Genomic DNA, 71,727 nt, shown 5'->3' with positions numbered 1-71,727 from the left:
GTTGGTAGTCGCTTTTCGTGCTCAATCTAAATCTTTAATAGTCATGTACTAATCAATCAAATCTCGAAATCGAACCTTCAATATCACCCTATCGAGCTAAAAATTTCTCGAGAAATTCATCTCCACGTCCTAATTTAAGTTTTTTATATCCGCAACTTGCTATTATAAAACCGATATCGAACTTGAATCAAACTCTACCTCTAGCTCAGGTTAAATCTTAGGAACCTCTTTCACCTCTAGAGCCCACGGAAATCAACACCTGGTGCTGCTTTCGGAAAATCGATGTGATGCTAACTTTGAAAATTTATTTCATGTGGCCGATCCGGGAACTAGTCGACCAAACAATAAGCAAATTGCTTTTCGACGCGCCGACTGTGCTTTTCAGAAAAAGAAAACAAAAAAGTATCACCAATTTTGATCGACAATATCATCAAATCATGTAATACCCACTACAGGAAAATGATCTCTCGTGAGATTGTGAAGGCTAAAAAACAAAAGATGGTTCGGTACGGGCATCGCCATGAATGGGAACCTTTTTCAGAAGAAGAATAATCACGTAAGCCAGGGCCAATATTTAATACGATGATGGCCAATCGAAGTGGTTAGGTCTTGGGCCAAGTCGTGTCGCGGTCGAAGCGTCACATCCACCATCCTCTGAATCGGCCTATACGCCGCTGTGCCCGATTGACAGAGTATGGTCCAATCTCGCGATGCGTAGTAGGGTCGACTTGTTTTTGTTCGTTCCCTATCATTCGAATGCGCTGCTTGGTGTACACGTACGTGGGACGGAAATTATACGAGCTTTGACTCTAGGATTAATGCGACAAAAAACTCCGAACAGGTACACCTCTAATGAATTTACCCTAAATTAATTTTTTGACTACTAAAAATCCTAAACTGGTACATCTATGATAAATTTATCTTCCGCTTGGTTAATATCACGAAAAAATCTAAACCGATATACATGTGACAGGCCGAGAGTAAAAATCCCAAATGATACACCCGTCAACTATCACGTGTAATCAAACTCGGTGATTTGACCATAAAATTTAACGAAAAGTAGTATAGGGAAAATTCGTTATAGGTGGGCCGATTTAGAGTTTTTCATTATATTAACCCTTGATATTATTAATAATTTTAATTTATTTGCCAGGTTGGAATAATAGTAATTGGGTGGTTTATTAGAAGGGGATAGAATTGAATGGCTGGAAATTTGTTAGGTGAGCATCATTATTTCCTCGTTGACCCCGAGGGAAAGAGCGCCTTGGCGAAATTCCCTAATAGAATAATAGACATTGGATGGAAATGATGTGTGAAAAAGGAGATTCTGCTTAATTGTGGGGGCATTAATGATTAATCCATTTTCGTCCGCGCTCCATTTTGTAATTTTCTGGCTTTTGGACTGAAATATTTCGTGCCTTATATTACATTACTTGTGCCAGGATTTGATAGGGAATGCAAATGTCGGGGAAAATTATCCAAGAAGTTTTAAATCTATTACACTTCAATCAATTCAGTTATAGATTTTTAAATTTTTCCAATTTTGTTGATTCGACGCTAAGCCTTTTGACACTTTCCGAATGAGTCGATCCGACTAATTTTAAACGAAAATCGCCGACATCAATATCGATGGTGCCATATAGGATGGTCGGCACCGACATGGATAATTTTTTATAATTATTTGAAAAATTAAATTTTTTTATCATTTTTTTCTTATTCTTTTCTTTCCTTTTTTTTTTCTTTTTTTTCTATCAAGTTCGAGAAGAGTCACCGGCCAATCCTAGCAGGTCATAGGTGAGGGCCACGAAGCCCTAACCGATCATGGGCGAGGGTCAACTAGCCCTTGCTTGCGAGTGGCGAGGATTGGCTAGCAACCCTCACTAGGCTAGGTAGAAAAAGAAAAGGAAAGAAAGAAAGGGAAAAAAAGAAGAAGAAAAATATGAAAATTGAATATACTTTTAGAATTTTTTTAAAAATAATATAAATTATCCACATCGGCGCGACCGTGCCAAGTAGAACGTCCGACATTCACGTCAGCGATTTTCGGCTAAAATTAGCCAAATGCACTCAATTGGCAAAGTGTCAAAATGTTGACGATCTAATTGGTAAAATTGAAAGGTTTTGACTGAATTAGCTAAAGTACAATAATGTTTAGGACTTTCGGGACAATTTTCCCCAGAAATGTGTTGTCAAGTATGAAAGGGAACTTTTGATCCGATGTCCACCATCAAATATACTTAAATACCCTTAACATACATATGGTTCTTTAATAACAAAATCCAAATTTGTCTTTATACACATTTTTTTTTTCTCTCGGACTTTTACTCTGTCTCTTTGCAGAGTACGGGAATCGAACCACGCATCTATGATACTAGCATCCCCACCCTCTCCATACTTTACCAGCAGGCCATGTTCACTCCCTAAAAATACTCAGAAGTATTTATTTTTAATTTTCTCCATCCTTGGGCACACGCATGCGTAGCGCATGTTTTTTTTTTTTTTTGTGGTCAAAACGTAGCACATTTTTTTTTTGGGTCAAAAAACGTAGCACATGTTAGACAGCTAGTTTTTTCACACACTGGAATTGTTTTTCGATGAAGTAAATGATACCGTAAGCAAGTTATCCCATAATAATTCATCGAAAGGACAAATCACAAGTACTTCGTGGGAAAATGGGGAAACTATGATGAATCTGGGTCGATTAATTTCAAAATTTTCCAACCATTTATTTTGCAAAAAAATAAATAATTTTTTTAAAAAAAAATGATTGATTGGGTTACTTAATTTAATTCATCAATGCCAAATATTTTCATTACCAACATAATAACATGTCTAGACATTTTCATGAATGATGAAAATATTATTGGTTCGTTCAATTATATAAGCAATATAAGCGACCATTTTTAAAAAAAAAAAAATTTCCAAATCCTTTGTTTTCTGTGAAACAAACTCAGCCTAAAACTATAAACCAATTTCTTTCGCCTTGTCTTAGATAGGTCTCTGTCGACGAATATATTAGTATTTAAAATTGGAAGGTGAGTCACCAGTCCGACCTTAGCTCAGTTGGTAGAGCGGAGGACTGTAGTAGTTGCAGATGATCCTTAGGTCGCTGGTTCGAATCCGGCAGGTCGGACGTTTTTTTCGCCTTATTGTTTTTACCACAATAAATCCCAAAGTGGTACATCCTTCGTTAGTATCCAATGCAATTATTTTTTGTTCATTTTCTGTTCATAAGCGTTGCATACAATCAATTTTTGGAAATCATTTTCAAATTATTTAATTTTTCGACAAAACAAACAGAGCTGTAATAATTTCAAGTCCTTTTCCCATATAAGATACCAATTGTTTAACAGGAATGTTTGATCCACCTTCACGACCACGCTAACGCAACAAAACTAACGAAGATGATCTTGAGGATTAGTCCCTTAACTTTCATCATTCGTGTGATTTGGTGTCCCAACTTTTATTTTGTTCAATCAAATCCTCTAACTTTCTACTCTTTGAATCTACGGCCCGCTCGAGAATAAACTCCATCTCCAAAAATCTTCGAACTTCAAAGATGGCACGTCTCATTGCTCGCTTGGAGAAGTATTGCCCATAGTCAAAATCCAAATAATTAAGTCCTACAACACTCTTTCGATACTGCATTTTGTTAATTGAGTCCTTTAAATTCAATTACCAAATAATTTCCTAAAATATCTAGGCAAATTTTCTGATTTTTTCTTTGGAGGCATAATCAGGAAAAAATTCCTCGTTATTTAGGCCCGACATGTTTGCATGTTGCGTGTATTTGTGTTCTGATAACGTGATTAGTGACGTGCAAGTGCGCATGCGTGCCTAATTTCTTACGAGTATACTCATGCAATTGACTAAATGACGCTTTAGTTAATTATGCAAGCTTAGTTTTCAAATTCATATAGTCATGTTATTATTTGGCATACTAAGATTGGGGTATTTTCGTCCTTTCGGACTTGTTATAGGGTTTTCAGAGCTCCAAACAATTAGACAATTAATTATAGTTTAGAAAATATCTTTTGTTAAACTGCTCCCTCAAATATTCCAGCAAAATGATGTAAAAGCCACCAAAAATCTTACGCTACGCATATTGTGACACATATACCCTAAACTTTTTTTCGAAACACCAACAATTTCAAATTTGTATCCGTTTGACGCATTTACCCTCCGTCAATAAGTACTTTAGAAAGTCTATATATATAGATATCGATAAGCAAACGATGCTGACACGGTGCTCACATGACTTGAGTGAAAGAAAACGGGCTGTTTTGGCTTAAAAATCATAAGATGAAACATTGACGGAGGGTAAATATATCATATAGATACAACCAGGATCTCAATGGGCGGAGCCTCATATAGGCCCGACCAGGCCCAAAACCAAACAGCGCCTAGCTCGGCCCGGGCCGGGCTGACCAGATATCCTAATCATATACGTCCAAGATATTCGGTTTGGGTCAGTTCTTTTTTATGTTTTAGTTTGGCATCAGATCAATTACAACATAAACCAAGGCCACTAAAAAACTAAGTTGACAGGAAAACAAAATATTCACTCTATTGCTGCCATCGAGTTTTTTAGTATCTTACGTTGAACTTAGTAGTACAACATTCTCAATTGACTGTCATACAAAACAACTCCATTTGACCAGATGGAAAACCAATTTGCGAAGAACGATAGAGTTGAAAACAGCAATCCAGAACTGGCTGGAGAAGACATGACCATGATCCTTTAGTATGCTAAAAAGAACTTCTAAAGAACTCTTCCTGATTGCTAGTCTGGAATCCGATGTCAGTTTTGACAACCCTGAATGAAAATACCAAGGTTAATGACTTACATATGCAAGCCTCACATCAAACATAGCATGTGCAATGTAGCGAGAGAAAATCAAAGGAGCTCTTTCAGCAAATACATGCACCACATCTTTAGCGTACTTGTTTCACCTCAATGAATAGCTATTCCTTTTTCTATGAAAGAACAAAATGGAGAGACAGATTCAAGGTCTATCCACAGGAGTCTACAGAGGAATTACAACTGAGAAGGTGAAAAATGGCAAGACAGATTCAAGGTGAGTCCATGCATATCATCATAGGCAAAGCCCCAGTTCCAGATTTTTTTTATGAAATTGTTTGACACTAATCCTGCATCCTGGAGCAACAACACTATTCCTCACTTGTTTGTTTTTCTTTCACTTCAAACAACTGAAGGACACTATTCCGACCAAAAAAATAAAAGGACACTATACCAGGTTGGCAATTTATCTATCACTATATTCATGTCAACCAAAAGGACCATTCTCTTAATGATGTCATGAAAAACTTGACCAAAAGCTTCAAAGACTTCATCACAGACCATGAACAGAAGGATGAGATTCCAAGGTGCAACCCAGTAGTCCCCAACCTCCAGTTTCGTCAATCATCAAGAGACATCGATGTCAAGTTTGGCTCGATTGTCGTAGTTGGCAACTCTGCGTTAAATTTAGAAAATGAGAACTAAGGTATCCATTGAAATATAGAAAGGTATAAATATTATACAACTATATTTTTTTTACATGATTCAAACTTTTCGAGTTCTTCTAAGGCCTTCTGAATCATACAAGAAAGTGACGCGTTTCGTAACCAATCTTGAGCACATATAAGAGCCTCAACCATGCTTGGGGTCAAGGAGCTACGAAACATATCAAGCACACGACCTCTTGTGCTAAATGCGGCCTCTAATGCTACAATTAAGACGGGCATGACCAAGATATCTCGAGCAACAAAAGAGAGGATAGGATATATCGAAGAATTTCCTTTCCACCAACTTAAGATATCAAAGGTAGCATATAACGTTCACATCTGTCGTCCAAATACAGGTCCAATTAAGATTTTCTTCCAAATATTCTTGCTCGGTTTGGCTAAGATACTTTGCAGTCATAAAATCAACATCAATCACAAGAGACTTTGACGTGCTTACCATCCTTGTGCTCTTTTGCCTCAAGATACTTTGGGAGCATACACCGGTGCGGTATTGCTCGAACAATGATGTCAGAGATGTTAATACTTTATCTCGTAAAGTTTCCGCATCCTTACTTTCATACATATCATTAATCATCCACTTCACATATCCCCACTTATGTTGCGGGTCAAGTATGCAAGCAATAAACGAGGTAAGATTGATCTTCATATTGCCAAAATACTTATTGAACTTGATCTTCATTCTCTTAGCCATTTCCTGCAAACTCGAGTCCTCATTCTAACATAACAAGAACCTGAAACTTTTAAAGTCGTACCATAGAACAACTTCAGGAAAGAAAGAAAGTTACGAGCATACTCCCAATCATCACTAGTGGGCAACCCTTTCACCTTGGAAAGCTCGTGAGCAAATTTGTGATCTCGAAATGCCAATAAGCTAAAAACTATTTGAAACTTTAGAGCTGCTTCCAACGTCGAGTTCCAACAAGTCTATACATTCAAACATACAAGATTATTGGACTCAATATTCTCAAACTCAATACAATCCTTAAACTATCTCAATCTCCCAGGAGAAGACCTCACATAACGCACAACCGAACGTATTCTAACGATGGAATCATTAACGTCTTTCAATCCATCTCTCACAATCAAGCTCAATATATTAGCACAATATCTCAAATGAAGTAACTCACCTCTCAACACCAGAGAGTTCCAAGAGTTAAGTTTGTTTCTTAAATGTTGAATCCCTAAGTCATTTGAGCTTGCATTGTCCACGATGACAGAAAATCCATTTTGAATCCACCACTCAATCAAGCATTTCTCAACCGATTTCCCTATAATCTTGGCAAAATGACCCAAGATTTGACAGAAATTTAATATTTTCTTTTGCAACCTCTGATCGGCATCAATGAAATGAGCAGTGAGACACATATAACTCAAATTCTAACATGATGTCCATGTCCGTTGTAAGACAGACTCTTGGAGATGTCTCGGAGAAATATTTCCTCAATTTACTTTTTTCTTCCAAGTACAACTTGTAACAATCATGCCTCAATGTGTTCGCGTCGGGATTACAAACTTCGGCTAGAGTCTATGCACAAATATCCGAAATCCCTCATTTTCCACGAACTTGAAAGGGCACTCACCAATAATAAACATGGTTGTTAGGTCCCTTCAACTAACATCTTGGTCAAATTTCCGAGGTCTAGATGAACTACCAACCCCACCAAATTGACCCAAGGGACTTCTTTGCCTTTTATCGACATTTGCATATGGGTATTCCTTATATCTAGACAAATAACGATGCATAGAATTGGTACACCGATTACTAGCACAACCTATCTCAGCCCCACAAAACAAACATTCGATCTTTTCTTTACCAGGAATTTGTTTGAAGTGCTCCCACACTAAAGATCTCCTCTTCTCTGTGGTACTTGAAGCACTCGTTTTAGCCATCTAACAAATTGAACATTCAACGGTAATTACTAAAAGCTCTTAAGTCAAAAACAAATTTCAAAAGAAATTTAGTTAAAGGTGAAAACTGCCAAAAAGATTCTTATACAGCTCGAGCTTAATCAACACATAATATCATATACAAGTTAACTATAGTTGCTATACTCATCGCTCTAGCTTTCTCAAGTAACTTTTGTACGCTACATTTCACCTCTTTAATTGAATAGCTCTTGAAATTTTAAAACAAATTTAAAGATTCAACCAATGAGAAGAAAAGTAGAACTAAAATGGAAATTGATAAGGTACTCGTGACTTGGCCATGAAAAGAGAAAGATCAAGCTCTTACCTCGTCGATTGTTTAAACTCCAGAAAAGAGAGAGAGAGAGAGAGAGAGATTCCGGACAAGGGTCCTTGTTCTTTCTTTCAATTTGATCCTGCTTCAGTCACAAGGTAGTGACTAGAGAGATACTGAAACTCCATTACCAACTGTAAACTCATTTAGAAGAAAAGGGTATCATTTGGTGGATAATAATGCAGTAGATCATGAAGATGCACCTCTTACCAGAGAACTACCCACTCATGACTGAATCATATTCATTGCAGCAATGTTTTGATCAAACTAATCTTTCACAATGCTATATATCTTAGAGAACAGATCATGCCTAGCAATGTGAACAGCAAACCCATATGCACATGTTTGTGATTAATGGCAATTAGATGGCAAGAAAGAGTTACAAATCCTACCTCTAGCAATGACATTGATGATGGAAACCCTTGTGGACCACTCGAGCACTTCGTCGCTTCCTTTGTTCACATCAAGCTAGAATTTTCAGTTCTGCCAAAAAGCTTCTCCCTTATCCTCTTGCAGGGATCTGATGAACAAAGTGACTAGGCCATCAGCCTCCAGCTCTTCAAATATTCCTCTGCCTTGAGTGTCATCAGCTACCTACTTTCATAGAACATCCATATTGTAAAAAACCAACATGCTTGTTCTATAAATCCAACTTCCATAGAAGCCAAAAGATGGGGTTACTAAGAAAAGTCAGAAACCAGCAAAAAGAAACACTGCACCTTTGAAATGAGACTTGGCTTTAAACCCAAATGAGCAGCAGAAGTCAGAGCATTTCCCGCATTTCCACCTCCTTGAACCTGAAAGCCCAACAAACCAGATCACAACATCGATACCAATATCTTCGAGAGTAGTACACATAAAACGCTCTGCATCAGTATGTCATGCCATTAACAAGACCACTCATTCATTATGGAAAAAAAGTAATGGGTTACACTTGAATCCGACGAAAATATCTGAGAGCAATAACAATAGGCAATTAAAGTGAGCAATCAACCAGAAAGGTCAGTCAATTGAAAGTAGTTTGGTGCAAAGATGACCAACACTTGTACCCAGAAGCACATAGAAGCAATACAAAAAAAATATATATATATCCACTGTCCACTTAATAACAGACCAAGCCTAAGCACATTCAAACGACCGCACAGAAAAGGAATCCCACGATGTCTCCTTCACGTCCATATTGATTTACAGTCCATATGACTGACTAAGAATTTCAAATCAACTCAATTAACTGATAGCAAGAGATAACATTCGCAATCGAGGCAAGGCCTCATCGACTCCATTCCCGATCGGCAAGCTCGTCATCTCTCTTCCCGCACCGAAAACACCAAGAACAAGATGATTAACGATAAACCGAGAAAGGGAAGAATCAGAGCCATACCTTAAGACCGGAACGAGCTCCGACGGAGCGACGCGCGGGAGGACAATGCGGTCGGGCTGAGGTCACCGACGACGGATGCGCGATCGCATTTGATGGAGGACAGCTGAGTCACCACTGTTTTTGCGCGAGCGAGGGTTTCTAGTTTCGGGTCTAACTTTTTTTAATTTTTTTGGGCCTAGCCTTATGCCGAACACTACCGAGACCCGGCCCAAACATGCACCTAATTTTGGGCCGGGCCGGCTTGGGCTTTTTTGATATCCCTAGACACAAGTTTGGGAATTTTTTTTTTTAGCCACAAGAAAAAGTTTAGGATGATTGCGTCGCAGTGAGCATAATTTGGAGTTTTCGATATCATAAAAATAAATTTCAAAGTATATATGCACTATGTTCATAGATTGAGAATTTTTTTTTTATGGCTAAAATCACGGTCTTCTTCTACTAGGGAGACAATCTTATGATTTGGACAATCGGAGGCAATATATCCAAGTCCTTGGCATTTGAAACATTTGACAAAATTTGAGAGATTGGAACTCGATGCTCCACTATTCTTCGACACGGACTTTGAAGCCATAGCTTTTCCTTTAGGAAGAGAAGAATTCTCCCCATGGCTTTCTTTGTTCCGATATCGCGAATTAGCACAAGCCTCTTTAAGTTGCCGTTCAACCTTGAGAGCAAGTTGACAAACATCATTATAAGTCCAATAAGGTTGAAGTTGGACAACATTATCAATTTCTGATCAAAGTCCGCCAAGGTACCGAGCAACAATTTGCTCTTCGGACTCGGAAACGTCACAAAGCATTATAAGGTGATCAAATTCCGCGATATATTCCTTCACGGACAGCACCTTTTGCTTTAAATTGTAGAATCAGAGGAAAGTATTTTGCCGATAGATCATCGATAGAAACTTCTTCTTCAATTCTTTTCGCATCTTCTCCCACGTGACGATAGGACTTTTTCCGTCACCAAATCTTTGCTTCTTCAAATGCTCCCACCAAATAGACGCGTGCTTTTTAAGCTTAATGGCGACGAGCTTCACCATTCGATCATTCGGTATGTTTTTATAGTCAAAAACTCTTTCGACCGTGTGTAGCCAATCCCCGAATTCTTCGGATTGAAGTTTCCCTTCGAATTTAGGAATATCAACCTTCACATATGAATCTTGTTGAAATCCGTGAGGTCTTCGATGCTGACGTTGAGGAAATTCCTCCTCACTCGAAGCATTACTTCGAGCACCAGCGAAGGGGTTGACTTCTTCTTCGTCGGAGGGAGTACCATCCGAATCGTGACACGCATCATCACATCCTAGAGGTTCGTAGAGTTGCAAACACTCCTGGAGTTGCTGCACTTGTCTCCTTAAATCATCCACCTCCACCTTCACGTCTCGTAGATCTCTTTGTCGAGTCAGAGGAGACTCAACGTTTGGTACATGTCGATGATGACTAGCATTGAACCAAAGCTCTGATACCAACTAACGTCGGGAGAAAGCGTAGAGAAGTAAGAGGTAACACAAGTGTCGCGACCTTCTAAAAAAATAAACAAGTTAATTTTCGGGCTAATGGATTATCGGGTTAATTAATTAAATAACCTAACTCGGACTCTCCCAAGTCCATACCAAATCGCAACTTAAGGTTCAAATAATTAACATGCAACGTGTTTTGAATTTGGAGTCGCCACTAATCATTTTCGGTAGGTTGATTAGAAACCTAAATAAAATAGCGGGAGAAAACTATCTTATTTCCGCGAACCGGAGATTTTGAATTCGGGGATTTGGTTACGCTAGATTACTCTAACGCCCTTTCGGTACCATTTTCATGAAAAATATTTGGTTTGGCAATTTTGATGGATTTTATTTGAAATTCAAAGATGCAATTTTTTTGATTTTTTTCTTCTTTTTTATGAGAATGTAAAACAATGAACTTTGTGCGATATACACCATGGATGATTTAGAAAGAAAGAAAACGCAGCCGATCACAAGTATTTATAAAAATAAATTAACATGTAATAATGCTAAAATTTGGAACACGAGGCATGTCTAAAATAAACAAACAAATGTTCACTCCAAACGATTACATTTTTGTAGATCGAGATGGAAATGATTACCTTCTATTACACAAAATTTTACTCACATACACGTTACGGTTCCCTTCAAGATCTCGGAGCTGGAAGAACGCATCTGTCGTCAAAAATGGCAAGCAATGGCGTTGTTGGGTGGCGAGGGGTGAAATATGTGTCGGGACTCGTCGAAGATGATGCTCGACTAAAACTCTTTTCTTCACTCTCGAATTTTCTCTTCTGATTTTTCTCAAGAACTCTCTTTTTCCTCTCTAAAAATTCCTCTAAAAAACTCTCTCAAAAACTCTCTCAATTCTCTTCCACTCTCCCCCCTAAAACTCTTCTCAAGAGCTCTCTACCTTCTCTATCACCAAAATTCTCCTCCTCAATTCCCAAGAACTCTCCCTCTTTTATAGCTAAATTTCTCCACCCTTCATTCTTCATCTTCATTTCTTCACCTTCCATTTTCATCTTCCCTTCTTCATCTTCATTTCTTCACCTTCCATTTTCATCTTCCCTTCATCACCTTCCCTTCATCATCTTCCCTTCTTCATCTTCTTTTGGTATTTGCAATACAGTCCTTGAAGTTCCAAGTATTTGCAATGCGATCCACGAAATTTTAAGTATTTGCAATACGATCCCTGAAGTTTCAAATCTTCTCGGTGTATTTTTCCATCCCGTGCCTAGTATAGACGTATGCTAAATTAAGTGTTCTGCTTGCCCAATTATATGCCAATGCAATGTACGCTAAAAATAAATATGTGAGATAATTTTTATTTAGAACTAAAATTAGTTCTAATTTTTACGCAAAAAATAGATTAGTCAAAATTTAGGCGTCAACAACAAGTGAGTAACTAAGGGATAATATACTCGTCACCTGTAAGAATCCACCTAAGAGATAAGAGTAGAAACAAGAAATCCTTCTTGTTAACAAGCCAAAAGCTCAATTAATTCATCAATCAAAACAAGTTTGTCATTCTCATTCATCGTAACATCTTAATATAGGCGAGCATGGAACAATCCTCCAAGCTCGAGTAATGGGACTCATCGATGAAATACAAAAGTCTTAGGAAAGGCAAATGACTCATGGAAAATAGAAAACATAATAAATTCCTAGGATCTAGAACTTTGACTCTCGAGGGAAGACAAACCCCAATTAATAAAGGCTCTGGAAATCTAAATATCATTCAACTATTCTTGAAAATATAAGAAGTTATTAATGGCCTTCGACGAATGTGAACAATATGAAGTTGCCGATGAGTGAACTTTGACATCGGCAAAATATTATACGTGGAGGCGTAAATTAAACCCCCAGCATAAATAATTAAATGGAGTTGCTAAGTGCAAATTACCCACTCTGGCTTTGCAGACAGCAACGCATCCCTTTCTCGAAGAATTCGACTTGCAAGAAAATTGTTAATGAAATGAACAGATCGTTTGAATTATATGCATGATCCAATTTTGTGCGAAAAAACCCACTTACAGAAAGCACACACATTTTTATTAAAGGTCCTCTGTACAATATCGGTTGAGAAAGCTCTTTATACACACTTACGCAAGCACACTGACATTTCTACACTCTTGTTATAAGAAAATATCTTACAAGACAATATAATCTACATATTTCAGTGGTATTTATTCCTTCTTCAACGTCGCTGCCCCTGCTCAATTCCCTCGCAAATCAATTTATCCGCAGCTCTGTCAACGTGGCAATGCGGCGAACGCCATCTGGTATAGAGGTCAACCCAGGACATTTCTCAATCTCCAGTTCTCTCAGAGAAGAACAATTTTGCAGCCACTCGGGCAATTCACTCAAGTTGGGACAATCCTCAATACTTATCCTCTGCAGCGTACTGGCAGAACCTTCGAGCCACCCTGGGAAAGAAACTAGTTCCGGTAATTCCTTGAATCTGATGGATTGAAGCCTCGACATGGAGCTCGCCTCGTTACTTTCGCCTTCTGGCAGCCTCAAGTTCTCGCAGTCGAGAATGAGGAGATCCTCCAATGCCGTCAGATTCTTGATGCCTTGTGGTAAGGAGGCCAGCTTCGGACAACCTCCAATGAACAACTTACGGAGCGACGTGAGCGATTGGATATCATCGAACAAGGCCTCCAAATTCTCGCACCCTCCAATGAAGAGCCACCGCAGAGAGGTCAAGCATCCTATTCCATTCTCTGGGAGACGCTGCTGTTTCGTGGTTATCCACAAAACGCGGAGGCTGATCATGTTCTTCATGTCTGCAGGCAATTCCTCGAGTTCCCAGCACCCGATAAGGTCTAAGCACTGCAGATTGCGAAGCTCGCAGATCGACTCGGGGAGTGTCTTGATATTGTGGTTGTGGCGTAAACTAAGACACCTCAAATGCTTTAGACCGCCAATGGAACTAGGCAGCTGGTCGAACCTAGACTCCTGTAGCCATAGCACTCGCAGGTGCTTGAATCGCGAAATGCACCTCTCCAGAAAGAACTCCCCAGAGGAACCCCTCTCAGACAAGAAGATGGTACGAACGCCGCTGAGTTTGCTCAAGGTGCCGCTTACTTCATCTTCTGGTAGAAGAGATGGGTCCGGAAATGATACATGCCGTGTCGTCGGGGAAATATCCTGCGCGCGCACTTTCATGTTGGACGATTCGGTTTGTGCCACAGAAATGGCAAGCTCGTGAATGAGGTCGTGCATTCGGAACATCACCGCCGGATAGTCTTCCTCGACAACATCGAAGAAGGATCTCGACCTCAGCTCCTCCAAGTACTGCCGTCCGATCTCTTCCAGCTCCTGGTTATTTCCGCTGGATTGGATAAACCCGTTGGAGATCCACAGCTGGATCAGATCGAAGTTGACGAACTCGCAGCTCTTCGGGAATATCGAGCAATAAGCGAAACATCGTTTCAAGTAAGACGGCATTAGATCGTAGCTTATTCTCAGTGAAGGTAAAATATCAGTTTGTAATTGCCAAATCTCACTATCTCTTACGTGTTCCCAGTCGCTCCGGTTCTTCTTTTTCTCTGAATACAATAAGCATCCCAATGTCTTCACCGCCAGAGGATTTCCCCCGCACTTGCTCACGATTTCCTTGGCGATCCCCATTAGGTCCGGGTGATTCTTCTCTTGCCCTTCATCGAACGCGCAATTCACGAACAATTTCAAAGATGCCTCCTCCGAAAGGTTGGCCAAATGAAGCGGGGGGACGGTGCCCATGATTTCGGCGATCGATTTAATCTGCGAAGTCACGATGACTTTACTCCCTTCGGAAACGATGCCTCCTAACAAATCTCTCAGTCCCACCCAATCCTCCCTCCTCATTTCCCAAACATCGTCCATTACGAACAAACACCTTTTGTCCTTCAGGAGGTCTCTTAGGTGTTTTTGCAGCTTTTCAAGGCTCCAGCTATCACATTGTGCTTCTTCACTAAGAGACTTGATGATGTCTCTTACTATCTTCTCAACTTCGAATTTTACTGGCATGGATAACCAAACTTTTTTGTCTTCGAAATGTTTGTTTACCCTATCGTCATTGTATACCAATCTACTGAGAGTCGTCTTTCCGGTACCCCCCATTCCGAGAATCGGAATGACTGCTATCTTTCCAGCTCCACCATCATCTGATCCTCTCAACAACAGGTCTATTATCATTTTCTTTTCTCTGTTTCTCCCAATCACATTCGAAGCTGGTGCAAAAGAATGAGTTTCCCTCCGCGGAACTACAGTTTTTTCTTGAACGTTACTCGACAAGTTGAACTTAGTTTTCTCTCCATTGATCGCATCAAGTCTCTTTCCCAGCTCTTTCATTTTACGTGCCATCTCAAACTGGAAAATGAAGTTGGACAGCCACGAGGACAAGTAGCGTACCTTCCTTCTGAGGGTCAAGCGCTCGGTCAACCTCGCCCGCCTCCACAAGGCCCTGGTTTCGATTTCGTCTAGCACGTCCTCGACATCATAGCAGAAGTCTTTGAGCTCCGACAGCCAACGCCTCACAGCTGGTTCTTTTATTTGCTTCTGCTCAGCGTCGGCGAGCACCTGCTGGATCATCTTTAGCGTGTTCTTGAGCTTCTCTCGGTCAGCCTTGACGCCACATACCAGTTGAATTTCTTCAACAACCGATGAAGCCAGTTTCTCCACGAGAGGCCCGAGGATGCTCGAGACGAAGTCGGTCATGGTTGTGATTGGTGTTATTGGTTTTCGAGGAGGTTTGGCGGAGCAGCTATGCAGGAAAGAAACTAGTTTTCCAGGGAAGGATAGCAAAGAAGCACGATTTTTTGCCAGATTATATGGGCAAAAACAGAGCAATGCATATGGTGCAATGGAGTGCGTCCACCGTTATTCCAAACTTTTGCATGGTTCACTCAATTCTTGTTGGAAATCTGCAAGCAATTCGATGCCGTTCCAATTAGATTTGGAATACCTTCGTCCGATGTAAGATAAAGCAAAAGTGGCTTGAGTTCTGCATCCTTTCTCTTTAATAATTATTCCATTCTTTCCTTTGCTACTCTGTTTCTTGTTAGACAAATATGCACACAGAGAAGAGAAAGCTCCTTTTCGTTGCTTGACCCCTGCATCATATGCCCACTCTTTCGTCCTACTACAAGACTCAGGATGATTGGTTTATAAGCATGTGTTGTTTTCCCTCCACAATTTTGAAAATTGGAAAATGACTTTCTAAGATGTTGTTAAACGATGAAACAAGTTCTAAATGATTCTTGGTGTTGGTATTTGTCTAGCGATTGTTCGATATCAAATGGCAGTCGTGTCGCATCCCGGCAAAAAGGAAGTGAAAAAAACAAACATCGGTTCGAATTGCTTCATGATGTCCCCGATTTGAACTAATTCTCCGGTTCCAAATGTTGATGCCAAATAGAGTAAATCCGAAGCAAGGTAGCAACTAAATTTTTGCGTGAAATGGACAACGCATTAGCCGATTTCGTTATAGACAACACTCCACCATACTCAATCCTAATAACGTTTGTCATTTATTAAAATAAAGGTAATCGACACATAGCTGCTGCTACATGGAAGACAATTCAATATCCCCTCCCATCGTACAATGGCCCCGTTACTTATATTGGGTATTTTCTTCTTCTTTGTTGGTTTTTTTTTTCCAATGTATACTTTAATTTATAATGGCTGAAATTTCTCATTTAATTTAATATCTAATGTAATTTCACTCCTATTATTTGCTTTCATTAACTTATTGTATGCTCCGACTGAAAAAAAAAATTTATTGTATGCATTATTTCTCATATGTCCGATGTCCGATGATTGTATCTTCCACTTTACTCTAGTTGACTATAAAACCATAATTATCTTGCGTATTGAGCTGGAAACTTTCAAGATATATGGCAATTCCTATAATATTTGAAAGAGAAACTTTCCGTCATAATAAAACTTTTAAGTTCATCAATTGAGTTCTCAATATTTTCACTTTTTCTCGATTGAGTCCTATTGGTCAAAAATCGCTAACATGGACTCTAGCCGTCCTACGTGGCACGGCGGGCATTAACATGGATAATTTTATTAATATTTTAGTTTTTTTTTAATTTTTAATTTTTTAATTTTTTTCCTTTGACTTTTCTTCTTCAACGATCGGCGAGGGCCACGATACACTCACCGGTGGCTGCCAAGAGCCGCGAAAGAGGTTGGCCTCACCCAAACAATCGTGGCCTTGCCATTGGCTATAGGCGGGCAGCCTTACCCCTCACCCACAACAATTATGGCCTCGCCTAGACTTAGGAGTGACGCCTTGTCGGCCGCTGAAGAATAAAACCAAAAGAAAGAACGAAAAAAATGAAAAAACTAACAAAATTAATAAATTATAAGTTGATCCACGTCGTGGCCGGCCATCCCTTGTAGAACGGCCAAGGTCCACATCAGTCATTTTCAATCGATAAAAATCAATTGGAAAAAAGTGAAATGGTATAAAATTCAATTGGCAAACTTAAAAGGTTTATAACTGAATTGGCAAAAGTACAAAAGGTTTAAGACTTTTTTTGACAATTTCCCCATATCTTAAAATAGTATATCTCCATATTACATTAGAAACTCATCAATTAAAGTTAAATGTTTGAGGTGTGTTTTTTTAATGTAATTGTTTTAGGCTGAAAATTGTAATTGTTCAAGGAATACCTACAAAAAGTGATGCAGTTATTGGATGCAAATACTCGTATCAAAGTAATGACACCAAAAAATAATAATAATAATAATAAATAAAAGCTTGAAGTGCTCCCATTTTTCAAATAATGGGCTGAAATGGACCTCATTTCAAATAAAGACTTAAGTACTCTCATTGTTTCAAAGAAAGTCATAACTAAGGGTATTTTCTTCGTTTACATTTTTTTGATTTTTTTGCCTTTCTTTATTTTTTTTTCTTTTTTGCCCTTTCTTTTTCATTGATGGCCGGTATTAGGTGATGGTCGGCCACCGACAAGGGCTGGGCGGCCTCGCCTGCAACCATCGAGGCAAGCCCTTGCCGACCACAGTGAGGCATTCCTTGCCCTACCTAGGTGAAGCCGGCCATCGCCCGTGGCAGGCGAGGCCGCCCAACCCTTGTCGGTGGCCAAGCACGCCGGTGGCCGTTCCCTTTCTTAAAGGAAAAAGAAAAGAAAAAGAGAAAAAAAAAAAGGAAAGGAAAAAAAGATCAGAATCAGAAACTATAAATAATGACCATTTTTGAAATAATGAAGATATTTCATATCCTTATTTGAAAAAATGAGGACATTTCATACGTTTATTTGGAATTTTTCCCATTAAAACAACTTGTGGTTTTATAGCGAATTGAAAATAACTTGCAAATTGAGGGGAAAAAACACCAAGCATATGAGGAGTAATTAATAAAATAAGTTAACAAAAGCAATAAATTGGAGTGAAATTGAGTGTGAAATGTCTTGTAACATAAGACAACTCCATTGAGCTGTGAAGAGATATGTAATTCTTTATATGTGCGAATGTCACTTAACAAGAAAATCCTTGACTTCTCTATGCATTGCTCCTTAGCAGTAAGAGATCATTTAGGCTTCAAAATGAGCGGTCAACGAAAAATATTTTTCAGTCAACAAAAAAATTATTTAAACTGGAAAAAATGATTTCCGTTTCCCAAAAGAGAAAATTTCTCATCTCTTGCGTTGCTGCTTCTTTATCTCTTTTCCTGTTCAGAGCTTCATTTCCCACTCTCTCTCCTCACGCCTCCATCTCCTCCATCGCCGACAGTCTATCTCTCGAGACAATCCCCTCTGCCGCCGGACCTACCCCCGCTCTGGCTGATCCTTACTCTCCCCTGCTCGGCACCTCCCTCTCTCACGCGGACATTAGTGACGGCAAGGTCGAGCTCGCGTCAGCCTTGAACAAGGCCGAGCTTCACCGGATCTAGCAAGGCTCGAAGCTTGCAGATCTGAGGAGGCCAGTTCGGCGAGGCTCGGTGTCGATCGACCTCACTAGTCTTGCCTGGACCCTTATCGGAATCGAACTCGTCAGCCTTGCCTGAGCCTTTATCGGAATCAAACTTCATGCTATGATTTCGTGTGTTTGCCAAAAAAAAGACCTCCTTTCGACTATTCTCCCTAGATCAGCTAAGAACATCACCAAGGAAAAATTGAAGGATTTTTGTTCTATTTACCAGCACCTGCTGACGTTGAACGTTTTGGCACTTCTATACAAGTAACCTTCCCGTAAAAAAATAAACTTAAAAGGAGGAGAAGAAGTTGGATAGCCTCGCTCGCTTGTCGACGTAGAGTACTTGTTCGCACCAGGCTGACCGTGGACCGGGTGAATAGTCACTGTTGACGACAGTGGACCCTGGCTCCATCTACCGGATGGACACCGTTTGAGCGGGGCGTTTCCCTGTGTTAACAGACGGACAGTGCTTCTCTATAACCGATTCCGAAACTCCTGCTCTTTAGACCCTTTGTCCCAAGATCAGCATCCCCCATTTGCATCATCGCCACGAACTCGTTGTAGTCAATGCGACCGTCCTGTGACAAAAGGATTGTAACATGATCAGACACGTTCAACTGTAAACAACATTTTGATTTAAGCACATGTTCACCGCATTAACCGTTTTCCATCCGAAGAAATTTCCAATTTTCTGAAAAGCAGAGTAGTCAAACAACTGCTTATTAGGACATCGCCGCTTTTGGCCAGTCCTGTCATCATGTAAAGGCAGTCAGCAACACAAACTTCCTAAAATGGTCATCAGACTTATCACACAGTAAGAGATTTCGTATCTTCTTATAAAAGCCCGTTTTCTCCACGCCAAACGCATTAATTCATGAATAATGGGTGATTTAATTAATTTCTTAACCTGCTCTCTGTCTTGTAGTTTTTAGTTTAAATTTCACGTCTGTGCACCGATAGTGGAGACTTTCATGCAGAGTTGCTGTTAGGTGAGACCAAGTAATTTTTTTTTTCGAAAAAAAAAAAAAGACCAGGCTTACATTGTCCTGATCAACTTCTTGGATCATTTCCTCCAAGCGGACATCCTTTATGCCGAACTCCTCACAGGCTTGTTGAAGCTCATCTTGAGTGATATAGCCACTTCCGTCTCTATCGAAGTATGAGAATGCGGCAAATAGATGGTCTTCCTTCTCCACTTTGTTCAGATGCAAAGTAGCAGCAACAAATTCCCCATAGTCAGTGGTGCCGCTATTGTCTATATCGGCCTGTAGTAAAAGTTTGTATCTTGTCAGAGAGAAATCAAACAATCCCATGCAAAAAGACGTGATTTAGCTTTGACAATGTGTCTAAACGCCAGTACACCTGCGTAACATAATACTTACAGCTTTCATGAGATCTAGCATCTCCGACTCATTAAGGTTTGCGCCGAATTTTTTTAGTCCAGTTTTAAGTTCTTCAAAAGTAATATAAACCACCGTTGTCCGTGTCAATCATCTTGAACATTTCTTTCAACCCGGCAATTTCTTCTTCAGAAAGGCTCTCTGCTATGATCTGCACGTACGAGTTTATAGTTAGAAAAGAAGAAAAAAGATGATCTACAAAGTTAAAGTAACGATGAGATTTTTCTATCTGTTACAATGAAGAGTGAAGATCTACCAAAAACTGATATGGACTACATGAGTTTACAATGAGCATAAGGTCGACACTAATATGCTTCACCAGAATGCTAAAGCTGCATAAACTTACTCTAAGGGCCATCTTCTTGAATTTGTTCATGGCAGAGAATTGTTTCAAGCGAGTCAAGACTGCAGAATCAAGAGGCTTGTCTGGAGCTACCCCATCAACTTGAATCCAAGGATGACCTGCATAAATTCGCAAGTGGATTTAGACTTCCGATACTATTCCAGAATTTCACATACTTCCAAGCAAAGAGAATATTTGACTCACACTAGCTCCTCTTACAACTTCTCAGTACTGGCAGTGAGCCTCCATAAATTTTGGATTAGTTTTCATATTGACTTATTTCGGGAGAAAACACACCCCCTTCAGGTTTTCTGAAAATTATTCAGACATTGCTAGCCATCCTATGAGCTAGTAAACTTCTAATGGCTTTGCGTAAAAATTGGCGGCCTTGCAGCGTATTTCACCCCTGACGCTCTTCCAGACTGTTTGTAAAGGCCTCTCTTGACCATGTTGGACACCTTTAACTGGTATATAATAATATTTTTAATAAAAGCGTTTGATAAATGTCCGCATCCATCATCTTGACTGTTTTGATAAAAGCGTTTCTTATCGTTAACCCGAATTTGCCCAACATGCCATTCATCCAATGGTACAAATCTAACATGAAATCTTGTTTTCTTTCTTAAATGTTCTCATAACCCCAACAAATACAATTTTTTTTTTCCACATCACAACAATACGTACGTTGACCTCAAAATCTCGTGTAAATGCCACAATTCCATCGTAGATATCTAGTACGAAAGTTATTTTCCGTCGCGCCGAGAAGGGATTAGTCGAGACCTTTCGTGTGCTAGACTGGTGCCGCCGATCTCCTTCCCAAACTTACCGAGCAATTGGCGGAGCACCCTAGGATGCATTTTTTACGAGCGACATTTGCAAAGGTGGCATCGTGCATCTAGCCTTAGATGAACGAGACAAGCGCGCACTTGTCATTTGGGGATTTGAATCGCCTAACATAGAGATTTTCGTGACATGCGTGACATTACTCAAATCGAGCCTTCCAAATGAAAATGGACAGCCTGATTTGAACCATATCATGTGTTGAAAGGAAGGGAAAAAATATGGGGGGGATTTTTTTGGGGTCCGAAAAATTTTGAATCTCAAACTTGGCTCAAATCAAGCCGTCCATTTTCATTTGGACGGCCTAATTTGAGTAATGTCACTCATGTCACGAAAATACTAATGTCAGGCAATTCGGATCCATCATTTGAGTAAAAGCGGAGGCAAAATTAATGGGACGGGAAGGGTAGAATGGTCAACTGGGGACGACAATGTAACCGAAGGGGTAAAATCGGAAAAGGAACCAATGATTGAGAGAGAGAGAGAGAGAGAGAGAGAGAGGAGAAGAGGGGGGGGTGTCACGCCCCGATCCCCGAGCCCGCAACAACCCTACCAAAACGCCTCGGGTCATAAAAGAACGACGTTCCGGGCACGTCATCAACCCATTATTTTTATCTTTTATTAAGCGCATACGGAACGTGTAACTCCCAAATAATTATAAAATACACGGGGATAGAAAAGCAGGAAATCACACCAGACAATTCTTTTTATTTATTTACTGTTAACCCTAGGAAGAACGTGTATATACAAGCCCTACCTTAGGGCCACTTCCTACAATCCTAAAAAAAAATACCAGGTCGGGGTTATGGGTTAACTCTACTCCGTGCTACTCAAAAAAGATCTGCGAACACTTCCGGTTTCCATAGCTAAGGACCTGAAAAATTGTTAACAACAACGGGGTGAGATATAAAATCTCGGTGAGTCAACGCCTAAGTCCGAGTAGGACATTGACTAGCTCAAGACGTCCTAAGCGGGTAATACAATAACGACGGTAAACCAATAGCGTGCAATCCTCGCAACGCTTTACCTATCACGAAATCAAATCCAAAATCAACAGTCCACCATCAAGCACATGCAGGCTTACCTCGCCTTGGGCCACACATTAAACAGTTCATATTTAATGTGCAATCCACTGCATACAACCAAGGCACATAACCAGAACACTCATCATAAATTGCATGCGGAATGCACCACATGTGTTCCAGTTATTAATGACCGTTCCCGGTCTTAGCAAAACCATGCTCTTCCGGTAGAACCAGGCACCGTTCCATTCCTTCGGCAACGGCAACCGACAAACCATGTGGTTCCAAGTACCATCGGCATGGATTAACAATCGGGCATTCCCGTAGGGAGCGTCGGTCCGTCACAAGTCGCGACCGGCATCTAATAAGTCGTGTGGTTCCAAGTACCCTCGGCACGAACTTACCAGGCTCAAACCCTCGTACTTGGGGGTCGGCTTTGTCCTCACGTACCCGAAATGACAAGATCCATTAGGTGACCACACACGCACGACGGACAACCAGCCAATTTATATCTTTGCATTTAACCCAATGCACACTCACAAACAATCGTGCTCAAAACTTGGCTCGAGGCCATTTTCATGCTTAAAATATCAGTCCACACGTGATCACATATATACATATATTGTCTACCGGACTTTGCATCTATATATATAGGGCAATCGGTCATTAAATTCATAACAATCGGGACATTCGACGGTCACGAGACAATCACCCAACGATAATAATTCAATAATTAATTAACAATTAAATAATTATCGCGGTACTAATTAATTGATTTAATTACGACTTAATTAGCAATTAATAAAACTCAAACATAAATAATTAAATCTATCTTAATTAATTAATCCGACTTTAATTAATTAATCTATCGCAATCAATTAATCCATGCTTCGATTAATTAACACCTTAACAATAAACCGATCCAATTTCGGACAAATAGAGCAATTATAATTTAAATAAATACATCTAGCACCCGCTAATTATTTTAATCGCAGTCCACAACAATTATTCTAAATCTCGAATACGGTTAACACCCTAATCAGAATTTAGGGTTCCACTCACAACTCCGATGTTCGATGTAGAGTCGGGCGCGAGGCGACGAAAATGGCGACGCGGGTCGGGATTGGGCTCGGGTTACTGTTCGGGTCAGGTCGGGTTGGCGGTTCGGGTCAAATCTCGGGTTTCGGGTCGGGTTACTGATTTTCGGGTCGGGCCAAGGTTGGCGGTTCGGGTCGGGTCTAATCGGGCATGGGTCGGGTTTCGGCCACGGGTCTCCGGGTTCACGGATCTGTGGGTCTCGGGCGCCAGGGCTGGACCGAGGTGGCTGTCGGTGGTCGGATCAAGGGCGTGGTGTGGTTGAACGGGCGTCGGGGTTGGGCACGGCGCGACCGGAATGGAGGTGGGTCGCGGTCGTGGGTCTCTAGTGAGGCGCGAGCTGCGGAGTGAAGGTCTTGGGTGGTTCAGATCTGGGTTCGGGTAGGGCGGCGGCGTCGGGAACGAACGCGGCGGACGGGACGAGCTCGGACGACCACGAGTCTCCGGTGTCGGGGTCGCGAGCTCGCAGATCCGGGTCGGGGTCGTGGGTGAGCTTGAGCAACCGGCGGCGGGTAACGAGCTGCGGCGGGGTGGCAAACAGAGGCGGTGTGCGGATGGCGATGGTGGTGATGGTGGCATCGGGCAAGGTGAGCTGGGGGGTTTGGTGCAGGAAACAAAAGGAAGAAGAAGAAGATGTACAGTGGGGGGGGAAGTTGTCGCGCAGAAGAGAGAGGAAGAGAGGAAGAGAAAAGAGAAAAGAAAAGGGAGGGTGCAGTCGGCACGTGGGGGAGGGAAAAGAGAGAGAGAGAGAGCATTGATGGAAGAGAGAGAAAAGATGGGATGGGATGAGGTGATGGAGATGGAGATCTTCACGTGGGTGGCAGAAGAAGCAATTGGGGAGGGGGAAAATTTCGGTCAAAGAGAGAAAAGAGAAGAGAGAGCACGTGAGTTGGTGGGGGTTTCAGTCAAACAAAGAAAGAAATGGGGCCCATGGTCTCTTCAAAATTTATTTTTTTGTCTTACCTAAATAAAATCTAAGGGCAAATTGGTAATTGGCAAAAATGGATACCGATAGTCATTTGGCTCAATCGATCGAGGGCAAAATTAGAATTTTGGCATTTAGGGTTCGGTTAAGTCTGAATTTGCGCGCGAAGGGTCTTGACACTACGAGTCAATGTTTGACTATTCAAACTTGACTTTCTCCGACGGATGTCCCGGAATAACCAATCATCGTTTCTTAAATCCTCAAAATCCAAATTTTATTTTCCACGTTGGAATTCATAATTTTTCTTACGGACACCCAATTTCCAGGACGTCACAACTCTCCCCTCCTTAGGAAATTTCGTCCTCGAAATTGAAACACTGTCACATTTCTTCAAAAAGAAAAGGGTACAAATTCTTCATAATTTCCTCATTTTCCCACGTCGCACCCTCAATTCCATGATGTTGCCAAATCACTTTGACCATTGGGATCGTCTTCCTCCGAAGAACTTGCTCTTTCCTATCCACAATTTTCACCGGACGCTCCATGTACGATACTCGCTCGTCCACTTCAATTTCCTCAAAACTCAACACATGAGCTGGATCGGGCTCGTATTTTCTTAGCATCGACACGTGAAAAACGTCATGCACTTGGGCAAGTCTCGGTGGCAACGCCAAACGATATGCCAAATTTCCAATCCGCTCCAAAATTTCAAAGGGTCCCACATATCTTGGACTAAGCTTTCCTTTCTTGCCAAATCGAGATGTTCCACGCATCGGCGACACTTTCAAAAATACATGATCTCCCACTCGAAACTCCAAAGGTCGGCGCCTCTTGTCTGCATAACTTTTCTCGCGGCTCTGTGCGGTCTTGAGTCTTTCTCTAATGACCTTAACGGCTTCCAATGACTGCTGTACCAACTCGGGGCCAGTGATACTTCTTTCACCAACTTTGTTCCAACACATCGGCGTCCTACAAGCTCTACCAAATAACGCCTCAAAAGGTGTCATTTTGATACTCTACTGAAAGCTGTTATTGTAGGCAAACTCAACCAAATGAAGTTGTTCCTTCCAGTTGCCTTTAAAATCCAAAACGCAAGCTCTCGGCATGTCCTCAAGTGTCCGAATTGTCCTTTCGGACCGGCCATCTGTCTGCGGATGATAAGCCGTCTTGAACTGCAGTTTTGTCCCCAATGCACTCTGCAGACTTTTCCAAAATGTGGCAGTGAACTTGGGATCACAATCCGAAGTGATTGTCACTAGCACCCCATGTAGTCGTACTATATGTCTCACATACAAGTCAGCATACCTGTCCAAAGTGAAGTCTTTTCGCATGGCAATAAAATAAGCAGATTTCGTCAATCTATCTACCACAACCCAAATGGAATCATTGCCTCTCTGACTTCTTGGTAGTCCCATAACAAAATCCATTGTGATATGCTCCCATTTCCACTCTGGAATTTCTAGTGGCTACAATAATCTACCAGGTTTAAAGTGCTGCGCCTTAACTTGCTGGCATGTCGGGCATTTCGCCACGTGCTTTGCTATATCAGCCTTCATACCATTCCACCAAAAAGGTTGTCTCAAATTCTGATACATTTTCGTACTACCAGGATGAATACTGTAGCTGCTTCGATGTGCTCCCGATAAAATTTCCTCCCTTAGACCTTGTCACGACCCGAACCCCGCGAGCTCGTTAACAACCCACCCGGCCACACTTATGTACAGTTCTCCAGGATCCAAAGGCCAACAAATTCATGCGGAAGCAAAAACGAATCCCCGTACATAAACAATTAACATCACGATGACTTGGGACGGTAAAAACAAACTTATATACATATCCACATGTTCTACACAATTTTCCAAACCTAGGGCTTCGGGGGCCACCGTACAAGCCCGTGACCACCTATAGCAAAAAGGTATGTGGTCGAAGCCCGCTACACAACCAAAATGCAACACTCTACAAAACTAAGAGGCCAACTATCCTACGCCTTGTCCTCGCTATCTCAAGCGGCTACTCAGCATCCGTAGGCTCCACAACTTCTCCCGGCGTCTCGATCTCCGGGTCGGATCATTGCGGCGGAGGGTCTCAAAAACAACAAACCCACGATGGGGTGAGATAAAATCTCGGTAGGAAGATCTCTAACCCTATATCAGGTCCCTAGTGCCTCCAGACACAACCTAGGCGAGCAACAATTTCCCACAACTCTTTCTTTCTTACCCAAAAATTCCACAATTAATTCTAGAAATTCCATTCTTTCTCCGAAAATTCTCACACCTTCTCAAATATTCTACGTTACTCCCGTCTCGGCGTTTCATGCCTCGGTCTGACAATAAAATATTCTACGTGCTCCAGGGCCCGTTTTTAACACATCAGGTCATAATATAAATATCCACATTACTCCGAAAATTTCTACGTTACTCCGAAAATATTCCACGTTACTCCAGAATATTCCACGTTACTCCAAAATATTCCACGGTACTCCAGAATATTTCACGTTACTCCAAAATATTCCACGTTGCTCCAGAATATTCCACGTTGCTCTAAAATATTCCACGGTACTCCAGAATATTCCACGTTACTCCACCGCCATCAAATAAGTTCATAACATTGAGCCTCGGACCTTTATGGAACATGGCTCTATATATATATCGGGGTCTCGGACACAAAGGAATACGACCCATAAATCTCGGTCTCGGATACATAGGAACACGACCGGATTAAGTCTCGGACAATTAGTCGAACACGACTCACTTTGGTCTCGGACGACTTAATTGAACACGACTTTCAAACTTTCTCGGTCTCGGACAATCGGATGAATACGGCTCACTTTGGCCTCGGACGACTAGATTGAATACGACCTTCACATTTTCTCGGTCTCAAACAATCAGACGAATACGGCTCACTTTGGCCTCAGGCGACTTGATTGAATACGACCTTCACATTTTCTCGGTCTCAGACAATCAGACGAATACGGCTCACTTTGGCCTCGGACGACTTGATTGAATACGACCTTCACATTTTCTTAGAATAGTTCCGGACCACGTGTTTCATTCACGTTAGAGAATTAATAATTCGGGATCACCCGATTAATTCACACTAATCCAAATATTAATTTAGACTACCCGATTAATTAATACTACCATAGTATCCAATCCACGCCATGCGACCATATTATGCTAACGTAGCAATTTATAAATCTCGTGCCATTAAAATTATACTAACGTGGAAATTTATCACGGCCGAACAATAATAATTTTCTAACTTATAATTAATTTACGACTATAGTACTAAACTATAGTAATCATGCCACATTTAATTGGTACCATGGCATAACAACTTTATGTCACATAAAAGTAACCCTAGTTAATATACAAACTAACCATGGTTCAAAAATTAACTAGAATCAAATACTAACCTAACCATGATTAATAAATAGCATAAAGTAACTATAGTTGGACATAAAGTAACTAGAGTTAGTAAAGTAACCATGGTCAAACTTTGACCAAACAATTATTCTCTTGTATTTACTATTCATTGCAAGAACAAGCATCTCTCTCCTCCATTTCTGCAATTTTCGGCCGGCACATATTCAACCTCAAATCCACCAATTTCTTCATCAAAATTTCACAAATCCATGGTCTTTTAGCAACCTAACCACCTAATTTAGGTTTAGAAATGATCCTACCTCAAAAACTCGCAAAAACCTCCGTTGAACGGTTGCGAAAATCTCGAATCAAGCGGCATTTCCGGCGGTCCTTGCACGGCCGGCGACTCGTCAATGATCTAGCAACTCCAAGCGACCCAAAGCGACTCCGGTGAAAGCTTGAAGAATTTTCGGCAATGGAGGGTGGGAGAGAGTGAATTTAGCCAAGTGAGGGAGAGAGAGAGAAAAATGAGCTAGAGAGAGAGTGTGTGTTCTTGGATAATGAAGAAGGAGAGGGCCAAAATAATAAATAATATAGGTTAAGAATAATTAATTATGTCCACAAAGTCAAGAGGGAAAAATAATTTTCTCCCCACATTGACTAGTCAAACTCGGCCAAAGGGAAAAATGGCCAAAATACCCTTCCGTCCAAGTGAAAAATGGGGTATTTTTCGAAGGCAAATGGGTCCTTTCCCATATACAGTCCAAATCTACTTTTCATGAACCTCTTTAGGGCGAACCGCGAAGGAATTGCACCCAGGATGAGGAAACGTCCAAAATTTTTATTTATTGAAACCCCCGAAGGTCCGATGTCAAATTACGAAGCTTGATTCGCGATCAATCTTGATCAATAGAATTTTGAGCATATCTCAAACTAACGGGCGGCTTTTAGGAGTTACGCGTATTGACCCGTGATTAAAAACACGTTTAAGAATTTCTCGAGCCATGGCGACTTTGGTTGTCATTCAATTGCGAGGGTCAATTACTAGTCCCGATAGACACAATCGTTAGAAAATAATTTAGGGACGTTCGGAACCCATACGAGGTCAAACGGAATCACCCGTGATCTAAGTGTAGGGTATTATCCAAATTGTTCCTTAATCATTCTAGGATCGGCCTATATTGGTCCAGAATATTCTCTCGACAATTTTCATGGCCAAAGAGTCAATCCAGGATCAAGTTCTTAGGTCCACGTACTTGATTTTCCTAGCTAGCCATTCCCATTTGGTTAGTCTGCTCGAGAGGGATCAACTCCGAGTGAGATTAGACTCAAGTACATCAATGAGATATCTCATTCATTCATAGCTTCGAAAGTGGGTCGAAATTCAGGATGTCACAATTCTTCCCCCCTTACAAAAATTTCGTCCTCGAAATTTGCAATCCTCCAATCATCTTGTCTTATGGGGTACCGACGCCTCATCGCTACCATGCTTTCCAAAGTAGTTCTTGTCGTCACTTGACACTTCGATAACGTCCTTAACAGCAACGGTTTTCATCCTTCAAAGCTTGTTTCATTTGGTCCTCAACCGTGACCACCTTCCTCTTTCCTTTTGATATTCGCAAAATCTGTTGGTAGCATGCCCTCGAGTATTCAAATCACCTCTTCCATGGTCTATTGGTCCAAGAATAACATGCATACCTTACTACAATCCAGCTTTTTCTAATTCTGGATTGAAGGTCTTTTCAAAGCATCGCATAAGACTCATGGCCTTCATCAACTTGCCCTCTATTATCCAAATCGAGTCGTAACCTTCTTGACTCCTAAAGCAAGTTCAAGATTACTTTCATGGTAATCCACTCTCAATTCCATTTGAAAACCTTCAACGATCATAGTAATATTTTGATTTTCAAGGTCATGCCTCTTCCCGGCCGGCATGTCTCATCCTTGACCACATGTAAGACTGATCCAACCTTCAGTCCATTCCATTGGACACCGTAATTCTCCCCTCAAATTCCGATGAGATCATATCTTTAGATTCCTCTCCACTATTGAACTCGTACACTCGTCTATTGAACTTCAAGGTTTCTATCCTTAACTTCGAGGTTTTTTTTCCAAGTACTCGAAGTCCTGGATTGCCTCCTTGTTCTATTCGTTTCCACAACCCTTAGAAGTCCGGGTCCATTCATCGCCACATCTTAATTCCTTTCTTACCTTCGGGCTTGATGCTTCAAGTAGCCATCAAACTAGTCAATTGGTAAACTTCCAATTTACAAGTTGAATCTCTTATTCCTCGAGGTGAGGTCTGTCCCTTCGTTGCCAAATGCAAGACGCTCAATTTTCAATTGTATGCCTCTGCTACCTAATTCACCATTCCTTAGCGATAAGGGCATCGCAATCATGACCTTTCCTTCGGTTCCCTTTGGTGCAGTCAATATTTCTAACTCTTGTAATTCACATAGTTGCGAGGTCATTCCTTGCACAAGCAACACTCCCATCTTTGTAAACAATTTCATCCATTCGCTCTACGTCTCGTCCTTAGTCCTTTTCATCAATGGAATAATTCTTGTGGGGAATCTTCCTACGATCCGTCTATGACAATCCATCAATCCTAGGAAACTTTAAGTTTCGACAACTCAAATCAACCCTAGTCGATTCATCACTCATTCCAATCCTCAAAAGCTCCACAGGGATTTCATTTCCCACAAATTTCATAACCGAGGAATCTTGCCTTATCGGGTCTACAATTTGTCCTCTCCTCATTTAGCATACAACGAGCATCTCCTTAGAGTCCGTAGGATACTCTTAAAAGCTGTTCATGTTTCTTACGACTCCTTAAATGAGTCCATTCATCGTCTTTCAACGGTAACAACCAATCCAATTATTCCTTGGATACTCAAGCTAACTATCATCGTTTTCTTATTACTAGACGTAGAATGTTCAAACTGTTCTTCATACATCTCACTTAAGAGCTCAAACCTTGGCCCTCTGTTGTCAAGGGTCTCCACTTGGACCATACAACATTTTGTTCATTTTTGTCATTCTTTCCTCGGGAAGCATTATTGCATTGCCCTCTTGGTTTCACAACCAACTAATGCAACCTTATCTTGATTTCATTCATTCAATCGGACATCCACATGTCCCGAGATTCAATGCCATCCACAGACAGTTTCTCAGACTTCACTTTTAGGAATCATCCAAGTTTTGTGTCCTCTTTCTCGGTTCTGATACTCAATCTTAATATTAAGACAGTTAGTATTTTCTCTTCCTTCCACACTAGAGCTCTTTCCCCATGAAGGAAACTATATACTTCAGTGGCATTCTCTTACTTCGAATCCCCCTCATCTTTCCCATTCCATAGGACGTCAATCTTGGAGTCTATGTCAATCGCAGAGTTTGTACTCCAGGATTTAGATGCCACCATACTCGACATTCTTCTTCCAGAGACTCGGTCACCGCAGGTGACAAGGTTTCAAGGAATCAAGGTTCCTCCTTAATCACCATAAATCCACACTTGAACATGCAATTTGACTTCCTCAAGTCACTTTGTAATTACACTTTAAACGCTCTTTTTGCTTACTCAATCAATCATTAAAAAAAAATTACGAACAGCGAGGACTATCAAGTCCATTCACTTTTCTTTCCCTCAATGACCATCTCATGGTCCGATTGCCCTTTAAGAACGACACCCTACTCTTTAGGGGTAATAACACACAATGTCACTTCTAGTAGTACCGATTCATCCTCAATCAATCCTATTTTATTCAACAAGATCAAACAATTGACACAACTTCTTCCTTAATTTTCTTCACGACGGAAGAAACAAAACATCGATCTCTCATTACGAGCCTTACGCCAAGGAAATAACCGTTTCTCGCAGGCACATTCCAGGTTCCATAATGAACATTCCTTTGCTCGTAATCCATGAGCAAGGGTTCTCTTATTCATATGTCTTCTAATCATCCGCTCCCTTCATTAAAATCCTTTACAATTCCTCGGACTCGGGAATAACAACTAGCCATAAGGCTTCCAAATTCAAATCTACTCGGGGACTTCATGTTTTATTCAAAGGATCCTTGACCACATTTAACATATGCTTAAACGACTTTGAGAACTCTGTCTCACATTGGTCGATTGTCCTCAGATCCTTGCAAGATTATTAGGATCCCCACAACCTTTGCTCTCAAGCAATCCTAGGAAGGTACTTCCATTAAACAACTCAATGAAGGCGATCCAGGCATGTGCGATGCCCGCAAGGAAAACTCTTCATTTGGTGACATTTCACCAATCATCAATAGCCTCTTAAGGCTAATAACCGCCAAGGTCACTTTCTTTCTTAAGTGCACCCAAATCTTCTAAGGTTTTCTCATGAAACCCTCAATCCGAAGGGAGGCAATTTCAAATTCACTTTCTCCATCAAACCTTAGTTGACCTCAGCCTCGTGGACCATCTCACAAGCTATTCAAAGCCCTCGTGGTTCTTCCCACACCTTCAATTTAGAAACGAGTAACAAATAGTCACCTTTCTCGTGACTTCCATCACTTAACTCATCAGCACTAATATCTGTCACCATAGTGACTTAGGCATAATGGCAGCTCCTCCTCGAGCTTGCCTACCCATCAATTTTTCTCATTTCCATTTAAAATTCTCACGACCCCTTATTACACTTGGGTCTCACATAATTAACAAATCGAGCCATATTCACTTCTAGTACTTATACTCTAGTCGCTTATCTTTACTCAATTCTCGTAATCCATCTCGGTTCTTGGATCTTTTCATATCTTACATAAACGAGCCAAGTGCTCCTCTAGCGACCGTACTTTGGTCGATCAATCTCATTGGGTTCTCATGTCACTTGAACCACCGTGATTACCTCTAGGCACAAAGACTTAAGTCATCTACTCGAGTCTAGCAATTTCAACCTGCTCGTCTCATTACCTATCACCAGCAATCAACCATCTAGTGGTTCTTAGGCAACCCTTAACTACTTGCCAATTAACCAAGGATTCCAAATCTCTCGGTTAGACCTTGGCCATAACAATCACATGATGCCAACTACATAACGGCATCCATTGCCAAGCACGAAGCTTTTAATCATGCCGGTCACAAGCGCCATCACAAATGCCAAGCAAATTTTGAAATTCCACCTTGAGGATCAACTCGATGCAACACATCTCTTAATCAAGATCAGACTTAACCCGATACCTAGACTTTCCCTTTCAATTTATGGCCCGGGTCATTCCTGCCTCCTTGCTATCTTAGAAGCCCGTCGGGAGCCGCTCCTTGTCCGGACCTCTCTGTCCCGGCGATCACTCCCCGCCCTCATCGGACCCGGTCGTTGCGGGTTGTCCCAAGTCATACATCTACGGAGAAAGCCCCATTCCACATGTCCCATACCATGTTTCATTATGGTTTATAGGTATCCCGTCAACTTGTCCCATACCAAGCGACAGTTTATTAGATCCGATAGTGATAAGCTCGTGCATGGACATCCCTCGACTTTCATTTTAATGCCAAAAATACAAGCACTACCTGATTGTCCTCACTACTTGACGTACAATAGTCGCTTCCGGATCAATTCTTATCCACGAAAGATCTTTAATTCCACCAATGACTGTCACGTCTCATAGATCCATTGCCTATGTTCTAGCATATTTTTCAAGTTGAGTCATTGACAAACCATAATCATAGTCATATAATCCAACCGACCCTTCACTCAAAAGCAATCTTCTATTAGCCTCAACCACATGTACGACCTCAAAATCCATACTTATGGCTCCTCAATTTCCTGCTTGCTCACTTAGAAACCTCAATAATATCATCACCCAAGTTTACCAATAAAACAAAATGATACTAGAACCATTAGAATACAATACAAGTTCAAGCCTATAATCCTCAAGATTCAGAAATCAATGCCTTATCCTAAGGGTCCTAGTATCTAATCATCCCCAAGTCATCACTCCTTATTACTCCAAGTCTCAATCTCATTTGATCGAGCTGACGTTGCTCTGATACCACTCCAAACGGGGATGTCACAACCCGAACCCCGCGAGCTCGTCGACAACCCACCTGGTCACGCTTATGTACAGTTCTCCAAGATCCAAAGGCCAACAAATTCATGCGGAAGCAAAAACGAATCCCTGTACATAAACAATTAACATCACGATGACTTGGGACGGTAAAAACAAACTTATATACATATCCACATGTTCTACACAATTTCCCAAACCTAGGGCTTCGGGGGCCACCGTACAAGCCCGTGACCACCTATAGCAAAAAGGTATGTGGTCGAAGCCCTCTACACAACCAAAATGCAACACTCTACAAAACTAAGAGGCCAACTATCCTACGCCTTGTCCTCGCTATCTCAAGCGACTACTCAGCATCCGTAGGCTCCACAACTTCTCCCGGCGTCTCGATCTCCGGGTCGGATCATTGCGGCGGAGGGTCCGAAAAACAACAAACCCACGATGGGGTGAGATAAAATCTCAGTAGGAAGATCTCTAACCCTAGATCGGGTCGCTCGTGCCTCCGGACACAACCTAGGCGAGCAACAATTTCCCACAACTCTTTCTTTCTTACCCAAAAATTCCACAATTAATTCTAGAAATTTCATTCTTTCTCCGAAAATTCTCACACCTTCTCAAATATTCTACGTTACTCCCGTCTCGGTGTTCCATGCCTCGATCTAACAATAAAATATTCTACGTGCTCCAGGGCCCGTTTTTAACACATCATGCCATAATATAAATATCCACATTACTTCGAAAATTTCTACGTTACTCCGAAAATATTCCACGCTACTCCTGGATATTCCACGTTACTCCAAAATATTTCACGGTACTCCAGAATATTCCACGTTACTCCAAAAATATTCCACGTTACTCCAGAATATTCCACGTTACTCCACAATATTCCACATTACTCCAAAATATTCCATGTTGCTCCAGAATATTCCACGTTACTCTAAAATATTTCACGTTACTCCAAAATATTCCACGTTACTCCACCGCCATCAAATAAGTTCATAACATTGAGCTTCGGACCTTTATGGAACACGGCTCTATATATATATCGGGGTCTTAGACACAAAGGAATACGACCCATAAATCTCGGTCTCGGACACATAGGAACACGACCGGATTAAGTCTCGGACAATTAGTCGAACACGACTCACTTTGGTCTCGGACGACTTAATTGAACACGACTTTCATACTTTCTCGGTCTTAGACAATCAGATGAATATGGCTCACTTTGGCCTCGGACGACTTGATTGAATACGATATTCACATTTTCTCGGTCTCGGACAATCAGACGAATACGGCTCACTTTGGCCTCGGACGACTTGATTGAATACGACCTTCACATTTTCTTAGAATAGTTCGGGACCACGTGATTCACTCACGTTAGAGAATTAATAATTCGGGATCACCCGATTAATTCACACTAATCCAAATATTAATTTAGACTACCCGATTAATTAATACTACCATAGTATCCAATCCACGCCATGCGACCATATTATGCTAACGTAGCAATTTATAAATCTCGTGCCATTAAAATTATACTAACGTGGCAATTTATCACGGCCGAACAATAATAATTTTCTAACATATAATTAATTTACGACTATAGTACTAAACTATAGTAATCATGCCACATTTAATTGGTACCATGGCATAACAACTTTATGTCACATAAAAATAACCCTAGTTAATATACAAACTAACCATGGTTCAAAAATTAACTAGAGTCAAATACTAACCTAACCATGATTAATAAATAGCATAAAGTAACTATAGTTGGACATAAAGTAACTAGAATTAGTAAAGTAACCATGGTCAAAATTTGACCAAACAATTATCCTTTTGCATTTACTATTCATTGCAAGAACAAGCATCTCTCTCCTCCATTTCTGCAATTTTCGGCCAGCACATATTCAACCTCAAATCCACCAATTTCTTCATTAAAATTTCACAAATCCATGGTCTTTTAGCAACCTAACCACCTAATTTAGGTTTAGAAATGATCCTACCTCAAAAACTCGCAAAAACCTCCGTTGAACAGTTGCGAAAATCTCGAATCAAGCGGCGTTTCCGGCGGTCCTTGCACGGCCGGCGACTCGTCAATGATCTAGCAACTCCAAGCGACCCAAAGCGTCTCCGGTGAAAGCTTGAAGAATTTTCGGCAATGGAGGGTGGGAGAGAGTGAATTTAGCCAAGTGAGGGAGAGAGAGAGAAAAATGAGCTAGAGAGAGAGTGTGTGTTCTTGGATAATGAAGAAGGAGAGGGCCAAAATAATAAATAATATAGGTTAAGAATAATTAATTATGTCCACAAAGTCAAGAGGAAAAAATAATTTTCTCCCCACATTGACTAGTCAAACTCGGCCAAAGGGAAAAATGGCCAAAATACCCTTCGGTCCAAGTGAAAAATGGGGTATTTTTCGAAGGCAAATGGGTCCTTTCCCATATATAGTCCAAATCTACTTTTCATGAACCTCTTTGGGGCGAACCGCGAAGGAATTGCACCCAGGATGAAGAAATGTCCAAAATTTTTATTTATTGAAACCCCTGAAGGTTCGATGTCAAATTCTGAAGTTTGATTTGCGATCAATCTTGATCAATAGAATTTTGAGCGTATCTCAAACTAGCGGGCAGCTTTTAGGAGTTACGCGTATCGACCCATGATTAAAATCACGTTTAAGAATTTCTCAAGCCATGGCGACTTTGGTTGTCATTCAATTGCGAGGGTCAATTACTAGTCCCGATGGACACGATCGTTAGAAAATAATTTAGGGGCGTTCGGAACCCATACGAGGTCAAACGGAATCACCCGTGATCCAAGTGTAGGGTATTATCCCAATCGTTCCTTAATCATTCTAGGATCGGCCTATATTGGTCCGGAATATTCTCTCGACAATTTTCATGGCCAAAGAGTCAATCCATGATCAAGTTCTTAGGTCCACGTACTTGATTTTCCTAGCTAGCCATTCCCATTTGATTAGTCTGCGGGAGAAGGATCAACTGCGAGTGAGATTACACTGAAGTACATCAATGAGATATTTCATTCATTCATAGCTTCGAAAGTAGGTCGGAATTCAAGATGTCACGGACCTTCATCAGCAGGCACAGACAGGCGTCCTCAAAACCTTAGTATTCCATCTTCGGTTACTTGGAAGTCAACATTTCGCTTAGTCGAGCTCTCTTGCGGGATCTTTTGAATAGTAGGATCCGTAGACCGCAAGGCCTTAACTCTTGCCTGCACTTCCAGCTCAATTCTCAACGGAGCTACGAGGCTCGACAGGCGATTTACTTCCAACTTAAAATCCAAATCTCTCGCTTCTTCAAGAAGACGCCACTCTTGGACTAGTAATTGAGCAATCACCGATTTTCGACTTAAAGCATCTGCAACCTTGTTAGCCTTGCTTGGATGGTACAGAATCTCGTAGTCATAATCCTTAAGCAGCTCCATCCAACGACGTTGCCTCATGTTCAGCTCCTTCTGAGAGAACAAATACTTAAGACTACGATGATCGGTATACACCCGAAACCTTTCGCCAATCAAGTAGTGCCTCCCGATCTTAAGAGCAAAGACAACAACTGCTAACTCCGGGTCATGCGTCGGATAATTCAACTCATGAGGCCTTAACCGACGAGACACATATGCTACTACCCTTCCATGTTGCATAAAAACACAACCCAATCCTTTGTGTGATGCATCACTGTAAATCTCGAAACCTCCAGGACCGGAAGGTATTGTTAAGACAGGAGCCGTAGTTAACTTATGCTTCAGCTCTTGAAAACCATGCTCGCACTTGTCTGTCCACTCAAACTTCACGTGCTTTTTCAACAATCGCGTCGGTGGCATGGCTATAGCAGAAAACCTTTCCACGAATTGTCCGTAGTAACTCGCCAATCCCAAGAAACTTCGAATCTCTATTGCTGTCGTACGCCTCGGCCAATCCGTTCCGCTTCGATCTTAGCCGGATCTACAGAAATTCCTTCACCGGATACCACATGGCCTAAGAATGCCACACGAGTCAGCCAAAACTCGCATTTACTAAACTTAGCGTACAGCTGATGGTCTCGAAGAGTTTGTAATATCATCTTCAAATGCTGCTCATGATTCTCATAACTCCTCGAATATACTAAGATATCGTCAATAAACACTATGACGAATCTATCCAAATATTTCTCAAACACCCTGTTCATTAGATCCATAAAAGCAGCGGGCGCATTTGTTAGACCAAACGGCATTACGGTGAACTCATAGTGACCATAACGCGTCCTAAATGCTGTTTTCGGTATATCCTCCTTCCGAATCCTCAACCGATGGTATCCCGTCCGTAAGTCAATTTTAGAAAATATCGAAGCTCCTTGAAGCTGGTCAAACAAATCGTCAATCCTTGGCAACGGATACTTATTCTTGATTGTCACCTGATTAAGCTGTCAGTAGTCTATGCACAGCCGCAACGATCCATCCTTTTTTCCTCACAAACAATACAGGGGCTTCCCATGGTGACGCACTAGGGCCGACAAAACCCTTATCCAACAATTCCCGCAATCGCACCTTCAGCTCCTTCGATTCCGATAACGCCATCCTATATGGAGCTTTAGAAATCGGCTCTGTTCCAGGGATTAGCTCAATCACAAACTCGATCTCTCTGTTTGTTGGCGGACACGGCAACTCTTGGGGAAACACATCGGGAAACTCGCACACAATAGCAATGTCTTTCATCCTTGGCTCCTCAACGGATGTGTTAACTACGGTCGCGAGATATCCTTGACAACCACTTTCTAACAGGCGAGTCGCTTCCAAAGACGAAACCAACAAAGTCGACGTTCCAGCTCGACTACCAATAAACTCAAAACTAACCCCATTTAGAGGGTTAAACCGAATTGCCTTATGATAGCAATCCATTGTGGCTCTTTGCTTTGTAAGCCAATCCATACCAACAATCACATCAAAATCATACATTTCCAGCACAATCGGATCTATCACTTCTTCGTGACCACCTATTGTCAACTTACAATCGGGACAACCTACCGCAGATATTACACTATCTTTTAACGGCGTGGATATCTTAAAGACCGTTTTCAGCGATTTCGGACTCAACCCAACTAGTTCAACAAATTGCTCAGCAACAAAGGAGTGCGTGGCTCCGGGGTCAAACAACGCATATGCTATATGATCATGCAAGAAGACCGTACTGTAACGGTCCGCCGAATCCTTCGCCTCTTCCCTAGAAACCGCAAAAACTCTTCCTTGCGCCGGAGGTCGGCTCTGGTAATTCTGCTGCGTATTCCTACGCGACTGTCCTCCTTGCTGTGATGGCGCCGGAACTCCTCTTTGCCTCTGTGGGCAATCTCTCACTTGGTGGCCCATCCGACCACAACCAAAACAGGCTCCATTCCCGAAGGGACACCGGGCGATCCCATGCCTCCGATTGCAAAATCGGCATATTCCACCATTTCCAAGAGCTGGCTTTCCCACGGCATTCCTCCGGTTAGGTGGGATGGTCGACCTTCCTCCCAACATTGGCCTCTTGCCAAATCTACGCTCATTCCTACCAGAGGGCACAAACCGTGATCCGGATGCAACAGCCCTCTCTATCATATTTTTCTCGATCACTTGGGCCCTTTCGTACAGCTCATTGTAGTCTTTCAAGTTCAACGGCACCAACCGATCCTTCAGCTCCGGTTTCAACCCATCTCTAAACCTTCTTGCCCCGTCCACGGGGTCTTCCACCATTCTTGCCCTCTCGAAAGAACGCTTTGATATGTTTTTTTTTTTTCCAATTTTCAAAATACCTATGATATCAAGTCTCCTAAGATATTCATCTCGCTCCTAAATTTAGGTCTACGATTAATTAAGCTCGATTAGGAAGTATATACGTGGTCAAGAGACCGAACTATTACGAGCTACGAGGTGTGATTTCCTAGAGTACAATGGATTTCTAATCTCATCTTTATATATCCTATGTTAAAGACCCGTTGGCTGGAAACATCGTTTTACGAGGTTAATATTAAGGGTGATTGGTTCCCACCCTAGAACCCGGAATTGGACCAAACAGGGTTGCTTCACAATTTGTGGAATTGGGAACCGGCCCATCCGATCTTGGAATTGGTCTAGTCCGGTTTCAAGGTCGATCCCGCAAATGGTGATTTTTTTTCTTCTATTCCTTGCAAGTGAGAGTTTCTCAACATTAAAAGGAAAAAATAATTTACTAATTAGAGATTGCTTTGAAATAAAAAAAAATTAAGAAATCTCCGGCTATCCGGTTGGTCTACTTCCTTATGTGGAACCGGAAACCAAACTGGTCTTTCCGAGGACCATCCAAAACTAACCGGTTTGGTTTGGCCTGGTTGGGATCGATGCCCAGCCCTAGTTAATACTAACTAACTAGAAATGAAAGGAAGGTTTGCTTGATTATCAAAAAATTCGTAACCCTATTGTATGGATGCGAGTTCGGTCTTAAATTCTTCAATTTGATCAATTTAGTCCTAAATCTTTTGACGATTAGCCAATGTAGTCATTCCAGTCTATTTTTACAATTTCTCAAGATTTTCTATTTCTTTTTTCTTTCTTTTTTTCTTTCACTGGCCATGGCCAAAGCCTTAGCAACCAGCAGGTGAAAATTGAAAAAATTCAAAAAGATAAGGGAAGGAAAGAAAAGATAAGGAAAAAATCAGAAATTTGTAAAAAGATTACAAAAATCATCCACGTCGGTGGATCCGTGCCACGTATAATGGCCAGAGTTCACGTGAATGATTTCTTGCTAAAATTGGTAGGGGGCATTAGCCAAAATTAAAGGTTTGACAAATTGTCAAAATGTTTACAACTAAAAAAAATCCAAAAAAAAAAGCCAAAATTAAAAGGATTAAGATCTCTTTTGATAATTTTTCCTTGGCTTGTGCTCCAAGAGAATTGTCTTCCGATTGCAAACTAGTTTCATCGGACAACCTTCCCGTGAAAAATAATCTTGCAAGACCACTATTTTATATGTCTTGCATGTATGAATGGGACAAAAAGATCTTGGTATACTTCTAGAAGTAAAAGAGGAATCACTCGGGATTGAGAGTGAGTTTGGTTCGGCATTTTCAAAGCTTCTCAGGATCCCAAAGCTCATTGAGGAAAATATTGAGTGTTTGACAACTATTTTGAAAGGACTTTGAGATAAAAGTTGACATTGAAAATATTGAAAGTTCAATAGTACTGAGCTTTCAGCATTTTCAGAATGCTGAAGCCCCAATTAATGAAGATGACTCAATTGCCTATTTTGCCTGTAAAAATTTAATAAGAATCCATTTTTACCCTTTTTAAAAAAATACAATATTAGATCTACGCTTCACTCTCTCTGTTACCTTATTCATGCTGCTCTTGCTCCCACTTTGCACTTCGCCTCAACCCAAAAAGGTGGGTCCTTTTACGGGCCCTTTTCTTGTTCGAGCTGTGGTTGTCTTGAATTTGTTCTGCGAAATTCTGGTTCTCTTCTCTGTAAATAATTTTGCGAAATTTATCTTTTTAGCTTTTGGAGTTGTGTTTGGGTTCTGTGACCAAGGTCGTCTCTTTTCTCCTTTCTCTGCTCCTGCAAAAGCGGCATTTTCTAACTTCTCTTACTTTGTGGTATCAAGTTTGCCTTTGGCATTGAATTGATTCGACAGAAACTACCATGGATGATTTTCCAGATTCATTGAGTCTGAAGAGTTCACCCGAAACATCATTGCAAGCAGAAAAAAAAAAAAGCAAAATAATATTCTTATGGCATTTGCCTTAAGAGAGTTTTTTCGAGATTCCTTTACTTGCAAATTAATTGATTTTCAGCCGACGATGGAGCGTTTGCCGGAGACGGTGAACTGTTGCGCAAATTTGATTTTTGTTGTAGTTGGAGCTCTCGCGACAATTTGGGGAGGGGATATAGAAATTTTGAGCAAGACGATGCAGAGTAGAGCGACTAGACGTAACTTCTTCAGCAAAAGGGTAAACATAAAGCAGGTCAAAAGTGATGAATCTGCATACATTTGCATTTCTTGAAGATTACGGTGTTCTCGCGTATGGAATGCAATTGACTTTAAAATCATGAAATCCTTTCGACAAGGTTTGTATTGTGGTTTGATTGAACCAATTTAGATTATGAAATCCGTATGGACCAATCAGAAATTGTTCAAAATCCTTTTGGGACATATTCACCTGGTAATTTCTGTTGCTGTCAACTATTAATTTCGCATGAAATCCATTTTTTTTTTTTTGGACAAAAAGAAAGTATTAATTTCGCATGTTACTCTATCAAAAATCAGATATCTTACAAGAGAGCTTTTTGCATGGGACTATGGAGAACTACTTTATCCAATCCTAATTGAGAGATGTGCCAAAAAATATTACACGATACACAACATCTTTTTCCCAGTTCGTATACTTGCAATTTAACAAAACTAAAACACGACGTTGGTCCAAAATTGTCCAGCTTAAAATGCATAAATTTTACTTAAGAACGAGACAAAAAAGAAATACAATTATCTTATTTGGGAGGAATGAGATATGAAAACTTCATTTGAAATGTCATAAACATTAGAAAGAGACAAATTGTATTATTTTTGTGTCCATCATAATCACGAATTAAAGATGTTGGGTGACCGAATTGCGATTGCACCGGGTATCGAATTTCTTTCAATGTGATTTTTTTTTTCTTTTGAATATTTTTAGCAAAAAAAAAAACGAAATTAATTTTATTTATAAATTTGTTAGTACGTATCTTTAACATTGTTGTTAATATATAAATGAAAAAAGTTGCAAACTTCTTCTTTTTTTTTCCAAAGATTAATTTCAACTTTAGGACAATCTATTTATTTACTAGGGCGCTGGTTACCCTTTTTCTTTTATTAATTATGAAAAAAAAAAGGGTATTCATTTAATTCCTAGTCAAATTTGACCAAACTTACCCGTACGTATCTCTTTCGTCCACGTCCGATTAACTCGATTTTTGCACTCACAAAAAGCCCACGCCCTAGACTTATGAATACTCACGATTTTTTTTTTCTTCTGTTTAATATCCGACCGTCGTGATTCTTTCGGCGTCTGAAAGCTTAATTGACTTCGTCTTCTGAGTGGAATTAATCGATCAGGTCAGGTCGTAAAATTCTCATCATCATCTCACGGTCGGAAGTTGTCGATTAAAAGATGTGATGTCTTAAGATTCGACTACTCGATTTGGACAAATTGGATAATGAGAGAAAGCTCTTGATGAGGATGAGCCAATTGTACTCTTCGTTCGAGATTTTGATGGAGCAACATATCCAATCAACTTCGCCCGAACCATAGGTAGAAAATTAAGTGTCTATTCTTGGTGATACTTCCTTTTATTTTTCTCTTGCCTCTCGTCGTCTCTGTATCTTTGACAACTTTTACTCGATAGTTATGCGGTTCTCTTCAAAGCCAGAGTATTATTATTCCATTCTACCTTCGTTTGACTATTGTGCAAATATTAATCGTTTTCACAATGTTATCAGGGCTATGTCCGATTTGATTCTGTCTTTGAGCAAGCACCAAATACAGATAAGATAAATCTTATGATATCCTGAATTTTATCCCAACTACCGAACGTGACATTAGGTTTTCTGGCTTGTGCAATGGAAAAAAGTTAGGAAGCTATGAGTTTGGCCCTAGTAAGGTTTCTAATCTCATCGCAACTCTCTTAAAAGCTTCATTGCATCAGGATTTGTATAACCATTATTTAAGCATTAGTATGTGACAATACTTTGTCAAAGTATTCCACGTCACTGTAGCATTCTTTTGGATTGGACTTTCTATCTTCATGCCCAGTTCAAAGTTTAATTCTCATGTAATTCCTAGTTCTTCAATTTCTCGTGCATTTTTCAATCCGATTTGCAAATCAGAGGATGGTTGCAGTGTTGCCCTACATTAATTGTTAGACCTCACATATACGTAACCTCTTTATCGAATTATTTAAGCTTTTGGATTAGATTTTTTTCTTTTATTAAGTCTGACACTCTTGCTACCAACAAGTTTGATAGTATAACTACGGGTGAGCACCAATCTCGGATCAACCCAATAATCATTCCGGTTTCCAATTCCAATAATTTGAAACCGGAAAATTCTGGTTCAGTTCCGGTTTAGGGTGCTAAATCCACCCACCCGGGAACCGACGATCATGAATTGCTTCGTTGCTTACTGGACGTGCTGTCAATTGAAGAGTTTGACGTGAAACAACAGATAAGACTTGCCCAAGAGAACGGAGTCCCTCATAATTATTATGTGCCTTTGGGGCCAGACGATCAAGCACCGTTTGCTGTGTCTTCGAGTGAGGGCACTCGTCTATTGTGCACGAGCCATTTCTAGATCTCTTATTGCCTGTTCCCACGAAGAAACCTCCACCTGACAATAACCGGGCAATTTCTCCAACAAAGAAAGCAAAAATACCATGCCGGTTCCCGGGTTACCCAAAATTGGCCCAGAACCAGCCGGTCTTGTCCAAGCCGTTTTTAGGGTCAACAGGGTTGGTTTCCAATTCCACATATCTGGAACCGACCCATTCGGTCCGGTTCCAAAATCGATCACCCCCACACAAAACCGTATTCTCTCTGTTAATTTTTATGCTGAGGAAGGTGATAATGTAGAATCATCGCTTGATTGCTTAATCATGTACTTGGTATTTGTAAGAAAGAGATCATTGAAAGTTATGCAAATGCGGCTAGCATAATAAACTGACAATTCACTGGTGATTCTACAACTTTTCTAGCATCATAATACACTTCAGTCCGCATGCTAAATGTATTCATTGTATCGTACAAAGACTATCGATTGTATTCAACTGAACATACCTTATTCTCAACTTTACTAACAGAACAGTGTAGTGCTTTCCCAATTAAAAGTAAGAACAGTAACCGCCAAGATGATATCTAACATTGTGGAATATAAATTAAATCGCTTGCAAGGTTCTCTGAATCATGTGATTCAAGCGTTGCCCATGGAGTTATGGACCGAACACAATAGCAAAAACTAAAACCAGGTTGATCGAACCATACATTTGAGATCTTCCCTTTTTCCCTCTGTCATGGACGAGCCAATCAGATTGCTGAGGAAAACACTAAAGAAACAGCTGAAGTACATTAATATTTGCAGATTGGAGCAGCCAAACCCACAAGGATCCCCCTAGATTTGATCATCTGCATGAGACTAAGAAAGAAAAATGTCCATAGATCGGGCAATAATGTAGAGTTTTATGAGCCAAGTTCTATTCAACATGACAAACTAACCAAACCAGTTCACAAACCACGTGCTAATGGAAAATAACAGAGAAATAACTATAATTTACCTTTATCATGCAGGCATTGCTTTGAAAATCTGCAATGAGTCCTCGCTTAAACAACTTAACAAGCCTTGGTTCATGGCGCTCATGTACTTGACATCACGGAAAGGATGCTTCTTCAGTTTAAGTTGCTGAGAAACTGAAAAGGATGGTAATTCTTGCAAGATCAACTGATTGGTCGCTTCATCACCGGAAGCAAAAAGCCGATTGCGATTCTCCAGGTCAACAATTGCAGATCTGGGGAGGCGAACATCACTCACATTTGCACCAGTAGTACCCAACTTCTGATAAGAGCTTCCTGCTCTCCTAAAATGCACGTGATAGCCCCGAATTGCTTGTCCCCCCACAGGGGAAGAACTAGGAGTGGATAAAGGCTGAGAAGTAGTGACCTCTTTAGACATCTCCACTTTGGGACGGTATGTGGCAACTACATCATCACTGCTCGGACAATAAGCAAGGGATATACAAACTCCTCCATCTGCTGATTCAGATACCAAAGTGGGCCTTCACACAGATTAAAGAAAAAAAAAAACAAGACGTTCAGTAATCAACACATGGAGGAAGCCGACTTTTACACTAATTGCCGAAGGAAAGGTGAAGTTGTAACCTTTTTCTTTTATGAAAAGACAATTCTGAGGTTAAATCCCAGAAATCACAGTAAGTCAAGCTCACAGGCCATATGCAAACTTAAATGCATCATCAGAAAGGAAAAGATGAAGGATCTCATTACAGTATAAAGACCAATGCATGTCACTCCATCTCTATCTCAATGTAAATATAGAAAGCAACAATAAATAGGAAAGAATATTAGCAGTAATTCTTATCTATGTATATTAGCCAGTGCAAGCCCCGAAATAAGCGCACCAGGGAGGAAGAGATATTGCCACTGCAACCCCTTTGCAAGGTGAATACCCCAATTCAACATGGCTTTTTTTGCTTGAGGAGCATCACAAGAACACTTATCGAAATGATCATCACCTCATAAGTAATGAGGAAAAATTGAATTTGAACCTTAGTAGAATTATATTAGCCCAAACAGCGCAGAAGCATAATTATACTTCTAGTATGTTCATATGATTCTTCTTTTTAGTATTTTTTTTAAGTTATTAAGCTGCAAGTGGTCACGTGAGTGTCATAACTTTTAATGAGCTCCAATGGTCGAGATTAGAAGTTATTATGTTAAATCAAAGATTGAGATTGTCTTATGTCTGTAACCATCGCATAAATAAGCCTTTACCTCACTTTCTTCATTAGATTTCTCATCATTCAGCTAATATCACTGTATTATAAAACCTAGAATATGTTTTCTCTGTTCCAGCTCCAATTAAACTCAATTCTAGCCCTGTTTTTGTTCCTTTTTGCTATCTATTACCTCTCCAACAATATCAATTGGTATCAAAGCCCCTTGTTAGGTTAACCCTACATCAAATTGGTATCAGAGCCCTTTTTAGAGGTTTTCATACATCACAAATGCAAAAATGTCCATCAGTCAGGGCCCATAACACAGTGATAGTAATGGGCATATTTGGACAATGGTTAGTCAGTCAACAGTTTTCCTCATACACTGTTAAGAGCGACATAGGCCTCTGTTATGCTGGTTGCTAAGAGGACTTCGAGATTGAGCTCTCTCTGAAAATACACTTAACTAAGGACCATGAACGACTTATCACTCAAAAAAATAAACAAGTAATGACTTTCTTATTCTTTAGAAGCATCATCTCTATTCTTTTCAATGATGTCTTGAAATTATGGCAACTAATTTTTTCACAAGAGTTTCTGCCATCCTTGCCGCATCATATTGAAGTGTGAATGCTAATCCTTAAAAAAAATTATGAAAGTTCGCCACAACTAACCTTCCTTCACTAGAATCAACTTTCCATAGACATAACCCAATTGAGGAAGCACTTAAAATTGTTCGAGCTCCGTGAGTCTCCTTATGTAGAAGAGAGTAAATGGAATGAATTGGGTTGCACGATAGGCCCTCCAGGGATTTCATAGGCTTCAGAGTTTGGCGCATATCAAATACCAGAAGCATTCCATTCTGCAAGATGGACAAGAGAGTAATCTGAAGATGATCTGATGTATATTGAAAAACAAAGGAAAGAAGAGGAGCAGTCAGACCTGTAATCCTGCATACACATGATGTGCATTATTGAGATCCCATGAACACGACCAAGCAGCAGCCTGGAAGAGCAGTGTCAAGACACATTGAGGTATAATAAGTCTAAACACTTATAACCCAAAACATACCCTGCCTTTAAGTTAGGGATTGGGGGCAGAGCGCGACGAGCAAAGGAGCACTCAGATGCCAAATAGAGAAATGCACGACACAGACCAGCCATGCATCATTTCAAAGGAATAAGTAGAAACCAATTACAGAGGAAGGCAGGAACATGAACAGTTGCAACTGGCAAAAGCACTAAATTAGGTTACACGACACTATAGACACTCAATTGCAGATGTATTTTCAGCAGAATCAGTGGTCTGTCATGGTTAATATTTGGTCCAGAAGTTCGATTTCTGCTTCCCGAGCAACAGAAATTGAGGACTTGAATGCATACAGATACTACGCCTAAACAATTAGGGCCCTAAAGTAGATCCTATGCATATTAACTGCATTTAACTAACCACGTTCATCAACTGCAGACTCGAGTAACTGGACCAGTTCAAATTTTTGCTTTTATCACACGAAGCAAAGCATCAATAGGATAACATTCCATGACAGGAGGATAACCAGAACCAACTTATAGAGTGGCTATAATATTGACCTGAGCTTATCATTATGTACCTGAGCAGACATGCATGTACATGTCAGTGCGCACACATGTTTGCATGCCTTAGAACGTAAATTATGCATTTACAACAAAATTCACTCGAAAATTTACAGAAAAGCAGTGTAGCTGATATTTTAAAATATAAAAAATAAACTACAATTGTTGAAACACTTCCAAGGAAAGAAAACCAAGAAATATGCCCAAAATAATTGAACAATGCTCCTCCTAGTGACTATTGAAGATACTATTTGTTAGAATATTTTATTTTTTTTATTTTTTTCATTTTTATTTTTATAACCGAGGTGTCCAAGCCAGCTTGCACACACCTCGACTATTCCTCGGGGAAGACTAGCACAGTAACCTACCGCCATGGCCCCCCACTTAAATCACGGGTGCTCAACTGGAAAATCAAACCCGAGACCAGTGCACCCGACCACACAATCTCAATTGCGCCATAACCAACCGAGCCACCCATGGGTGGGTTGTTAGAATATTTTATTTTATTTTATTTTATTTTTTTTTTTGGTAAGGATTAGAATATTTTATTGATTCTGTATATATTCTAGAATTATTGTTGTTTATTCTCTAGGATTGTTTTCTCATAGATCAGGCTTCATTGTACCTATTTATTATGGCTTTGTGTCTCAATACAATATACAGCTCAATTTTCTAGATCTTTCTTCTCTATCACGATTAATCCCTCGGATGGTGCTTTCAAATATTTAAAGGTCTCATTTACTTCATTTCTAAATTTCTGCACAAATATTGCCACACTAATGTGAAATATACAGAAACATTGATGACCAGAAGTCTGATAACCTGGACAGGGAGAAAAAACAGGCCATAGCTAGAGACAATATGCGTACCGGTAGGTCATAAGCAAGGATGATGTTGTTGCTTTCAAGACTACAAGAGATGAAACACAATTAAATTTGTAAAAGGAGGCCTAACAAAGGAGAAACAAAAAGAGTAGCATCCACTGAGAACACTACCTGAGAACTGATAATGTCTTCCCCAATGAAGCAAAAACTGCAAGACTGCGATCAAAAGGTGAGATATGCAGGTCTCTAACAGCTTTAATTCTGGAAGGGAGAATGATATCTTCAGTTTCGTGAGGATATATCAAACTCATCTGCATATTTACATTTAAATATGAAGTTGGTATTTATGCTAAACAAACTCGCTACTCATGCCCAAGTCCAGAAAATCTCACCTTGGTGAGCGCATCCCTTATCCCTATACCGGATAGCCTTCGTGCTATAATTAACATTTGACTTGAAGCACATATATCAAATAGACGTGCACCATCCACTCGCAGCTCGGTCTGTAAAACACCAATTTCAAGGATAATATCCCATCCAAAACCATGACTTTTGGAAAAGTGAATGTGTTATATGTTAACATGTTTTGTGCATATACAGCTCCACACGGCATTGCATTGCCTGTCTGAAACCTAGTAACAAGACAGTAAAGCACACAGGCACCATTACCCATATTAGCAATTTTAGAGCGCATAGTGATAATAAATCTTCCAATCTAACTGTCCTCTAAGGATAGTAGAGCTTCAAGGTCAATACTGAATCAATAGCCCATCTCATTTAATTCTAGATTAAGTATAATTTGACCCTCTCAACTTGTATGCTTGATTTCTGCAATTTGATCTTTCCATGACCTACCATTACTTGCTCCTTTAAATGTTGAGTGACCATGCTGAGTGGACTCAGTTAAATGATAGTGACCAAACACAAGTATGGTATAGTGAGGTCTATCTTTTTCTGCTTTGACATATGATGTTCTAATTAAATACTCAATCGATAAATACTTAAAAAATAGGAGAAAAGAAAAAAGAAAATACCACCAATAGCACACAAACAGTGCATTGGGCAACCAAAATCTGGGTTCTCTCTCTCTCTCATTTGTTTTTTCACATCAGCTCTAAATAGGGAAGATTGTCACTTCTACATTTTAATGGCACAAGCAACAATAGGGGATGCAAGAATCAAATTGCACATAAAAATATCAAGCAAGTTAAAAGACTCAATCTAAAGAGAAGGCCTAAAAACAATCAAAATTTGACTTTATCTTGTCTGTCCATGAATCCAGTGGGGTTTTTCATGAGCCTCGGTATTTTATATGCCTAAAGTAGACTCTCTAGTCGTAGAAAACAAAAGAGTAATATTTTAATGAATTCTCCCACCTAAGCAAATAACCTTCCACATATCTTTCAATATTTTCTGGCAGTCATGCCAACACATAAATTAGTTTATCTGGACACATAATCTACTATATAGAAAGATTCTCAAGTCCTTTCCAGGTGGTATTCTTCTTTTGATATATAAAAATTTCAACGAATAGGGCACCAAGGGAGTGCAAACCCACATACAGAAAGAGCCCAAAAAGCTAAAGCCATGCACAAACAGCTCCCACAACCATAAGGGAGCTCAAATACAAGATAATCATCGACTATGTCAACCAAGGCTTTTACATCCAGATGCAAGTTTCCACCATACCAAAAGCCTATAATTTTGAGCCAATTCTCAAAAAAATAGAAATAGAAACCGAAGGTTCCTCTCCATACAAAGCTCTCTTGTTCCGCTCCTTTAAAATTAAACAAAAAACAGAGACAGGAATTGAGGTAATCCTTATTTTCTTGTTGCGCAGTAAACGAATTCCCTGCCAAGTCCAAATTTTTGGCTTGATGGAACCTCCAGTAACCCAAGGTAACCCAGTGCAAGCATAGGCAACTGTCCAAGCCATTCTCACAAAAGAACAATGAAGGAGGAGATGCTGCATGCACTTTGCCTCCTTTTTGCCAAGGAAACACCGATTAACTAGTTCTTTTGCCTCTTTGTTGTAGGTTATGTAAAGTAAGGATTTGTTCCCAAGTTGCTTCCCAAGCAAAAAAAGAAACTCTAGTAGGAACCCTTATTTTCCAAATTGCTTTTCAAGGAAAATCCATTCTACCACCAACAACCTCCCTTTCTAGGTGGAATTCTCTTTTTTGTCCCTTTTTACGTAGATTGACATTCATAATTGCATTCTGTACTTCCTTCTAATATGTTTAAGTCTTGTGAGATGCATGTAGAGTCCAACTCACCATTGTTCTTACCCTGTACTTTTAATTGCACATCATTTCACCAAATTTTGCCTTTCAAGGTCAAAATGCAAGTTAGCACTGAAAGGACTACCTTTTCTGTAGCTACACAAGCAACTAGTTCTTATCCCCCACAATTACCACATTAGAGGTCCACTTAAGTAAATTTGTTCATCTACATATGCAATCCAAAAGCTTCCAATGAGGCACGTATTCAACCTTGAGCACAAAACAAAACCAAAATGAATGTATAAAGCTGAACCTGTGTTCCAAAATTGCTAGAGGATTCTCCACCAGGAAACCTAGATCCCCATTCATGACCTACAGGATATAAGCCATCAGATTACTTTTCCATGAGCAAGACAACTTCTCAAATGGGAAGCGTTTTCATTTATACCAGATGTTGATCGTCCCTGCCATATTGCAACAGCTTCAGCAGATCCAAATTGCCCTCTATTCAAAACTTCATGGAAGCGCTCTAGATCAGTTTCCCTCTATAGAGCCGACAAATAGAAAACCAAAGCAAAACTTCAGTATAGCGTACAAGTTAGTGTGAGATTATGGATTTCTTATCACGAGAAATACATCATTATTTTCATAATACTTCACTTAATGGCACTGCTGATGCTCCAGCTAATTAGCAACAAAGAGTCCAAAAAATTGTGCAGAGGACGTGCACAACGCCACAGGCATCCTTGCCGAAACACAATAGAAGCACTTAAAAGTGTCATCAAACGATGACCAAGAAATTAGAACAGTTCAAAAACCTCATGCTCCCAAAATCATAGAAATTATTTTGAACCTCTGACTATGAATGGCCTTCAAATTATACACTTCAAAAATAGTGAATGCCCATGGAGCAAGATAGTAGAACTTCATAAGTCGCCCAAGAAGTATCACTCACCATAATACCTGCTAAGGCTAAATGAAAGCCTATACCTAAACAAATTGAAATCACAACATGAATGTGGGTTAAGCCTACCTCCTTAAGACGATCAAGTCTCTCATTCAGCTGAGATTCTCTCCTTTCAAATTCGTTCACATGCTTACGCCATTTTTTTACTTGCCTTTTCCATTCAACCTCTTTCATATGCCAACCAGCTACCTGTAGATGTAAGTGTGAAAAATGCAGTTCCGCACTATGAGAATCGAACAAACAGAAACAAATTAGCCTAATCCAATAGTTAAGAGAGCCCATATATAATTGCCAAGAAGAAATCCCTAAATTATAATTTTGTTTTGTCCAAGCAAAGATAGAACTCATAGAATCAAAACCAGACCAAAAAAAACACAAAAGAAAATTGAACATTTTGGTTACTTTAGTTGTGAGAATTACGAACAGTGACAAGCAAGCATACCCTGCAATGCAATTATCTAACTTAGAATTTTCAAGCGATCATCTCTACCTTCTTCTCGAGAGAGGCACATTTGGCCTCAAGGAATCGGATTTTCTGCAAACAAAACGGCTTGTCATTTGAAAGTAAGCTCATTTTCATCCTTCTATGCACGTCAACAGCTCTGGGATTCAGACTACCTTCTGTGACTCCTCATCTACTGTTACAAGGCGTGATGCAAAAAGTTTCCTCACATCCTTCAACTTGCACTTATTGTTGCATTGAGGACACTAAAAGAGAGATAGAAGAACAAGCATAAGCATATGAAGTAAAGAGCCCCAACTAATCAGAGAACATTTACAAACAAAAGGAATAGTGAAAACCTTGCCCGAGTTCCCCCTTTGCTTTAACCATCTCTTGATGCAAGACATGCCATAAATGTGGCCACAAGGAAGACAACTGCACTCAGTGAAACATAACAAAATATAGACACAAAGCATTAGCGAAAACGTTTCGCACATTCCAAACAGGCCATGGCCTTTACTAACGAATGTGCCTCCATTTATGCTGCTCTATCAACGGGACATGTCATTTATCAGAGAACTCAACAATGAAGACAGTCAAATCCCAAACGTTGCACATATTTTACGAGCGCAGAAGCTTATAGAACAACTACTCCAACAACTATATATCTCCTATGACACAACAAAAATGGTGCTTGTCAAGTAATTGAGTTTTTGATAGACTGGAAAGAGTGAGGATGTAGACAACGGACCACATTTGATGACCACCGTCGTCGGTCCAAGCTTCCATGCATATAGGGCAGAAGAGACCGTCGATCTCGCCCCGCTTCGACTGGCTCGCCTCAGAATCGGCACCGCCGGCCCCAAATCCACCCGGAGAACACGCCTCTCCTCCTCCTACTACTTCTCCCAGCCGTTCATCTCTAGGTTCTTCTTCTTCGCCCAATCGCGCTTGAGCAGATACCGTGGCATCTTCGTCGTCGTCGGCGACGTCAACCGTCTGCGAACCAATGTACTCGACACCGTCCTGGTCATCTTCGGTTTCGTCCTCGTCGTCTTCTTCTTCATCTGCTCCTCCGTCTTCGGGGCCTGCCGCAGCCTCTAGCATAAAGGGTCCCGGGTCTTGGAGACTCTGGAGGTACTCCCTGTAACTTTCATCGATGTCCGCCATGAGAGAGCGAGCAAGCGAGACGAAGAGCGGCTTTGGGAGGGAGAAATTGAGTGAACCGCCAAAAAACAGTGATTTCTTTACTTTCCCACGACCAGGATCTATGCTACTGACCCGACCCGAACCGACCCGACTCGACCCGACCCTTTTTATGAGGGACCTTACGCTTGCTAGTTGCTCCTTAAATTTTACTGCAAAAGAAAATCACCAACTAATTGTCATCAAAACAGCGATTCATTGAATTAACGGCCATCGACATTGGTTTACCAATTGAGTCGTTAGAATTTTTTTTTACCTGTCTAAATAAATTTTTGAACATGCATAACTTCTTTTTGATTGAGTGCCTCTAATTCCAACTCAAACTTGTTGGAGATTGCAAGGATGTGATGTAGAAACTATGAAGCAACGACACTATTCGGAGACCTCCGTATTATATCCGACACTCTCCCGACATTCTTCGACATGTGCCAGAAATACCAATGGCACGCGAGTCAAGCATCCCGACACCCCATTTCGACACACATGAGATCAATTTTAAGCATTTTTAATAAATTAGGAGTCAAAATATAAATTTCTCAAAAATATATATATAATTAAGTCATATACCTAGCTAACCCAAAACTAATATACACTACTAGCCAAAAAAAAAAAAAAACTAATCGTGAATCCCTAATAGAAGAAGAAGAAGAAGAAGAAACCCAACACCGATATTTTTATATAAACATGATAATTATATAAAAATTTACATTTAATACATAAAGTATCCCAACGTATCGAAATTTTCTATTTTTTGATAAATGACGTATCGGCGTGTCGTGTCATGTGTTAGTATCAGTGCTACTTCGCATAGAAAACTCTAGTGCGGTGCAATGGCTACATGGCTATGTTTGAGGGATTTCATTACTCAAGATTTGGATATATTTTTTTCATTTTATAGATCTTCAAGGTGTGTTTGTTTGATGAAAAATTCATAATTTAATATTAAAAAATGGTGGTTTGCAATGTCTATAAAAATGAATGCATAAAAAATATTTTTACCATCTATAAACTTGTTCGGGCATAATTGTTATGTTTGGTGAAAATATTTTTCATTCACTAATGATATCATCAATCATTTTTTGAAATACATTTTCTAAATCGTCTTTTTATTCCATGAAACAAACGGAATTCTGTCTCATATTAATTGCTAATAGTTCCGCACTAATGTTTTAGACTCTTGTCAAATCCAAAGGATAATTTATTTGATTTGAGATGGTGGCCGGCGACCTCCTGCAGGCCCTAAACCCTAAACAAAAAAATTAAAAATAATAATTCAAAAAATATATAATCTTATTAAAAAATTTGCCCCGTCAACGCCGACTAGCCAAATGGACTGAACTCATAAAATTGTAAAAGATTTAGAATCCAATTGGCCAAAAAAAGTTGAGAACCGAATTGACACAATTGCAATAGGTTGAGGATTTTTTTAGTAATTTTCCCGATAATTTCTTAAGTCTCTTCTTTTTCTTTTTCTTTTTCTTTTTCTTTTTCTTTTTTTGGTCAAACTATAACTACTTAAGTCAGTAACAATAAACTTGGCCATTAAGTTGTGGGGTTAATACCACGAAAAACTCTAAATTATTATGTATGTGATAAATTTACCCTAAACTAATTTTTTTTATCACAAAAAACTCTAAACTGGTATAATTATGACAAATTATCCCAAACTAAGTTTTGACTATCAAAAACCTTAAACCGATACACCCGTAATAAATTTACCATTCGTTAGTTTCTGTTAAATTGATTTAATACCATAAAAAACTCCAAATTAATACTTCTGTAACAAACCGATGATAAAAATCCTAAACTATTATACCCATCAACTAACCAATTTGAAATTTTTGATGATAAAAAAATGACTTTTGAATGAACTTATCATGAATATACCAGTTCCATGTTTTTCGTGACATTACCCTGAATTGTACATTCTACATTCCCTTGAAAATTCACCAGATACATTTCTTGCTTTTTAACAACTAAGAGCCCCACAACTTGTCACATATGATTTAAACGATTTTCTCCGTACGATAATTAACGATAGCGATTGAAAAAGGACATCAAATAATTGCCGTCTAGGGTCTCCTAGAAATCATTGCATCATGAGATATAAGAGCCCAATCACCTGTAACTCCCAACTTGCTCTGAGATTTCAAGTGGTTATTCAACAGAGGCAGACATTGTCCTGCTCATCTCTAGTCTCCTCCAAAAAGGAAGCAGTGAAACAGCAGGCAATACTGAGTGTAAAAGCTCAGCATCCTCACAAGACACTCTAGGATCTCAAGGGGATAGCTTCAGATCTTTCGCACTTCATATGTTTCGCGACAACCAAACCCAATTAGATCCAACATCGTCGGATTATTTCGTATTGTGCTTCGGTCATGGCATTTGGGAAAATCAAAATTCACTGACAGACCAGCAAGTATAATGATGATCTAAGACTTTTGACCAGCAGGTCGGTGTCTTAAAGAACAAAGTGTGCTTGTACAATGGCCACACATTGAGGAGGTTCCTAAAACAACATGCCGCATCATCGTCCATGACTACCCACTATGACCCTTACATGGGACATCGGCGCAGCGACATACGGGTCTCCCCGATGCTTCCCATCCATTATAGCCACGTTCAAGCACCAAAATGTCTTTGATTCCTCCATCTTCCTTTATCTCCTCGAGATAATCGGCTAGCCTCCTTGCACAAGTTGGGCCACGTACCTAGACAGGCATCAACATGGTTATAATGCAGATTAGCATATAGTCTTCAAGCTTGTATAACTACAACCCAAAAGCATGCTTTTCAATTCGAAACTACATCAGGATATATTGAGAGTATCTGGAAAATATTTAAACTGACTATGCACAAATGCAATACGCGGGTTCATCAGTTTCAGGAGGAGATGCAAGAGATGGAAAAACTAACAGAATAGTTCCATCGCATGGCCTTGTCAAGACAAAGACTAAATGATAGACCAGGTATAGTCCAGAAGTCCATTTTATAGTTAATTAAAAACTAAAAAGCCTCGCTTCAGTATGAGATTCATAGTTGGAGTTCTGTATCTCCATCTATAATCTGTATTCAACATCTCACTCGATAGACAAACACACTCTCACTCGCACACCTATTGAAAAAAGGCATGAGACAGAAATTGAGAGGCAGGCACGCGTGAGTAGACAGGCATGCACCCATGTGATAGACCATCTCTAAAGAGACCATAGAACATAAGTGATGGGAAAGAAAATGTAAGTAAAGAGGCAAGCACGCTCTCGCCCATTCACGCCCACTCACACCCACTCGATCTCTATGCAAGTCTTGCATAAGAATGAAGGTTACAGTTTGAATTCCGTAAGTCCAATACTTTGTATTCAACATCTCCAGGATGGAAAGAAGATGGGATGAACTTATCCATACAGAGTAAAGAAGTGCCAATTTTGGGAACTATATAGAGTAGAATATCGAAAAATTACCTTCCAGTTCACCAACTAAGATTCACCACTAAAACAAAGCCGAGGATAGAAAAACTAATGACTTACAGTTGCATGGAACTATAGAAGTGAACAAGGATGGAGAAAAAGGCAAAGCACTTAATGTTGGGTGGGAAGAATAGATAATTTTACAATAGATAGACAGCTCCCATCTGCTCATGCTTCATAATATTTATTAGGCATCATTGACAATAAAGAAGGTTTGCCAACCCCGTGAAACATGCAAACCACTGAAAGAGAAAATCAGCCTATCTTGATATCATCTCATTCCCAGAGTTAGTACCTTAAGTTCATCTAGCAACAAATGAATGCATCTTGTCCAACCAAGTTTTCCGACCGAGGTTTTAAGGTCAAATCCAGCAATTGAAGTCTACATTTTCAGTTCACAAACAGACGGCATCAGGATGAATTCCCCATCTCTCTGTGCGCCCCAAAATGACCCCAGTGCAGAAGTCCACATTTTCAGTTGCTGACCCACAACCGCATCTTTCCTTCTTTCCTTTTACCAGCTTTCGCACTCGTGGAAACCTGAGGGGAATCAGGATTTACCTACTCCGACTAATTCACAAGGTTTATCAGCTAGTTCCTGAAGTTTCCTCAATGTTCCAAAGAGGGCAATTTACTCTCAGCCACAACACGAGAATGCAAGACAGGACAGGCACTAACCAATAAACTGGCACTCAATTCTGTAACACGACATCGGTGAGGATACACTGTTTCGAGACAGAAAGCAAATTAACAGCACAAACATACCTAATTTGACCTAGTAACTAGCTATTGAGTCTATCAAATACCCAACTCAACAATTATGCTTCGACCTATATCACCGAAATTACCAATTTCCCTATCCTCCAAAGAACCAAATCATGTCGATCCACCGTCAAAATTTCCCTTTCAGCTAATTAAGCGGCATCACCCAAAAACTATAGCAGATAAAGACCAAGGAGTGCCATCTCAAACGACCCACTCCCCTCCAACAAGGACCTAGCTACCAATATAGACAAAATCCGGTGTATCCATGCAAAACGAGATCACACAAGGAAACCCAACTCCCATCCAGAGGAAAATCAGGAGAAGAGAAGAAGAGAACAGGTGGACAAAAGAGAAGACGCTTAAACCGGGGCATCGAGCCAAAACCTGGCTTAAAGCGCAGTGGAAGACGAGGGTGTCTTTCCCTTTGACGTCCTGAACGAGATCGGCCATCTTATCGGAGAAAGCGCCGCTGGCGTAGTGCAGAGACCCCGGTATGTGGCCATCGTAGCTCCTCTCCTCGTCCCTGAATCAACAAACCCCTCGTTGAGGAAGCAAACAAGACACACGGAGAGAGAGACAGTTTACCAGCGTCCAAAACGATGAAGGAACCAGGAGCGGCTTCTGAGCTCACCGGACGTCGATAATGGCGATGTTGGGACGACGCCGCAGAGATAGAAGCTGGGACCCAGTGACGAAGGAGATGCTACGCGCCATGCTTTCTCTTGTGCGTGTCTCTCTCTCTCTCTCGGCAAAGCCACGAGTCGCTCAGGCTCTTCTGATTTTCAGATTTCCTGGGGATCGAGCGAGTACTTAGCGGAAAAATCAGAATAGTAATTGAATGCTAAGTTTGCTACGACCGTAAAAGGTTGTGTAATTTTTTAGGATGTTTAAAAGTTGTTGATTTGCACTAACGATTAAAAACGTTGCAATGCATCTGTTGAAAGTTTGTTTATAAAACAAATAAAAGTGGCACTCCCTTGTCCCACTTAAAAAAAAAAAATTGGGAGAATGCAAGAGATTTTATTAGTTAAAGGCTATTATAATCTTTCCAATAAAGAAATGAGCAAATGAGCTACATCTCACTATATCTACGTGTGGGTACATAATTATTAGGCGCACTTTGCGCAATCGCAAATAATAATGGGCACTAATCAACAATCATTTTTTTTTAAATAATAATAAATATCGAATCATAACGAAACAAGGCGACCGGTCATCTAGGAGTTATAGTAATTTTTTATCAACCTTAATTTCGAGTTTTTTTATTATTTAACTATGTCCGATAGTTCTTATGGGGCTTTTTACAACCTCCGAAAAGGTGTTCAAATTTACAATTATTTGGAGATGAAGAGATGTGTCGGAATTAACCAATTTCGGACATGAAGAGGTGTGTCAGAGTTAACCGTTTTTTGAATTAAAGAGTTATGTCCGAATTTTATAGTTTTTCGGAATGAAGAATTGTGTTTTCTTCGCTGATATATATACCATGATCTGTTCATTATTTTCGTAAGAACAACTTCCATTTTCGTTTCTATAAAAGATATACAGCCATTGTTTTCGATTATTTCCCTAGAGAGTTCTTGGAGAAATATCATAATTTTTATCCGATGTTCTCATTCCAAGACTCTTATGTATTTTGGAGGATTCTTTTTTTAGTAACCATTAGCAACATTGTTGGGTAAATAATTCCTTAAGAAGATTGTTATCACGTCTCGTAGTCCGATTCTATATTTTTCCATTCGTTCACTACATTTTCCCTACAAAATCTACATGATGAAAGGTTAGAAATTATTTTGTCACAATCAAAAAGAGGAAAAAAAAAATAGTGAGAGAATTCCATACGAAATCTCAATGATTACAAAATAATCTAAAGCTACTGACAAGTGCAGGATCATTTTCGTTTTTGTCGCCTTCGCATGGACTGCCTTGACCCAATCAAATAATGTTATTTGCGAGTTTATATATTAGCTCGACGACCCTGTGCTTCTTTGGTGATCCATGAACATAAGTTTCAGTCAATTGCCACTGAAACCAAAACAATTTTTGCTTTGGTAAACTAAAGTACAAACTGAGTAAATTGAAGTCTAAAGTATATGATCCCAATTTCATCACTAAACAAAATATGAGATAGTTTCCTAAAAGGCTGCAAATAAAGCGTAGTATCTAGTCGCTTTGCTATGTCAATATTGACAAGCATATTAGCATATCAATTGCTTTTCCTAAAAATATAACAAATTTTGAACTAAAAAAGAGAGTCGCGGATACAAATTCACTTGAGGGTGTCTAAAGCATTGAACGGCTTTGGCTCTGCAAAATGAGAACAAACTATTAAAAGCAAAATGGGTCCAAGTCTGGATGGGCCTTTGTAGAAGGAGAACAAGTTGTATAACAAGGGATAATTAAAATTTGGCGAACAACTTACGGATAACGAGAACGTTAATTCTCTTGGAATAATCTATTTGTATAATGTGAACAGACCACGAAACGAAATTTCGTGAAAAATCTACAAGGATCATTTTGCATAAGCGGTTCATGCTAGACGAAGTAGATCATTACACATATGATTCTCTGTGGTCCTAGTTGAAAGACCCAATTCTTTAAAATTTGAATTGGGTTCAAATTGTTGTTTCGCGGCTATCTTCAAGTGTTGGAACCTGCTTAAAGTAACATGGAGTGAATGAAAACATGTTTCTGCTATTTCGATGAGAGCAGGAAAACTATCAACTCATAAAGTCTGGATCCGGATCCGGATCCGGATCCCGAATGCAAGAGATTGACCCGAAAACCCGACCGACGCAAGCCATTGTACGGTTATATCCTCCAGTCCCCGTAAGTCTCCTGCGAAGTTCCAAGCGGTGGTTTACCGGAAAACTCCCGAGGAAACGATCGCGATTCGACCGCTGCCGGGGAGCAGGAATTTGCTGCAATCTGTCCTCTCGAACGCGCCATCCGATTCAACATGGTAAATCCTCCGGAATCTCCGAAGCTTTCCGCGATCATCTTCATCGATGCGAATTCTTCGAGTTTGTTTTCCTTAACCTCGTGTAGGATTCTTGCATCAGGTTTGCTTGGTGTGCTTGTTGCCTCTCTTCATCGTCCCGATCGTGAACTTACTGCCTCTCCTCTTCGATTTCATCATGGTAAGACGCTCCTGCGCTCGCGCCGTTTTCGTCGCTTGTTTAATTCGCCTGCGCAACTAATTTGGCTGGGATCAACGAGCGAAATCGCGCGAACGGGGTTGGAATTTCTTGGGTTTCTTTTCATGGGGTAATTGTTCGGTCGAATTCGTAGTTGAAGGATTGTATTGGGTCGACCATGGTGGTGCTGGTTATTTGCCCTTTTGGTGGCTTTCGTGGGCTTCGCGTCGAATTTGGCTCCGCGAGCTCGCGATGTGAGAATTCTAACGGTGAAAATTCGCAGGCGAAAGTATACGCGCTTTTCGGGTGGGAGTACAGGAAGCCTGTGAGGACTCCTCCAGCATGTCCGTATAAGCCAACAGCACCCAAAATGGATGGCAAAGTAAGTTATTGGATATAAAATTGTAGTTTTTGTTCTCTGCTTACATGCAAATCACTTGTAGTGTGTTGTGAGTTTGGTTTCGATTCTGGAGCAATTGCGATTCCTTAGTTCATATAACCTGTGCGGGGAATCTGTGTCTACGGTATTGGTATCGGGTGTAATAGGAAAACCTTCAAAATTGAGGCAAAGATCGTTTCCTTGTATCACCTATTACGGGTGCGCATGTGGAATGGACTGTTGGCTGCATAGCCGAGCACAGGGTAGTACGGTGTGCGCTAAGGATTTTCTTTTCCCCTTTAACTGTGCCAATAATTTGGACCTACAGGATAAAGAATAGCTCATTGGTATTACAGATAGAACATTAGGGCTTTTTTTTTTTTGGTTGGAAGAAGTCAGACTGAAGTTCATTGTTGTTTTATCTAACCATTGTTGTTTCTTTCTGCTTCTTGTATATATTATCTTGGTAAAATTGGTCCCTTTTGTGCAAGCTAAGTTGCAAATAATTACTAGCAGATAAAGGGGGACATGATTTGGTCCTTCCCTCAAAATTTGGTGGGAACATTGATGTTATTTGAAGATTGGAGCTCATCTCCAATCTGATAATGAAAATGAAGCACAACAGATTTTCGTACATGTGTATCAAATGCTTGTCAGAAGAAGTATGTTGACCAAGTCCATTTAGCATTTTGTCGCTTTCCTCGATAATGAATATCTGTACTTAGATGGTGCTGGAATGTACATACTGTCACTTTATTGGGATGACAGCTGATTTATTCCTGCAATATTTTTTTTGCCGTACATCAGACAAAGTATATTTTCCTTTATCATGAGCCCACTAATTTTCTAATGGTTCCTTACTGTTATTGAGTCACGAGCTGTGTCTTTGATCTGAACTACTGCTTTAAAGGAGACGATCAGTTTTTAATTATGCATAGTCAATAATGATCTCAGAATGAAACTGTGTTTGCTTCAAGAGCTTCTTTCCTCAGTACATGAAGGTAAAGTGTGGAAGTGTATCATGGGTTATAATTTGAGAACGTTTCATTGTCTGGTGACTTCAATTGAACTGGCTCCATGGTACAGGAATCAAAAGAAAAACTTCTTATTTCACATCGTATCCTGAGTTTTAGCATAGTTGCTTCTTTTTCTAAATGTTTGTTTTTACGTGCAGTTACCATTTATCGACGCAATGGTCACTTCTATATTCTTGACTAATGTTGATGGTTATGATGCTACTTCTGATTTGATTTTTGCCAACGATGGTCTATGCTGCTGGAACCTCACCTTTTTCAGTAATCATAATTCAACCTTATAATACGTATACAATTCTACGGATTCCTCTGAACAATTTCTGTGCTTATAGAAGTATGTACTTAAATTTACAGCCTCCCATGCTCCTATTGTTGACATTGTGTAGTTAATGACTTCTGTAATCTTTCATCCATGGTTGTGGCATTTAATCTGATACGATTAATATATTGATGTAGTTGAGGGAATAATATATGGCTTGCAATGCGCATTTTTGTATGCTCTCTCTCTCTCTCTCTCTCTCTCTCTCTCTCTCTCATTGTTTCTCGTAATTGTCTCTACCATGTCACAAACTCCAGAAGAAGGTTTGGTTGGAAGTCTTTTATCTTTCTTTTCAAGTCTTCTCATGAATGGAAAGTTGTTTTGCTGAAATTGGATGGATGTTCCATAAACTTTACTATGGTGAAGGGTTATCATATTTTCAATTGCTCCCTTTGCATGCCATCAAAACCAAGGAAAGGGTGATCAGAAATATTTCATTTGGGAATGCAGTTTGTGCTTTTGAATTTGCCTTCTTCCTGTGAACCCAAAAATGAAACCCGTTAGGTGTATCGTGTTTTCTCTCTTATGTAGATGGAACACATTCCTGAGTGTGACCTTTGTTCGTGTACAAAATGTTTGATTCATTGATCATGGTTTTTCTATACATGTCCGATCATGCTTGTGCAAGCAAAACTACCAAAGAGCTGGGCAGGCTGCGTTTCAGTCTTCATCTTTCGTTGGGTGGGTTTGGGTCTGTATCAATGCAGGACATTAGTATCCTATTTAAGGAAAATGTGGAGGGGCTTTGAAAAGATCAGATTATAGTTTGTAAATGGGTTGATGTCACCCGCGCTACTAAGCACCTGAATGAAGGGGCATTGAATCTGTTTTTAATGCATCATGTTTATTGTTGCCACGAATTTTGGTGCTTTCATCACTGGGTTATACATAAATGCTGATGGAGTTCTTTGACCTAGATTTGTAATCAAGTTGTAAACATAAGTCAGTGAATAGTTATATGCTCTGGAGAATGAGGTGTAGCAGATATCGATAATGCCTCTGAATTTTCTTCCTTTTCTCAATCATCTTTCTTTCTCTAGAAACTTTACATATTTGTTCACCTTGCAGGTAGGGGAAGGAGACGCGCTGGGTGTTCCTGAGTCAACTGGAAAACCACCGGAAGTGGCGGACAAGAAGGACGACTGATGTTCCTTTGATTGAGAAGCCAAGCAAAGAAGAAGCAAAAGAAGCCAGTGCATCCTCCTGAAACTTTTGTCCATTCAAGAAATCTAGTCTGTTTGCGCATGAAAAACATGGACACCGAGATGCATTTAGGTCCAAAATGATGGTTTCATATGATCTTTGCAATTGAAATTAGTTTCTCCAACATAGTTATGCCGGAACCTTTCATATGGCAATTGGCATGTCCGTGTACTGGACGTACCAAATGGTTTGGATCCCCCAACAGACAGGTCCAGTGACCGAAAAAGAAAGGCCCTCCTCAGATTATGGCTGACAACGTCTCTATGAACGGGAAGAACTTTTGTGGGCATACACTGTACTAGGAAAGGTGCCATAAGACATGATCTAGCAATAATTGCAAAACTATTACATCCACAATTTTAGGAAAAATAGAAAGCGGTCGGGAGCAAAGAAAAGAGCCACTTCCAAATTGATTTTGGCTTTCGTAGTTGTCCTCGGATGCTATCCACGCAGCCCTTCTTATTTTTAAGACTTGCCAGGCCACTCAAAATTGGAAACGACGAGGATCTTTTCCTTGCTGCTAAGCGAAGGGGAATCTTCGGCAAGGATTCGGTGGGGGCGTCTTTCCTTTTGGCGTGCTTGAAAAGTCCGTTGGACTGTTGAGAGCTGAGTTAGGAGCAAATTGGGGCGAAAGTGACAGGAATTAACAGTGAAAAGTCATGTAAAATGGTAAGCAATTACGCATGCATCTTGACAAAAGAATCCCAATAGTGGGTCTTGCGGACACAAAGCAAACCGACCAGATTATTATAAAAAGGTTTCCACGATTGACCAAGAAGATTAGAAAAACATCCGCGTCGGATGCAGGCCTTGGTTGCCGACATTGTTTTAAGGAGAAAAGATTCAAAATTGCTGATCAATATCTTCAAACCTCGACCTTTCGTCTGTAGGATGAAAGTAGCACGACCCTTCGAACGATACCCAAAGATTCACGAGTTTTTACTCAAAAGGCAGCCTACCTACCGTTGAATTTTAACAAGAGCAGTTTTGTGGTCTTATCTATTGTCCTCAGCAAACCATCTTTACCTCTTAGTCTTAACTCCCCACTACCATTTCTAGAATTCATATAGCAACACTTCCATGAGTTGTCAATCGGGTTTACATATCTACAATTTTCACTTGATGATTGCTTTTGCAATTGACATATTCTGCCGCATCGAACCTTATCCTAAGTGTCGAGATAACGTAAGATGGTTCGGATAGGTAAAGAGACGCATATTTATGTTAGCTTAGCTCTGTAGGTCGGTTTTTGAATCTATTCACCTCCATCCACTTCATAGTAACCGTCAGCTTCAATTCAATTTAAGACTTTGCTTGTTTCACAAGAAATAAGTAATTCGAAAATATTTTACTCAAAAAATTGTAACTTTCATCTCTTGCAAAAAATGAATGAATGAAACATATTTTTATTAGCTAATTATTTCAGTCAATATAAATGATCATTTTAAAAGGATATTTTCAAATCGTTCGATTTTCACTAACAAATTTTTTCAAGTAAACTCGCCTTGCTTCCAAACCAATGTTCCACGAGCCAAATTAATGACCGAACCTAAGCTTTTTTTATTTATTTATTTATTTTTTGGTCATAGACCGAACCTAAGGTTAGGCCGCACCACTCTCTCCGATAGCTACTTGCCGGGGGGCCCACAATCCGTCCCTTTAGATGATTGTGGGACTATGACAATTCCACGTGTCGAACCGGGGTTAGCTTGCAGGATTTGCCATTATTAGAATCTACCTTAAAAGTCCAAAATGTAATCGATTAGCCCTAAGAAAAAATCGTTCTTTGGGACGAGCCCGACTTTCAAATTTCAGACTCGACCTATTTTTGGAATCAGAATTTACATATTCAAAATATCAATTTTTTTAATTAAAAAAAATAACAAGAAATTGCTTCCCTCCTTCCCTTAACTGAAAGGGATTGGAAATTTGGAATGAATAGTCGTTAATTTGTGTCATTATCTAGGATGACGACATGTGGAGCCTACCCAACAAGAAAAATAATAATAAAAATATGTGCATAGTGCTGTCTAAATGGCATGTTGTGTCGGGAAGCCAATGAGTTTGAAGTCGTTCTTCTTTCTCAACCAAAGTACCCAAAACCCAAAAGGCATCATCCATTATCAAACACTTGGTAGAATTCAGTTCCAAATTTTTTAAATCTCTTGAGAAGTGGCATGTATTGGTGCGCATGGTCCAATCCAATAATAATAATAATAATAATAAAAAGGGGCATGTACCCATCTTGGGTATTGCTTTTACTCCACGGCGTAAAGAGTGCTGCATCTTGTTGTTGTAGATACTCCGCTCACCGTCGTTGAGGTGTCGGCTTAAATTGTAAGGGAGGTTGCTTCTCTATTTGTGGTCCTGGATTCCGCCTTGTTCGGAGCACTCAACGAGTGAGATTCCGAATGTGCTAGACCAATATTGGAGAGTGCATCCTTAAGATTTGTTTTCGCGAGGTGAATTAATCAAGGTCTGTAAAACCTGATCCGAACATAACGTTCTCGCTACTATAGAAACCATTTCATCCGTCAATACATTGGCACTGGGGTGGATGGATGGCAACAATGACGGAGCCAGAAATTATCTTGTGCACGTGAATAAGTGCCTTTTCATATGAGACTTTCAAGATTTTTCGTCAAAATTATCTCACAAGCATAGGTGCCGCGAAAAGTATGTGCCCTTTTCTTCCCCCCCGGCATCAGCCTATTTTTTTTTTCTTTTTATGAGAAAAAGGGGTCAGAACAAAATTTCCATACTAACTTCCAAATTCATTCATATGTTCGTTTCTAAAGTTGTTGGCTGCTGCTCAAATGAGGCAAGGAAAAAAATAAACTTGGATGGGGACAGACAATTAACAGAAGATTTTACCTTGTCCAGGAAAAAATTTCCTCGTGGCCTCATTTAAGCGCGAAGGGAGACAACTAGAATCCCTCAGGCCACTAGATTGCTTCCCCAATGGAGTCAGTCAGATCAAAAGTCAACATCTGCTGTCTGTGGGAGAAACTGAATAGTAGTTGGACTGGAATAGAGACCTCGATCTTGGCTCAAATCTCAGCATCCACGGGAATTTCGGCAAGCTATCTTAGGGCACGCAAGCTCAACTCTCAACCAGTCATTTTCTAGCTCGAACAAAACATATTAAAGTATTTGAAAGGGAATTTTAGTCATTTTCCGCCCACATTCTTGGAAAAAGGAAAATAATATTCGTGTTTTTGCTTTTAGACTTGCCATATTTTAACAAGGAGTCGGCATGATTTCAGGGTAAAATTTGAAACCGGACCAATAGGGAACCGGTCCGGTTCTAGGTTCTAGGATAAAACCTTGAACCGGACCAATAGGAAATCGGTATGTATGGTAGGTTTCAAATTCCAAAAATTGAAAAAATCTGTTCCAACCGTTAGGTTCTATGTTCCATATAAGTGAAATTTGAAACCCGTAACCTGTAATGGTATATGTTTTCACACGATCATGCGGTATTACATGACGTCCGATGATGAATGCGTAATTTTGAGTGAAAATTAGCAAAAATGTCATAAACCTATTGCAATTGTGCCATTTTAGGCATAATTTTTTTTTTTTGCTGATTTAATCATAAACATATTGCAATTGTGCCAATTCAATCAATTCGACCAATTTTGACGCAATAGAATATTTTAATATTTTTTAATTTTTTCTTTCTTCTTTTTCCCTTATTTCTTTTCTTTTTTTTTTCTTCCCTCTTCTTCCTTTAGCTAGTCACTGGACTTGGGTGACCGACTAGAGGAAGAAGAGGGAAGAAAAGAAAGAAATAAAAAAGGAAAAACTAAAAAATTAGGTTGTAGGACGGCCAATACCGGCTAGCCTGCTCGTCAACGCCGACTGGTCAAAATTGATCGGATGGACTTAATTGGTACAATTGCAAAATTTTTGAGGCTGAATCGGTAAATTAGGATTGAATTAGCACAATTGCAATAGGTTTTGGACTTTTTTGGTAATTTTTCATATTCTGAAACCAACGGTATGAGCTTCCATTTCTGACGATATTTATGAGTGAGACTTTTACTTGGTTAATATTTCATATTTATTCGTATGTCTAAATAAGAATTGTAGCAACAAGTGGTGGTCATTAAAGGTAATGATTCATTACAGTCGTTCAATTAAGAATACATATAGAAATCGGATAGACCCTAGAATCAACACTAAAATCTATGACAAGGTAGGTTCCGGGTTCCGGGGTATGTCATGTAGGTTTCGGGTTTTAAAAAATGAAAAATCTATTCCAACAGATAGGTTCGGGTTTCAAGTGAAACCTATACAGAACCCGAAACCGCTCACCCCTAATTTAAACTCTTGTATTCCTTTTCTCTATATGTAACGCGAATTTGAAAGCCTTTCAACCTTAACCTTTTTGCTATATACTCTCTATTAAAGAATGATAATATTTTCTATTGATATTATGAACATAGTTGAATATTAATAATGTTCGTAATGAATATGTGATATAGTTATATCTATTAAAATTCCAAATTTAAATGCAAACCACTCTCAATTTAGCAATAATTTTTAATTTGCAGAAGTAACCTAAATTTTCAAATACGTGTGTCGTACTAGTTTGAGGATGTGTGAGATTTAGGGCCTGTTTAGAAACAATTATGTTTTCGTGAACAATTTCTGAAGATAAATTATTTTTTTTTTCTTAGGAACAGAGAAGTATATGTATTTTTGCTTCTTGTCTCTGTTCCAAATTTATTTCGTAGCCATTGATATGTACCCAGAAATAGAAAAATTATTGATGTTACCAATGTCTCATTTAAACAAATAAAACCCTTATGTTTGTTAAAGATGTTGAGTACTTCAGATGAATTCTCGTTGGAAAGTAAGTCACACTTTTCAAGTGATCATATAAACATGGGTGAGTATGGATCAAGTGTAAAATCGGAAATCAGATCGAACCGGCCATTGAAAACGGTCCGGTTTCAGGATCCAGTGGGAATCTGTCCGATCCCAAAATTTTCAAACTTGTACTATGTTGTTTGATTCCCAGTTTTCGAGTAAGAACCGAATTGGGAATTGAGGAACCTAAGAATCGGAAAAATGAATTTTTTTTTATCTTACATGCTGTGAACTTTTTATTGTTTATTTTGTTTTACATGTTCATTTTTTATGAATTGTGGCTATTGGCGAATGGGGATTTTTGTTATTGCCTTAACTATCATTTTGCTTGCCTAAAAATGAAAATAAAATAAAAAAGGAATTGTCCAGTCCCACGATATACCAGGTAGGTTTTAGGTTCAAAAAATTTGGAACCGGTCTCGACAAGATAGGCTCATAGTGAAATCAGAATCTACCTAGAACCGCTCACAACTACCAAGTGATGCTCACTTTTTTTTTTAGGTCGAAAAGTAATGCTCACTTGAAAGGAGAAAAAAATACCCAACAAATTAAGGAGAATTACATTTTGTCCCATAGATTTTTCATATAGAATAAATCCCCCTATGATGATGTGAATTTTTGGTAATGTGCCCCTTTCATTTTCAAAATACTTTGAAATATCTTCCTCTATAACAAATAACAATTGTCAAATGATGAAATTAATTACATTGGGGGAAAATCAAAGGGAAAAAGGAAATGAACTATAAGTTTTTAACGGTTTGATATTATGTAAATCCTTTTCAAGTAGATCTTTACTCTATTATATTTGAAGCCCATCTCACCCCTCTATAATCGAAAGGAGAACGACATCGTGGTTATGCGATTTTCTTTATTAAAAACTATGTAAAAGTCCAAATTTAATCTATTATCCCTAAGAAAAATCATTTTTTTGAAATTAATTATATAACAGTCTTTGGGTGACTGCTATACTAACAGTTTATTTTGGGTCATAAAAATGAATAATAATTAATTAAAAATACAATGAGATTTTACTCTTTTAAGAATTTGTGGCTCACAACGTACTGTTATTCTCACAGTTATCAAAAACTGTTATGTTAGCAAAGTCCGTCATGTTTTGGGAAGAATTCGACTTTCAAATTTCAGATTTGACCTATTTTGGAATCAGAATTCATTTATTTATAAAACCTTTCTTTTTTTTTAAAAAAATAGCAAGAAATTGCTTCCCTCCTTCCCTTAACTCAAGGAAGTGGAATAAATAGTCGTTAGTTTGTGTCATTATCTTGGATGACGATATGTGAAGCCTACACAATAAAAAAAAATTAGTAAAAAAAATATGTGCATAGTGCCATCTAAATGGCATCTGAATCGGACCGTGCTTTTGATGATGTGTTGTATCCGGAAGCCAATGAGTTCTTCTTTCTCAACCAAGTACCAAAAACCCAAAAAGCATCCATTTATAAAAACTTGTAAAATTTAGTTCCAAAGTTTTTAAATCTCTTGATAGGTTGCATATGTTTATGCCCATGGTCCAATCCAATAATAATAAAAAAAAGGCATGTACCTATCTTTGCTATTGCTTTTGTTCCCAGCGTAAAGAGTACTAAACTTTGTTATTGTAGATATTCCGTTTACCGTCACTAAGGTGTCGGCTTAAATTGTAAGGGAGCGTGCTTCTCTATTTGTGGTCTTGGATTTCAATCTTGTTCTGAGCACTCAACAAGTGAAATTCTGAATGTGCCAAGCTAATGTGGGGGAGTGCATCCTTAAGATTGTTTTCCCGAGCTGAATTGATTGAGGTGCATAGAACCTGACAGGACATAACATTCTTGCTAAAATAGTATTTCATCCATCGATACATTGGTGTGGACGACAATGATGATATAGGTAGAAATTGTTTCGCACGGATGAGTAAGTACCTTTACATATGAGACTTCTGAGATTTTTTGTGAGAATTATCTCACAAGAATAAGTGCCCCGAAAAGTATGTGCTCTTTTTCGTTTCCTAGCATCAGCCTATTTATTTTCTTTTCTGAAAATAAAAAGGGTTAGAACAAAATTTCCATGTAATTCATAAATTGCATTGCCATGGTAACTCCCAAATTCTCCACCAATCAAAAGTTGTTCTTTTTTTTTTCCCTTAGAAACTTTCTAACGTTGTTGGCTGCACAAATGAGGGGGAAAACAAAAAGCTTGATGGGGACAATACAATCAACAAAAGATTTTCCTTTTTTCAGAAAAATTTTGCTCACATAATCAGAGTATGTAGCTGACATGTCAATTAAAATATATTGTGCGAAGCATAAGTCGACTATAGATGAAATTCCTATGACTCACTCATGTGGGATGCTATTATACGATTCCTACCAAGATATAGTCAGCCAAAGCTGACGTGAGGTCTACCTTCTCCACTGCTATCTTCTTATTATCAAACATATCTTTTTCTTATCCGTTTGCTGGAAATATCTTCTTTTTCCTTTACGTATCGAGGTACGCACGAGATTTTAGATAAAGCTATTTAAAGACTTATTTAGATACGACATGCCTCATTTAAGCATGGGGGGAGACAACTAGAGTCACTCTGGCCTCTAGATTGCTTCCACGATGGAGTCAGGTCAAAAGTCAACATTTGCATGCTGTGGAAGAAACTGAATAGTAGTTGGACAGGAACAGAGACCTCGATCTTGACTCAAATCTCAGTAACCAGAGGAATTTTGTGGCAAGCCATCTTTTAGGGCACGCAAGCTTCACCCTCAACCAGTCATTTTCCTAGCTCGACAAAATAAATGAACAAGAATGAAAAGGGAATTTTAGTCATTTTCCACCTGGTATTTGAGTGATGATGAGAAAAAAGGAAAATAGTTCTCGTACCTTTTCTCTTAGGCTTCCCATATATTTAACTGTTGTATTCCTTATGGCTGTACATAACGCGAATTCGATAGGATTTCGACTTTTAACCTTTTTGCTCTATACTCACTGTTAATAAATGATAGTAATCTCTATCGATATCATGCACATAGTTGTATGTTAATAAGGTTCACAATGAATTCATGTTATCGTTATACTCTTTAAAATTCTAACTTTGAATGCAAACCTTTCTCAATTTAGCACCAAGTTGAATTTTCAGAAGCATGTGTCGTGCTAGTTTGAGGGTATGTGAGACTTATTTATCAGTGCATTCAACCTAGACATTTCGACCAAAAAGAAAAAAAGGAAAAA

At 39.8% G+C, this 71,727-nt stretch overlaps 5 protein-coding genes and 1 non-coding gene across 8 annotated transcripts; 2 read left to right on the top strand and 4 right to left on the bottom strand.

Moving 5' to 3' along the window:
- The first annotated feature begins 3,048 nt into the window (after positions 1-3,048).
- On the top strand, positions 3,049-3,133 carry TRNAY-GUA. The gene is given in 2 exon segments: positions 3,049-3,085; positions 3,098-3,133. It is a non-coding gene; the product is annotated as a tRNA-Tyr (tRNA).
- A 9,749-nt stretch (positions 3,134-12,882) lies between these two features.
- On the bottom strand, positions 12,883-15,354 carry LOC115735035 (putative disease resistance protein RGA3). The gene has a single exon (XM_030666073.1). It carries the CDS (start codon positions 15,352-15,354, stop codon positions 12,883-12,885), a length of 2,472 nt encoding a protein of 823 aa, XP_030521933.1.
- Positions 15,355-18,767: 3,413 nt separating this feature from the next.
- On the bottom strand, positions 18,768-19,895 carry LOC115735036 (calcium-dependent protein kinase 10-like). Its single transcript, XM_048271858.1, has 2 exons — positions 19,623-19,895; positions 18,768-19,160 (listed from the first exon to the last, which is right to left on the bottom strand). The coding sequence occupies exons 1-2, from the start codon at positions 19,893-19,895 to the stop codon at positions 19,035-19,037; spliced, it is 399 nt and encodes a 132-aa protein (XP_048127815.1). The 3' UTR covers positions 18,768-19,034.
- A 24,179-nt stretch (positions 19,896-44,074) lies between these two features.
- LOC115735156 (E3 ubiquitin-protein ligase RFWD3) lies at positions 44,075-53,353 on the bottom strand. Of its 3 annotated transcripts, none has more exons than XM_048271142.1 (14): positions 52,875-53,353; positions 52,483-52,666; positions 52,300-52,389; positions 52,172-52,216; positions 51,748-51,870; positions 51,163-51,259; positions 51,028-51,086; positions 48,885-48,995; positions 48,664-48,803; positions 48,538-48,577; positions 47,019-47,081; positions 46,751-46,938; positions 44,904-45,401; positions 44,075-44,754 (listed from the first exon to the last, which is right to left on the bottom strand). In XM_048271142.1, exons 1-13 carry the CDS (start codon positions 53,291-53,293, stop codon positions 44,909-44,911), a joined length of 2,052 nt encoding a protein of 683 aa, XP_048127099.1. In that variant the 5' UTR covers positions 53,294-53,353; the 3' UTR covers positions 44,075-44,754; positions 44,904-44,908. The 3 variants fall into 3 exon arrangements, with proteins under 3 accessions (XP_048127099.1, XP_048127100.1, XP_030522128.2); XM_048271143.1 differs by having other exon boundaries at positions 44,075-44,148; XM_030666268.2 differs by having other exon boundaries at positions 52,483-52,558.
- A 2,311-nt stretch (positions 53,354-55,664) lies between these two features.
- LOC115735118 (dual specificity phosphatase Cdc25) lies at positions 55,665-58,360 on the bottom strand. Its single transcript, XM_030666216.2, has 3 exons — positions 58,193-58,360; positions 57,946-58,084; positions 55,665-56,040 (listed from the first exon to the last, which is right to left on the bottom strand). Exons 1-3 carry the CDS (start codon positions 58,273-58,275, stop codon positions 55,870-55,872), a joined length of 393 nt encoding a protein of 130 aa, XP_030522076.1. The 5' UTR covers positions 58,276-58,360; the 3' UTR covers positions 55,665-55,869.
- Positions 58,361-60,357: 1,997 nt separating this feature from the next.
- LOC115735039 lies at positions 60,358-63,611 on the top strand. The gene is made up of 4 exons (XM_048271145.1): positions 60,358-60,523; positions 60,624-60,701; positions 60,982-61,080; positions 63,499-63,611. The coding sequence occupies exons 1-4, from the start codon at positions 60,521-60,523 to the stop codon at positions 63,574-63,576; spliced, it is 258 nt and encodes an 85-aa protein (XP_048127102.1). The 5' UTR covers positions 60,358-60,520; the 3' UTR covers positions 63,577-63,611.
- Positions 63,612-71,727: the final 8,116 nt, after the last annotated feature.

This window comes from Rhodamnia argentea, chromosome 10, assembly GCF_020921035.1.
Source record: "Rhodamnia argentea isolate NSW1041297 chromosome 10, ASM2092103v1, whole genome shotgun sequence".
NCBI classification, from domain to species: domain Eukaryota; kingdom Viridiplantae; phylum Streptophyta; class Magnoliopsida; order Myrtales; family Myrtaceae; genus Rhodamnia; species Rhodamnia argentea.
The sequence above is the reverse complement of the archived record's forward strand: the minus strand, read 5'-3'. Positions and strand labels throughout refer to the sequence as shown.

Bases quoted from the DNA above. Each gene is read 5' to 3' on its own strand.
- LOC115735039 (XM_048271145.1), top strand. The intron at 60,702-60,981 runs GTAAGACGCTCC...GAAAATTCGCAG, and splicing joins TCCTCTTCGATTTCATCATG to GCGAAAGTATACGCGCTTTT. The intron at 61,081-63,498 runs GTAAGTTATTGG...TTCACCTTGCAG, and splicing joins CACCCAAAATGGATGGCAAA to GTAGGGGAAGGAGACGCGCT.
- LOC115735036 (XM_048271858.1), bottom strand. From the start codon at position 19,895: ATGGGATTGTTTGATTTCTCTCTGACAAGATACAAACTTTTACTACAG. The intron at 19,161-19,622 runs GTAAGCCTGGTC...CTTTTGTCACAG, and splicing joins AAGAAGTTGATCAGGACAAT to GACGGTCGCATTGACTACAA.
- LOC115735035 (XM_030666073.1), bottom strand. From the start codon at position 15,354: ATGACCGACTTCGTCTCGAGCATCCTCGGGCCTCTCGTGGAGAAACTG.
- LOC115735118 (XM_030666216.2), bottom strand. From the start codon at position 58,275: ATGGCGCGTAGCATCTCCTTCGTCACTGGGTCCCAGCTTCTATCTCTG. The intron at 58,085-58,192 runs GTGAGCTCAGAA...TTGTTGATTCAG, and splicing joins ATCGCCATTATCGACGTCCG to GGACGAGGAGAGGAGCTACG. The intron at 56,041-57,945 runs GTTTTGGCTCGA...ATGCCTGTCTAG, and splicing joins TCCACTGCGCTTTAAGCCAG to GTACGTGGCCCAACTTGTGC.
- LOC115735156 (XM_048271142.1), bottom strand. From the start codon at position 53,293: ATGGCGGACATCGATGAAAGTTACAGGGAGTACCTCCAGAGTCTCCAA. The intron at 51,871-52,171 runs GTAGAGATGATC...TTACATCTACAG, and splicing joins GTGCCTCTCTCGAGAAGAAG to GTAGCTGGTTGGCATATGAA. The intron at 47,082-48,537 runs GTACGCATATTG...CTGCTCTTCCAG, and splicing joins TCCTTGCTTATGACCTACCG to GCTGCTGCTTGGTCGTGTTC.